Source organism: Triticum urartu, chromosome 3A (genome assembly GCF_056163025.1).
Source record: "Triticum urartu cultivar PI428250 chromosome 3A, HENAU_Tu73, whole genome shotgun sequence".
In the NCBI taxonomy this organism is placed as follows: Eukaryota; Viridiplantae; Streptophyta; class Magnoliopsida; order Poales; family Poaceae; genus Triticum; species Triticum urartu.
The window spans coordinates 249,494,319-249,566,407 of NC_141875.1; the positions used below are offsets into that span (position 1 = coordinate 249,494,319).

The 72,089-nt window shown below is 44.2% G+C and overlaps 1 protein-coding gene, 1 long non-coding RNA gene and 1 pseudogene across 14 annotated transcripts; all 3 read right to left on the reverse strand.

The window, feature by feature from the left end:
* Positions 1 to 26,177: 26,177 nt before the first annotated feature.
* On the reverse strand, positions 26,178 to 30,811 carry LOC125543897 (uncharacterized). 3 transcript variants are annotated; one of them, XR_015618690.1, is made up of 5 exons: positions 29,408 to 30,811; positions 28,643 to 28,819; positions 28,350 to 28,428; positions 28,137 to 28,252; positions 26,178 to 26,772 (listed from the first exon to the last, which is right to left on the reverse strand). It is a non-coding gene; the product is annotated as an uncharacterized LOC125543897 (long non-coding RNA). The 3 variants fall into 3 exon arrangements; XR_015618691.1 differs by having other exon boundaries at positions 26,178 to 26,814; positions 28,137 to 28,264; XR_007299014.2 differs by having other exon boundaries at positions 26,204 to 26,814.
* A 1,676-nt stretch (positions 30,812 to 32,487) lies between these two features.
* LOC147979361 (uncharacterized) lies at positions 32,488 to 33,335 on the reverse strand (annotated as a pseudogene).
* On the reverse strand, positions 33,171 to 38,691 carry LOC147979362 (uncharacterized). Of its 11 annotated transcripts, none has more exons than XR_015618688.1 (6): positions 38,339 to 38,691; positions 37,065 to 37,765; positions 35,006 to 36,918; positions 34,840 to 34,899; positions 33,601 to 33,710; positions 33,171 to 33,313 (listed from the first exon to the last, which is right to left on the reverse strand). XR_015618688.1 is itself a non-coding variant. In XM_087546855.1 (5 exons), the coding sequence occupies exons 4-5, from the start codon at positions 35,555 to 35,557 to the stop codon at positions 34,891 to 34,893; spliced, it is 561 nt and encodes a 186-aa protein (XP_087402981.1). In that variant the 5' UTR covers positions 35,558 to 36,918; positions 37,065 to 37,138; positions 37,696 to 37,765; positions 38,339 to 38,689; the 3' UTR covers positions 33,171 to 34,890. The 11 variants fall into 11 exon arrangements, 4 of the variants coding, with proteins under 4 accessions (XP_087402981.1, XP_087402982.1, XP_087402985.1 ...); XR_015618685.1 differs by having other exon boundaries at positions 34,803 to 34,899; positions 38,339 to 38,690; XR_015618689.1 differs by lacking the exon at positions 33,601 to 33,710.
* Positions 38,692 to 72,089: the final 33,398 nt, after the last annotated feature.

Sequence of the window (72,089 nt, forward strand, 5' to 3'; positions counted from 1 at the left end):
TTTATGTTACAATTCTTATCTTTTATGTGAGCATCATTGAAATCATCATGCCTAGCTAGGGGCGTTAAACGATAGCGCTTGTTGGGAGGCAACCCAATTTTATTTTTGTTCCTTGATTTTTGCTCCTGTTTAGTAAAAAATAATTCATCTAGACTCTGTTTAGATGTGGTTTTATGCTTTTAATTAGTGTTTGTGCCAAGTAGAACCTTTGGGAAGACTTGGGGAAAGTCTTGCTGATCATGCTGTAAAAAACAGAAACTTTAGGGCTCACGAGAATTGCTGCCATTTTTATTTGGAGAGTGCTATTTAGTTAATTATTTTTGCATATTATTAATAGATAAATTCCTCAGGTCCACCAATTTATTTTATAATTTTATGAGTTCCATAAGTATACGTTTGATTCAGATTACTACATACTGTTCTGTTTTTGACAGATTCTGTTTTCATTGTGTTGTTTACTTATTTTGATGAATCTATGGCTAGTAAAATAGTTTATAAACCATAGAGAAGTTGGAATACAGTAGGTTTAACACCAATATAAATAAAGAATGAGTTCATTACAGTACCTTGAAGTGGTGTTTTGTTTTCTTTCGCTAACGGAGCTTACGAATTTTCTGTTAAGTTTTGTGTTGTGAAGTTCTCAAGTTTTGGGTAAGGATTCGATGGACTACGGAATAGGGAGTGGCAAGAGACTAAGCTTGGGGATGCCCAAGGCACTCCAAGGTAATATTCAAGGACAACCAAGAGCCTAAGCTTGGGGATGCCCCGGAAGGCATCCCCTCTTTCGTCTTTGTTCATCGGTAACTTTACTTGGAGCTATATTTTTATTCACCACATGATATGTGTTTTGCTTGGAGCGTCAATTTATTTTGTTAGGATTTGCTTGCTTTTATTTAGAACAATGTTTTGCATCTTTTATTTCAATAAAAGTGGCATTGATAGCCTTTACTATGCCTATTTTAGAAGTCCACATGTTGCTGTTTGAAAACAGAAAGTTTACCGCTGTTGCAATAATTACCTAGAAAAGTAAGAATGTGATAAAATGTTAAAACCTTTTGCATATTAAGCTCTGATAAATTTAATACAGTGGGAATTTTCTTTCATAATTTTTGGAGCTAGGGAAGTATGGATGTTGCTGCATTCTTTACAGACTATCCTGTTTAGGCAGATTGCTGTTATGTTTGCATTGTTTGCATATGTTTGCTTCTTTAATGATTCTATTTGAGGATAGGACTATTAAATATGCAGAGGCATTTAGTATGCAATGTTGAATAATAATTTTAGTGATTTGCTACAGTAGAGTGTGATAAGATTTTGGCAGTGGTTTATACTAACTTATCTCACGAGTCCTTGTTGAGTTTTGTGTGGATGAAGCTTTTGAGATTTAGGGAGACCGTGATATGAGAGGAATTAAGGACACAAAATCTCAAGATTGGGGATGCCCCGGTTGGCATCCCACCTTTCTTCTTCAACAACTATCGGTTAGTATCGGTTGATCCTAAGTTTTTGCTTCTTCACATGATGTTTGCTATTCTTAGATGTCATTTTATTTTGCTTTGCTTGCTGTTTGAGTAAAATACCAAGATCTGAAATTATTAAATGTTAGAGAGTCTTCACATAGTTGCATAATTATTCGACTACTGATTGATCTTCACTTATATCTTTCGGAGTAGTTTGTCATTTGCTCTAGTGCTTCACTTATATCTTTTTAGAGCACGGTGGTGGTTTTATTATATAGAAATAGATGAACTCTCATGCGTCACTTAAATTATTTTGAGAGTCTTAATAGCATGGTAATTTTCTTAAATAATCCTAATATGCTAGGTATACAAAAAGAATAATAAAATTCTCTTATGAGTGTGTTGAATACTATGAGAAGTTTGATACTTTATAATTGTTTTGAGATATGGAGATGGTGATATTAGAGTCATGCTAGTTGAGTAGTTGTGAATTTTAGAAATACTTGTGTTGAAGGTTGTGATTCCCGTAGCATGCACGTATGGTGAACCGTTATGTGATGAAGTCGGAGCATGATTTATTTATTGATTATCTTCCTTATGAGTGGCAGTCGGGGACGAGCGATGGTCTTTTCATACCAATCTATCCCCCTAGGAGCATGCGCGTAGTACTTTGTTTCGATAACTAATAGATTTTTTCAATAAGTATGTGAGTTCTTTATGACTAATGTTGAGACCATGGATTATACGCACTCTCACCCTTCCACCATTGCTAGCCTCTCTAGTACCGCACAACTTTCGCCGGTACCATAAACCCACCATATACCTTCCTCAAAACAGCCACCATACCTACCTATTATGGCATTTCCATAGCCATTCCGAGATATAATGCCATGCAACTTTCCACCATTCCGTTTATTATGACACACTCCATCATTGTCACATTGCTTAGCATGATCATGTAGTTGGCATAGTATTTGTGGCAAAGCCACTGTTCATAATTCTTTCATACTTGTCACTCATGAGTCATTGCATATCCCGGTACACCACCGGAGGCATTCATATAGAGTCATATCTTGTTCTAAGTATCGAGTTGTAATTCTTGAGTTGTAAGTAAATAAAAGTGTGATGATTATCATTATTAGAGAATTGTCCCGGTGAGGAAAGGATGATGGAGACTATGATTCCCCCATAAGTCGGGATGAGACTCCGGACGAAAATAAATAAATAAAAGAGGCCAAATAAGCCCAAACAAAAAAAGAAAAGAGGCCATAAAAAGAGAAGGCCCAAATAAAAAATGAAAAAAAATAAAATAAATGAGAGAAAAAGAGAGAATGGGCAATGCTACTATCCTTTTACCACACTTGTGCTTCAGAGTAGCACCATGATCTTCATAATAGAGAGTCTCCTACGTTGTCACTTTCATATACTAGTGGGAATCTTTCATTATAGAACTTGGCTTGTATATTCCAATGATCGGCTTCCTCAAAATGCCCTAGGTCTTCGTGAGCAAGCAAGTTGGATGCACACCCACTTAGTTTCTTTTTGAGCTTTCATATACTTATAGCTCTAATGCATCCGTTGCATGGCAATCCCTACTCACTCACATTGATATCTATTGATGGGCATCTCCATAGCCCGTTGATACGCCTAGTTGATGTGAGACTATCTTCTCCCTTTTTGTCTTCTCCACAACCACCATTCTATTCCACCTATAGTGCTATGTCCATGGCTCACGCTCATGTATTGCGTGAAGATTGAAAAAGTTTGAGAACATCAAAAGTATGAAACAATTGCTTGGCTTGTCATCAGGGTTGTGCATGATTTAAATATTTTGTGTGGTGAAGATAGAGCATAGCCAGACTATATGATTTTGTAGGGATGAACTTTCTTTGGCCATGTTATTTTGAGAAGACATGATTGCTTAGTTAGTATGCTTGAAGTATTATTATTTTTATGTCAATATGAACCTTTGTCTTGAATCTTATGGATCTGAATATTCATACCACAATTAAGAAGAATCACATTGAAATTATGCCAAGTAGCACTCCGCATCAAAAATTTTGTTTTTATCATTTACCTACTCGAGGACGAGCAGGAATTAAGCTTGGGGATGCTGATACGTCTCCAACGTATCTATAATTTTTGATTGCTCCATGCTCTATTATTTACTGTTTTGAATGTTTATGGGCTTTATTATACACTTTTATATCATTTTTGGGACTAACCTATTAACCCAGAGCCCAGTGCCAGTTTCTGTTTTTACCCTATTTTAGGGTTTCGAAGAGAAGGAAAACCAAATGGAGTCCAATTGACCTGAAACTTCACGGAGCTCATTTTTGGAAGGAAAGAAGCCCAAAAGACTTGGAGTGCACGTCGGGGGATCTGCGAGGAGGTCACGAGGCAGGGGGCGTGCCCACCCCCCCTGGGTGCGCCCTCCACCCTCGTGAGCCCCGCGTGGCCCCCCTGACGTACTTCTTCCGCCTATATATCTCCATATACCCTAAAAAATCCATGAGCACAATAGATCGGGAGTTCCGCCGCCAAAAGCCTCCGTAGCCACCGAAAACCAATCTAGACCCGTTCTGGCACCCTGCCGGAGGGGGAATCCCTCTCCGGTGGCCATCTTCATCATCCCGGTGCTCTCCATGACGAGGAGGGAGTAGTTCTCCCTCAGGGCTGAGGGTATGTACCAGTAGCTATGTGTTTGATCTCTCTCTCTCTCTCGTGTTCTTGATTTGGCACGATCTTGATGTATCGCGAGCTTTGCTATTATAGTTGGATCTTATGTTTCTCCTCCCCCTCTTCTCTCTTGTAATGGATTGAGTTTCCCCTTTGAAGTTATCTTATCGGATTGAGCCTTTAAAGATTTGAGAACACTTGATGTATGTCTTGCCGTGCGAATCTGTGGTGACAATGGGATATCACGTGATTCACTTGATGTATGTTTTGGTGATCAACTTGAGGGTTCCGCCCATGAACCTATGCATAGGGGTTGGCACACGTTTTCGTCTTGATTCTCTGTTAGGAACTTTGGGGCACTCTTTGAGGTCCTATGTGTTGGTTGAATAGATGAATCTGAGATTGTGTGATGCAAATCGTATAATCATACCCACGGATACTTGAGATGACACTGGAGTATCTAGGTGACATTAGGGTTTTGGTTGATTTGTGTCTTAAGGTGTTATTCTAGTACGAACTCTAGGGCTGTTTGTGACTCTTTGTTGCATGTTAAGGGATAGTTATGTGATCCAATTATGTTATTATTGTTGAGGGAACTTGCACTAGCGAAAGTATGAACCCTAGGCCTTGTTTCAAAGCATTGCAATACCGTTTATACTCACTTTTATCATTAGTTACCTTGCTGTTTTTATACTTTCAGATTACAAAAACTATTATCTACCATCCATATACCACTTGTATTACCATCTCTTCGCCGAACTAGTGCACCTATACAATTTACCATTGTATTGGGTGTGTTGGGGACACAAGAGACTCTTTGTTATTTGGTTGCAGGGTTGCTTGAGAGAGACCATGTTCATCCTACGCCTCCTACGGATTGATAAACCTTAGGTCATCCACTTGAGGGAAATTTGCTACTGTCCTACAAACCTCTGCACTTGGAGGCCCAACAACGTCTACAAGAAGAAGGTTTTGTAGTAGACATCAGGGGGCACGGCGGGGACGAGGAGTCCGAGCCGGAATCCTGTCGGCGACGGCGGCGGCGCGGTCTCCTGCCAGGAGACGGCGGCGCGGGGCGAGGTGGGCCGGCGGCTGGGCTTCGGCCCAGTCGGCCTAGGCGCGCTCCTTTTTTTAAAACAATTCTGCCGAACTCAGAAAAATCCTAGGAAATAAAATAAAATACGAAAAATGCCAAAACAAATTTTCACTGTCTAAATAAAATATTTAGAACAAGATGAACATTTTCTTGACCCTAAAATGCAATTTTGAAAAACGTGCAATTTTTCTAATTGCAAATAAAATCCATAAAATCAAATAAATGATTTTAATATTTTTCCTCCAATATTTCAATTATTTTGGAGAAGTCATGTTATCTCCTCTCATATATTTTATTATGAAATATTTTTCAGAGAGAGAAATAATCAAAATCAAAAGTCCTCGTTTCATTATTTGATAAAAATCAAATATGAACACTGGGAAATCCCCAACTCTCTCCGAGGGTCCTTGAGTTTCTTAGGACTTTGAGGATTGCGGAACGAAAATGCAATAAAATATGATATGCATGAATGATCTATGTATAACATTCCAAATTGAAAATTTGGGATGTTACAATTGTATGAGGTGGTCTAGTAATTCCTGATGGATCCTTTGTGTTCCCAAGGTCCGGCCTTTACCTGATGACCTTGTCAATGCTATCCCGAAGCATGACTGTGGTACTCCGAACATCATTAAGAACCTTGGAGGCGCAATGCTAATTGTTTCTTGATCACTTATCCAAACAATGTTGTATGGGTAACGTCATGAATTTTCCTCTCCCCTTTACCTAAATGGAAATCTACTTACTATCCTGTCATGGATGTCATCCTCTGCTTGTCCTTGGGAAGGATATACTCTTAATATTTGTGTTTAAACACAATTTCCTTTCCATTGTTCTAATTAAATTAATAATCACATTTTCCTTTCCATTGTGTTGTTTAACCTTTCTCGTGATCTATATGGTATAAGCAGTAACATTTCCCTACTTATGTAAACACCTCGGTGTACAACTCCAGTAAGACCCTGTTACTATTGTTGATGACATTCTCGTAACCACGGATGGACAAGAACTTTGCCTATTGGTTTGCCTCGTTCCAACGAGCAGGAAAGTGGTTGTCTTTGTCCCTCGCCCTTGGTACCAACGTTGATGCCAACATAACTGACAGGCTATCCTATGACATGCCTTGCTATCATGTCCATGCAACATGTCGCCGCTCTTCCTACTCTAAACACACAAGGTGGGCCCATAACCCATAGTTCCACAGGATCGAAACCTGACTCTCCTGTACAACCTTGATTCTGAAATATTCTTTACACTTGGCTTCGTATGTAATTCACGAGCTAACTTCCTCACCATGATTGATTCCGGTATCAGAGGCAACATTATTCCTCATTGCTCTGAACCCCTACATCACTTGTTATAGGCATCAGCTTGATGCCTACCTGGTTGAAACTTGTTGAACTTCCTTAAAGCACTCTCGATTTCTTTCTTGGTGCTTCAAAATCTCCTTCCTTGAGATAATTACCGGATACTAATCCTTTCAGACACCCGTCCTTATAGTTTTCCCCTTATACCCTATCTGTAAGTATGATGGAGTTTCTTAAGAAAGGATGAGGACTTCATCATGATGCCCTGATGTAGCGACATGAAGACATCAATGTAAGGGATCAACTTCTTCGAGAAGAGCAACCAAGAACGAGAAGACCCGTTAGAATTCCGTAACCAGAACTTTCCCCTTACTCCACCTCTTAAATCTCGGGACGAGATTTCTTGTAGTGGAGGAGATTTGTAACACCCCGGGTGTCATCCTACAGCAAACTCCTATTAATGGTGCCACATCATTATAATTAAATTATGCTAATAATCACTTTGTCCCAAACCGCCCTCAAATTCAAATTTAAAAGACAAGTCAAAATTATTTCTCCTCAAGCTATAAAACTAAAATGTTCAAATAGTTCTATACAATTTCCCTGATCAATGTCATGTTGAAACCAACTTGGTTTAACTCACAAATAAATTCCTAGAAAATTAATAAGTGGTCCAAAAGCATTTAAATTAGCCTTTCCAAAATAAGCAAATATTTATAATTTTCCAAATAATGTGAAACATTGTGTGTGGTCTCAAAATATTGCAATACTAATTATGTGGCCATCTACACTTTTTACAAAACTCTTTCGCTACAAATTAATATGCAAAATAGAGTTATAAAAAATAGAAAACAGAAAAGGGAGAGGTGCTACTGGGCACTTTGGCCCAGCTAGCTACACAAAAGGCCCAGCCCACGCCCCCACTTGCCTCCTACCTCAGGTACAGTAACAGGGGGAGCTATGGCGGCCATCCCATGGTGCACCTAACCCTAGTTCCATTTCCCTCTCACTCCCACTCGCTCTCTTTGCTCGAAGCCATCGCCCGAACTCATCCGCCTCCGCGCTGTTGACGTGCTCCGGACCCACCCTGGGCCTCGCGGAGATGTGCAGGAGTTGCGCCTTCGTCGTCTACATCGACTACAATGATCGAATCAAGCAACCCCGCATTGAGCCGACCGGATCGAGACACTCCATCGCCTTCGGTCACCGCCGTCCGCCGCCTCGATTTATCGCATGCCTGCCTTCTAAGCCTCTGAAGAGCCTTCATGTGCTCCGTCGGTGAGCCCTGCCCCCTATGCCTCTCTTCCCGAGCTCCAGCTCCTCCCCTAGCAAGAAAGCCGCAAGCTCCGGCACCACCGTCCACCATGGTCGTCGAATACGACGAGGCCGTGCTCACCTACTCCTTTTGATTGTGTGTGCGTGCATGAGGCACCCAGTATATGCCGCCTAACCCGTTGCCTTGCTCGTTTCCGAGCTCATGTGTCGTTCTGGCCGAACATCATGGCCACGCACTACTCGTCCGCTGCTTGTTGTTCCTTGTCGCGACATGCTCTGCTGCTGCTAGCGCCCCTACCCGCGCCCTCATGCATGTGCGCGCGCGGCCTCGCCTCCACCTGCTGCTTGCTGTTGCGTGATGCGGCTGCCTCCCCTTGCTGTCGCTTGTTCTCCTGTTGTTTCCTACCCCTACTACTACTCTGCTGGGTAGCCGCCGCCGCTGTACTAGCTGCTCATGGACGCTTGCTATTGCTGCTCCTAGATGCTGCTAATAGCTGCTGCTGGAGCCGCTACTAATGGCCATGGCCGAGCATGTATTCTTTGTGTATGTGTGTACAGCCACCAGTGGCCGGCCCATGCAAATTAGATTAGGGTATAATTTCTACTAGTTAGTTTAACTGCTAGCCAATGACAGTGGCCCCCACTTTTAGTTAATTTAATTTAATTAAAGTCTAATTAATCATAACAATGACATGTGGGACCTGCCTACACTATGTCCTTTGACCGGTCAAGCTTTGACTGAGTCAATCCAGTCCCCTGGCCCCACATATTAGCCTCTCTAGCTATGTACACTGTGGTTGTGGGTACACATAGCAGTTTTCCTATTTAATTCGAATTAACAGTAATTTCATAAAATACTTAAATCTATGAAAATCATAGAAAAATAACCATAACTCAAATGAAAATAATTTATATATGAAAGTTGCTCAGAAAAATCCAATGAATCTGAATATGCCCTCCGTTCATCTGTCATGTGCCTCTAGCATGACGAACATGGAACCTTTTCCCCTCTTTCATCTGTCCGAAAAATGCCAAACTCCGGGAAAACATTTCCGGATGTTTTTCCCCTTCGCCTGTATCGTGTACTACCGCGTTAGGTCACCCCTAGCACATCGTTTTACCATGTTATGCTTTATGATGGTTTGTTTATTTTATATTTATTTTTTCTTCCCCCTCTTCTCATTGGTAGACCCTAGACCGATGCTGCCCCTGTGATCGACTACATCTCCGACGACCCTTGTTGCTTTGCAGCAAAGCTTCCAGGCAAGCACCCCCCCTTTGATCATTCTGATATCGCCCATTCTATTCTCTTATGCTTGCATTAGATTTTGTTGTTGTAATTGATTGCTCCTATTCTGATGCATAGCCTGCTTTTGTACCTGCTATCGTAACTTACCTACTTATTCTAAACTGCTTAGTATAGGATGGTTAGAGATCCATCAGTGACCCCCATCTTCTCCCAGTTACCCCGCTTTATGTTCGATGACTCGATCAACGTGATCGACGTCCAGGCCCGACACCGCACTTCACTCCCCTTAGTTGTACGACTCTGCAGAGTTGCTATCGAGTGCCGAGGGTGATACCTCATCAGCACTTCTGATGTTAACCCTATAGTGTAGCTATTCGGTTGTGGTCGTCGAGGGTGATTCCTCCTTGACCACTCTCGGTAATGACTCTGTCATGCAATCCCTCAAGTGTGGACCAACGAGGGTGATTCCTCCAAGTCCACCTTGATGGTTACATCGAGTGGAATACGTCGAGGGTGATTCCTCAGGTTTCCCCCTTGGTGTTAGACACACAGTTACTATGGTTACTATGACTTTACACTGAACCATGTTACTAAAGATGGGTCGGCCCCAAGGGGTACCTGCGCGAGCTTAATTGTGAGTGATATGGAGTCGGGTTGACCTGGAAGGTGCCCGCGAGATAATTACGAGGCGTGGCCGGTCATTCTTAGCCCTTGCCGCGAGTCCTCGAGACGGGGCGACGGGGTCACATCGATCGTGAGTCTCTGCTCGTTACCGCGCGTTCCTAATCCACTACGATTTGGATATTTGATCCGAGGGGCCTCTGGCCTGATAGCACTAACCATCACGTGGGAATAAGTATGGGCACTCTGCGTCGTATGTATCAGCTGAAAGCTCAATGGACGTCAGCGATGGAGTGGCGCGCGCCGGGTTGGACTGGAACGCCTCGCCTTGTATAAGGTGGGCTAGGTCTGCTCACCGGCCGCGTACGCAACATGCAGGAGTGCAAAGGGCGATGGGCCCAAGACCCATGTGTGCTTGGGATGTAGACCGGCGTGCTGGCCTGTCTGGCGAGCCTAGGTAGGACTGCGGTGTGTTGATCAGCCGAGGGCGGTCATGACCTAATGATGTGTCTAGCCGGAGTTGATCCAGCGTGTTGGGTAAGTTGGTGCACCCCTGCAGGGAAGAAAACATCTATCGATAGCCTGTCCTACAGTAACGGGCACTTGGAGTTGTATCTCGATCGATACAACTATAACTGGATACTTGAGATGAGAAGTGGATAGTATGATTCTGGGATTGCTTTCTCGCAGGGAGTCAAGGAAGGATCTCTGGGCGAGGTTGATGACACTACTACTACTTTACTTTATGCTAGTCTGCACTCTTCTAATGCTGCAAGACCGCTGAAGATGCTGAAGATGATAGTCTTCGATAGGACTAGGCTCTCCCTTCTATTCTGGCATTTCTGCAGTTCAGTCCACATATACAGCCTTCCTTTGATAATGTTGCATATGTAGTGTAGATCCTTGCTTGCTGAGTACTTCGGACGAGTACTCACGTTTGCTTTGCTTTCTTTCCCCCCCATTTCTGTTTGATGCAACCAGATGATGGAGCCCCTGACACCGCTGCCCCCGCCGACGAATACTACTACTACCCCAAGGGTACCTACTACTACGTGACGGACGCCGGCGGCTAGGAGTAGTTAGGAGGCTCCCAGGCAGGAGGCCTTGCCTTTTTGATCATTGATGCTTTTGTGCTGGCCTTCTTAAGGCAAACTTGTTTAACATATGTCTGTACTCAGATATTGTTGCTTCCACTGACTCTTGTGTATTCGAGCTTATGTATTCGAACCCTCAAGGCCCCTGGCTTGTAATATAAAGCTTGTTTTTATTTTGATTTGTGTCTAGAGTTGTGTTGTGATATCTTCCCGTGAGTCCCTGGTCTTGATTGTACACGTTTACGTGTATGATTAGTGTACGGTTGAATCGGGGGCGTCACATCCAACACCGGTGATGGTTGCTTGTCCAAGTGATTTTCAGATAAGAAACTTCATGTTTCAGAGGCAGAGCATTTAAATCAATAGGCACTTTTCAAACATGGATAACAGAATGTTGGAAATTTTATTCATGGTAAAAAATCAAACTAACAACAAGTTAACATCATGCTGATCAACATTCATGTATAGCACATCTTCATATGATGCAAAGTCAAAATGATATGCTATTTTCAAAATAGCAAGACAATGTTGAGTGTGAGAAAAACTGGGTAAACTAGGGACGAAATTTTGGCAAGTGTTAGATATTTTTCAACTGCACCAGTTGGAATCGAACCCGGGCAGTACAGCTTTTGGGTGAGAGGGCTGCAGCCATCGGGCTAGTGCGGTATGTTCGAAAAAATGAAGGCTTCTTCCCCGTCTTCGGTTCTTTCCCGTCCGTGTGCGCTCACCGTGGCACCGCCATATGCCGTTGTCAACATGCTCAACAAACGAGAGGAATCCGGAGAGGATTGTACTGTAACACCCAGGATATGACTTTCCCAATTTGTAATCCAACTCTTGCCGTTTCCGGCGTTAAGTTATTTTATTTTCTCGGGTTAGGGTTTTTGTCTCCGTGTGTTGTTGTCGTTGTCATGCATCTCATATCATGTCATCTTGTGCATTGCATTTGCATACGTGTTCGTCTCATGCATTCGAGCATTTTCCCCGTTGACCGTTTTGCATTCCGGCGCTTCGTTCTCCTCCAGTGGTCATTTCTACCTTTCTTTCATGTGTGGGGATTAAACATTTCCGTATTGGACCGAGACTTGCCAAGCGGCCTTGGTTTACTACCAGTAGACCGCCTGTCAAGTTTCGTACCATTTGGACTTCGTCTGATGCTCCAACGGTTAACCGAGGGACCGAAAAGGCCTCGTGTGTGTTGCAGCCCAACACCTCTCCAATTTGGCCCAAAACCCACCAAAACCTTCTCCATCATCTAGACCGTTCGATCACGATCGCGTGGCCAAAAACCGCACCTCATTTGGACTCTCCTAGCTCCCTCTACCTCTATAAATAGACCCCCTCCGAAATCCGGATCTCCCTCGTCCGAAACCCTAAAAAAATCGTCTCCGCGCCGGCCGGACACGTCCGCCCTGACCGGACTTCCCGCCGCCGCCAACCACGCTCCGCCACGTGGCGCGGAGCCGCTCGTCCTGCCGCCGGCCCGGGGAGCCCGCATCAGGCCCCCGAGGCCCATCCGGATCCGCCGCCGCCCGCCTTCGCCCTCCTCCACTCCGGCTCGCCGGCGCCGCCGCGCGCCTCGCCGGGTCTTCGCGCCACCATCGACGCCCGCCGCCGCCGCCTCGCTCCGGCGCCGCCCCGCCGCGCTGCTCCCACCGGCCGACGCCGCCGCCTCGCTCCGGCGCCCGTCCGCGACTCCGACCGGCCCCCTCGTCCTCCGCGGCAAGTCCGACGCCGCCCCGACGACTCTGGCGAGCTCGAGCTCCGAGTCCGGCGAACCTCGTTTTCCGTGTCAACCGGATCCGATCCAGATCTAGATCCCCTCCTCGGTTGACTTTTTCTCCCGAAACCCTAATCCATATGCCCATGTTCATCATGCCGTAACTTTGCATCCGTAGCTCCGATTTGGGCATATAGCATATCAAATTGTTCGCCTCAGAGAGTACATCATTTCATTCCATTGCATCATTTTCATTTGAGTTCATCTTGATGCCCGAAATGCTGTTAGAAGAGTGCTACTTGAGATAATTGTCAGATCTGCTACTCCATTTAGATATTTGTCATTTTTTCCATGATTAATGTGTGCATGATATGCCCATGAGTTCTACATATGTTTTGTTAAGGGTTTTGCCATCTTTCTAGAGGTTCAATCCATGTATTTTTGTGATGTGTGTGATGGCTAGCACAAGCTTGCAAAGTGAGGCACTTGTTAGTGCTGATTTCAAGGACTTAGCAATTCCACAAAGTCCTTGATCTGTTTTTCTCATGATGCCATATGTTCATATTGTTTCCTAGTGATCCTTGCCTCTTTTGAGGATGATCAGTAAGGATGTTTTATTAATATTGTAGTGATCTATCCATCCATGTCTTTGTTTGGAATTATGGAGCACCCTAGCTTGAGTCAATCGAGCTCTACTTTTGCTACTTCGTGAATCTGGGCAGATTGTCTACTTGTTAGCAATTTTGCCGATGATGTTGTAGTTGATCCGTGCATGCTATGCTATTGTTCTTGCCATGTCTAGCTTGCATTTTAAGTATTCTTGATGTATGTATGCTTAGATTTTCATGACTTGCTCCGTAGTGAGTGCATCGACCTCGTAAACATGCCTACTTGATATCTGTTTTCAGCAGGTGCCAGTTTTCACTAAGTCTGAAAACTGATTATGCTTTTTCTATGTTCACATGCTTGCAAATGTGTTTTCTGATCCCTTTTGGCTCAAGGTCACTAAGGGACTTTTGTTAAGCTTTTTGAGTAGCTCCATGCCATGTTTTACTTTTCCATGTTCAGATCTTGTAGCATGTAGTTTTGTTGCTCCAAAGAGTGCTACCTGATCTGAAATTCCAGACAAGTGTTGATTTCACTAAGTCTAAAATCTATTTACCATATGCATTTTTGCCATGCTTGTTTGAACCTGTTAATGGATGAATTGGCCGTAGCTCAGTGCTAGACTTTTGTTAAGCATCTTGAATGCATCCCTGCCATGTATTTTTATGCCATGATTGAGTGCTGTAGCATGTTCATCTCGTTGCATTTAGATGGCTACTTGCTGTAAATCGCAGAACGTGGTCATATTTGAATCGCTTGCCATTTCCAAACCGTAACTCCGATTCTGGCGTTCTTTATATCGTTTTCAAGCGATTTCATCTCATATTTCCAGTGGCACACTTGGATTCCCAAGTTGAGGCCAGGTTCATGCATCCCTCGTCAAATCTTGCATATGCATCCCGCATAGCATACCATCCTTGCATCATACTGTTTGATCCTTGCACGTGGTTGATTGTGTCCTTGTTGCTTGTTTGTCTTGTTTGGGTAGAGCCAGGAGACGAGTTCGCTAACGAGGAGCCCTTTGAGTTTGCTTTCGAGGATCCAGTCAACTCTGACAACTTTGCAGGCAAGATGATCATACCCTCGAAATCACTACTATCTTTGCTTTGCTAGATGCTCGCTCTTTTGCTATGCCAATGCTACGATGCCTACCACTTGCTTTCAAGCCTCCCAATTTGCCATGTCAAACCTCTAACCCACCATGTCCTAGCAAACCATTGATTGGCTATGTTACCGCTTTGCTCAGCCCCTCTTATAGCGTTGCTAGTTGCAGGTGAAGATTGGAGACTGTTCCTTGTTGGAACATTATTTTACTTGTTGGGATATCATTATATTGCCATGTTATCTTAATGCATCTATATACTTGGTAAAGGGTGGAAGGCTCGGCCTCTCGCCTAGTGTTTTGTTCCACTCTTGCCGCCCTAGTTTCCGTCATATCGGTGTTATGTTCCCGGATTTTGCGTTCCTTACGCGGTTGGGTTATAATGGGAACCCCTTGATAGTTCACCTTGATTAAAGCTTTTCTAGCAATGCCCAACCTTGGTTTTACCATTTGCCACCTAGCCTCTTTTTCCCTTGGGTTTCCGGAGCCCGAGGGTCATCTTGTTTAAACCCCCCCCCCCCCCGGGGCCAGTGCTCCTCTGAGTGTTGGTCCGAACCAGGCAGCCTGCGGGGCCACCTCAGGGGAACTCGAGGGTTGGTTTTACTCGTAGCTTGACCTATCTGAGTGTGCCCTGAGAACGAGATATGTGCAGCTCCTATCGGGATTTGTCAGCACATTCGGGCGGTGTTGCTGGACTTGTTTTAACCCGTCAAAGTGTCTTGAAGAACCAAGATACCGAGTCTGATCGGAACGTCTCGGGAGGAGGTCTATTCCTTCGTTGACCGTGAGAGCTTGTCATGGGCAAGTTGGGACTCCCCTGCAGGGATTTGAACTTTCGAAAGCCATGCCCGCGGTTATGGGCAGATGGGAATTTGTTAATGTCTGGTTGTAGATAACTTGAACCTTAACTTAATTAAAACGAATCAACTGAGTGTGTTACCGTGATGGCCTCTTCTCGGCGGAGTCCGGGAAGTGGACACGGTGTTGGAGTAATGTTTGCGTAGGTTGTCCTCTAGTTTCTCGCTCGCGCTTTGCCTTCTCTTCTCGCTCTTTTTTGCGAACAGGATAGCCACCATATATGCTAGTCGCTTGCTGCAGCTCCACATATATTTTTACCTTGCCTTACCTATAAGCTTAAATAGTCTTGATCGCGAGATTGCTGAGTCCCTGTGGCTCATAGATTACTATTACACCAGATGCAGGGCCTGACGATTCCGCTCCAGGTGACGCGCTCGAGCTCAAGTGGGAGTTCGACGAGGACTCTCAACGTTACTATGTTTCCTTTCCTGATGATCAGTAGTGGTGCCCTGTTGGGGGTGATCGGGACCGTGTCGCATGTTGGGTTATCTTTTATTTTGGCGTCGTAGTCGGGCCATGAGTGTTTGGATGATGTAATGTTATTTATGTACCTGATTGACGTGGCGAGTGTAAGCCAACTATGTTATCTCCCCTTTATTATTTATATTACATGGGATGTTGTGAAGATTGCCTAACGTGCGACATATGCCTTCAATGCGATTATGTCTCTAAGTCATGCCTCGACACGTGGGAGCTATAGTCGCATCGAGGGTGTTACAAGTTGGTAATCAGAGCCTTCCCCGACCTTAGGAGCCCCATTGCTTGATCGTTTTTAGCAGCCGAGTTGTGTCTAGAAAAATGTTTTGAGTCATTTAGGAATTATATATCGGAGAGTTTAGGAATTCTTTTTATTTCCCAGTCTCCTCATCGCTCTGGTAAGGCATCCTGACGTAGAGTTTTGACTCTTCTCTTCTCAAATTTCACTAAAAAAAATTTAGGATCACGTGGGTATCTTGGAATCGTTCTGATGGTTTTATGATGAGAACATTGTCTTGGTGCCTCCTGTCAGGGGTTTTGTGGAAGTGTCCCGGGGAGTTGAGCTCTGAGGTGTTGTCGTCATAATTTTATTGTTGCAGTTCTGGAATACCTGAGTTTAGTACGCCGACATCGAAAATCTCTTTTATGCAGTTCGTTGGTGAGATAGCCTCGACGCCACCCAGTACTGGGGCGGGAGTTCGGGAGTATCGCCATAACTTGTATAACGGATGCTTTTCGAAGGTTGAGGTAGATGGTTTCCGAAGTTTTTTCTCGGTTATGTGTTGAAGGATGGATACGGCTGGATGTAGGATTTGCTAGATTTGGGTGAGATATTATGCTTCCCCTGTATCCCCAACACCTGATTGCATAACCGGAAAGGTTCGGGAGTTTCATAGGTGGGAATTCTAGTAGCTCTAGTTCTTCTTCCACGGATATTGGTTTGAGATTGGGATTTCTTACCGAGTATTCATTCTTGATTCGTACCTTGTTGATTTATTTCTCTACCTAAATTCTAAGTGACTTCTCAATTTATGGATATGTGACCATTTCAAGAGGAATGCATTCGTTCATTTTGTTCGGATGTGAAGACTTTATGTTGCAATTTTCATTCCGTTGGATTCAGCTTCAATATTTTGTCTATCCCTGTGCTAATGGATGTCAACCTCTTCAGGATGGCTCCTCCAACGCGCACGACTCCGAATCCTGATCCGCCACCACCTCCACCTCCTCCGGAGGCATGGCAAGCTGTGATGGCCGCAACCAATGCAAACGCACAGTTGATCATGCAAATTCTTCAAGAGCGCAATCAAGGCAACCAAGGGAACCAAGGCAACAATCAGAATCACTTTGCTACACTCAACCAGTTCCTTGCTAACGGGCCAAAGACTTTCAGCAATTGTGTTGAGGCAACCGATGCTGACGATTGGCTCGTGGATCTGTGCAAGCATTTCGAGTGCAGTAACGTCAGGCCTGAGGACTTTGTCAAGTTCGCTTCTTTCCAACTCAAAGATCAAGCTGCAGAATGGTTCCAGCAGTACAAGGATTCCAGAGGTGGACGTGTGATCACTTGGGATGAATTCCGTCAAGATTTCCAAGCTCACCATATCCCTCAGAGCGTGGTTGAAAGCAAGCGTGACGAATTCTGCAACCTGAAGCAAGGCTCTTTGTCTGTCTATGACTACAATAAGTTGTTTCAGAAGCTCACCCACTTTGCCAAGCAGGACGTCCCTGACGAGAAGAGCATGATATACCAGTTCAGGGGTGGTCTCAGAGAAGAAATTCAGCTCACTCTTATTCTCTTTGAGCCCTTGAGGTACGATGAGTTCTACAATATGGCATTGAAGCAAGAGGCTGCTCAACTGAGGTGTGATGCTTCCAAGAAGCAAGTCAGAGATGCTACTTCTTCTTCCTCTACTCAAGTGGCCAAGCAGCAGAAGTATTGGCTTCCTCCTCCTCCATTTCGTCAGCCGTATCAGCAGAAGAGCAAAGGTGGCAGTGGATCTTCCCACCCACCCAACCCTGGCTTTCAGAACAAGACTTCGTCTCAAGCTCCAAGATTGAGTGCTCTGTACCACCGTCCGCTTTCAGAGGTCACGTGTAACAAGTGCCAACAGAAGGGTCACTATGCCAACAAGTGTTTCAACCAGAGGCGTCTTCCTCCTCCTCCTGTGAGATTGGCAAGTACAGCTGTGGTCAAGCATAACCCCAAGCACGCCAAGGTCAACTTGATGAATGCAGCTCAGGCAGAGGACTCGTCAGATGTCATCATGGGTAACCTTCCTGTTAACGATATTCCCGTAAGAGTTCTTTTTGACACTGGTGCATCGCATTGTTTCATGTCAAAGCCATTTTTTACCAAGCATGAGTTCGTTTCTTCTCATTTGGGTAAACAAATGGATATCGTTTCTCCTGGCAAACGTTTGAGTGCAAGTCTGGAGGTGCCAGATGTTACTATCACGTTGGGCGACTACAAGTTCCTTTCTTCCCCAATTGTTCTTGGTAACTCGGATATTGATCTTATTCTCGGGATGGATTGGCTTTCTAAGCACAAGGCACATCTTGACTGTGCAGCCAGGCAGATTCAATTGACTCATTCGTCTGAGGATGTAATTGTCTTTGCCGCTCGTGATGATACCATCCGTCTGTTTTCTTTCAATGAGAAGGGTGAACTGGATGCTATCTCGCAAATTCCAGTCGTTTGCGAATATCAAGACGTCTTTCCAGAAGAGCTTCCAGGAATGCCTCCGCACCGGCCAGTTGAATTCGTAATTGATCTTGAGCCTGGTATGGAACCTGTGTGCAAGCGTCCTTACAAGCTCGGACCTGAAGAGTTGAAGGAGCTGAAGAAGCAACTCGATATTCAAGAGAGAATGGGTCTCATCCGGCCTAGTTCTTCTCCGTGGGGTTGTGGTGTTCTTTTTGTGAAGAAGAAGGATGGAACGGACCGACTTTGTGTTGATTACCGTCCATTGAACAAGAAGACCATCAAGAACAAATATCCACTTCCCAACATCAACGAGTTGTTCGAACAACTCAAAGGTGCCCAAGTATTCTCCAAGCTTGATCTCCGTATGGGTTATCATCAGATTCGAATTCGTGAGCAAGATATTCCCAAGACGGCTTTCAGGACAAGCTATGGTTCATATGAATACACTGTCATGTCTTTTGGCCTCGTCAACGCTCCTCCGACGTTCTCTCGCATGATGAACTTCATCTTCAACGCCTACACTAATGACTTCGTTTTGGTCTATCTCGACGACATTCTGATTTTCTCGAAGAACAAGGAAGATCATGCCAAGCACTTGCGTTTGGTACTTGATAAGCTGAGGGAACACAAGTTCTACGCCAAGTTCTCCAAGTGCGAATTTTGGCTCGATGAGGTTCTTTATCTTGGTCATATCATCTCTGCCAAGGGCATTGCGGTGAATCCTGAGAAGGTGTCTGCAATTGTGAATTGGGAACCTCCTCAGAACGTGAAGCAACTTCGTAGCTTCCTCGGTCTCGCAAGCTACTGTCGAAGATTCGTTGAAAACTTTTCTAAGATCGTGAAGCCTCTCTCAAATCTTCTCCAGAAGCACGTCAAGTACGTTTGGTCTCCGGAGTGTGACATTGCTTTCAACACTTTGAAAGAGAAATTGATCACTGCTCCAGTTCTGACTCCGCCTAATGAATCCAAGCCGTACGAGGTCTTTTGTGATGCCTCTCTCCAAGGTCTTGGCGCAGTGTTGATGCAAGAGAAGAAAGTTGTTGCTTATACCTCTCGCTAGTTGAAGCCCAATGAGAAGAACTACCCCACTCATGATCTCGAGTTGGCGGCAGTTGTGCATGCTCTTTTAACTTGGAGACATCTCTTATTGGGAAGAAAAGTGGACATTTTCACTGATCACAAGAGTCTCAAGTACATCTTCACTCAGCCTAATCTCAACCTCAGGCAAACTCGATGGGTCGAAATGATTCAAGAGTATAATCCGAGTATCGAGTATACTCCAGGCAAGGCCAATGTGATTGCTGACGCATTGAGCAGGAAGGCTTATTGCAACAGTCTGATTCTCAAGCCTTATCAACCCGAGCTCTGTGAAGCTTTCCACAAACTTAATTTGCAAGTTGTTCCTCAAGGTTTCCTCGCCAACCTTCAAGTCTCCCCTACCTTGGAAGACCAGATTCGCCAAGCTCAGCTTCTTGATGCTATGGTGAAAAAGGTGAAGATTGGGATTGTCAAGAGTCAACCCAAGTACAAGTGCTACCGACTTGATGACAAGGATACTCTCTTCTTCGAGGATCGTATTGTTGTGCCCAAAGGTGACCTCTGTAAAGTGATCATGAACGAGGCTCATAATTCTCTCCTCTCCATCCACCCTGGGAGCACGAAGATGTATCAGGACCTCAAGCAGGCTTATTGGTGGACTCGAATGAAGCGCGAGATTGCTCAATTCGTGAATGAATGTGATGTCTGCAGAAGAGTGAAGGCAGAACACCAAAGGCCAGCTGGTCTCCTCCAACCTCTTGCCATTCCAGAATGGAAGTTTGACCACATTGAGATGGACTTCGTGACTGGGTTTCCAAAGTCCAAGCGTGGCAATGATGCTATATTCATTGTCATCGACAAACTCACCAAAGTGGCTCACTTTCTGCCTATCAAAGAGTCAATCACTTCAGCTCAATTGGCGGAACTCTATACCTCTCGAATTGTCTCTCTGCACGGTATTCCACAAGTGATCTCTTCAGACAGTGGCAGCATCTTTACCTCCAAGTTTTGGGATTCCTTTCAGAAGGCCATGGGCACCAACATCCGCTTCAGCACAGCTTTCCATCCTCAAACTAGCGGTCAAGTCGAGCATGTCAACCAGATTCTTGAAGATATGCTCAGGGCTTGTGTGATCTCCTTCGGCATGAAGCGGCAGGATTGTCTTCCATATGCTGAATTCTCCTACAACAACAGTTTTCAAGCAAGTTCGGGCAAGGCCCCATTTGAAATCCTGTATGGCAGGAAGTGTCGTACCCCTCTCAACTGGTCCGAAACCGGTGAACGTCAGCTGCTGGGTAATGACTTAATCACAGAGGCAGAGGAAATGTGCAAAGTAATTCGAGATAACCTCAAAGCAGCCCAATCCCCCCAGAAGAGCTACTATGACAGTAAGCACCGTGATTTGGCTTTCGAGATCGGAGATCATGTTTACCTCCGGGTCTCTCCTATGAAAGGTACTCGTCGCTTCGGTATCAAAGGGAAGCTTGCCCCTAGATACGTGGGACCTTTCAAGATCGTCAGCAAGAGAGGCGATCTCGCCTATCAACTCGAGCTTCCTTCAAACTTTGCAAATGTTCATGATGTGTTCCATGTCTCTCAGCTCCGAAAGTGCTTCAAGACTCCTGACCGCATCGTCAACTTCGAGGACATTGAGCTCCAAGAAGATCTCTCTTATTGTGAGCACCCAGTTGCTATTCTTGAAGAGACTGAACGCAAGACTCGCAACAAGTCAATCAAATTCCTCAAACTCAAGTGGTCACACCATTCCGACCGTGAAGCTACCTGGGAACGCGAGGATCACCTCCGTTCTGGGAACGCGAGGATCACCTCCGTTCTGAATACCCGGCGTTCTTTCAGTCCTAGATCTCGGGACGTGATTCTTTCGTAGTGGTGGAGTGTTGTAACACCCCGGATATGACTTTCCCAATTTGTAATCCAACTCTTTCCGTTTCCGGCATTAAGTTATTTTATTTTCTTGGGTTAGGGTTTTTGTCTCCGTGTGTTGTTGCCATTGTCATGCATCTCATATCATGCCATCTTGTGCATTGCATTTGCATACGTGTTCGTCTCATGCATTCGAGCATTTTCCCCGTTGTCCGTTTTGCATTCCGGCGCTTCGTTCTCCTCCGGTGGTCATTTCTACCTTTCTTTCGTGTGTGGGGATTAAACATTTCCGGATTGGACCGAGACTTGCCAAGCGGCCTTGGTTTACTACCGGTAGACTGCCTGTCAAGTTTCGTACCATTTGGACTTCGTCTGATGCTCCAACGGTTAACCGAGGGACCGAAAAGGCCTCATGTGTGTTGCAGCCCAACACCTCTCCAATTTGGCCCAAAACCCACCAAAACCTTCTCCATCATCTAGAGCGTTCGAAAACCGCACCTCATTTGGACTCTCCTAGCTCCCTCTACCTCTATAAATAGACCCCCTCCGAAATCCGGATCTCCCTCGTCCGAAACCCTAAAAAATCGTCTCTGTGCCGGCCGGACACGTCCGCCCTGACCGGACGTCCCGCCGCCGCCAACCACGCTCCGCCACGTGGCGCGGAGCCGCTCGTCCTGCCGCCGGCCCGGGGAGCCCGCATCAGGCCCCCGAGGCCCATCCGGATCCGCCGCCGCCCGCCTTCGCCCTCCTCCACTCCGGCTCGCCGGCGCCGCCGCGCGCCTCGCGGGTCTTCGCGCCGCCATCGACGCCCGCCGCCGCCGCCTCGCTCCGGCGCCGCCCCGCCGCGCTGCTCCCGCCGGCCGACACCGCCGCCTCGCTCCGGCGCCCGTCCGCGACTCCGACCGGCCCCCTCGTCCTCCGCGGCAAGTCCGACACCGCCCCGATGACTCCGGCGAGCTCCAGCTCCGAGTCCGGAGAACCTCGTTTTCCGTGCCAGCCGGATCCGATCCAGATCTAGATCCCCTCCTCAGTTGACTTTTTCTCCCGAAACCCTAATCCATATGCCCATGTTCATCATGTTGTAACTTTGCATCCGTAGCTCCGATTTGGGCATATAGCATATCAAATTGTTCGCCTCAGAGAGTACATCATTTCATTCCATTGCATCATTTTCATTTGAGTTCATCTTGATGCCCGAAATGCTGTTAGAAGAGTGCTACTTGAGATAATTGTCAGATCTGCTACTCCATTTAGATATTTGTCATTTTTGCCATGATTAATGTGTGCATGATATGCCCATGAGTTCTACATATGTTTTGTTAAGGGTTTTGCCATCTTTCCAGAGGTGCAAACCATGTATATTTGTGATGTGTGTGGTGGCTAGCATAAGCTTGCAAAGTGAGGCACTTGTTAGTGCTGATTTCAGAGACTTAGCAATTCCACTAAGTCCTTGATCTGTTTTTCTCATGATGCCATATGTTCATGTTGTTTCCTAGTGATCCGTGCCTCTTTTGAGGATGATCAGTAAGGATGTTTTATTAATATTGTAGTGATCTATCCATCCATGTCTTTGTTTGCAATTATGGAGCACCCTAGCTTGAGTCAATCGAGCTCTACTTTTGCTACTTCGTGAATCTGGGCAGATTGTCTACTTGTTAGCAATTTTGCCGATGATGTTGTAGTTGATCCGTGCATGCTATGCTATTGTTCTTGCCATGTCTAGCTTGCATTTTAAGTATTCTTGATGGATGTATGCTTAGATTTTCATGACTTGATCCGTAGTGAGTGCATTGAGCTCGTAAACATGCCTACTTGATATCTGTTTTCAGCATGTGCCAGTTTTCACTAAGTCTGAAAACTGATTATGCTTTTGCTATGTTCACATACTTGCAAATGTGTTTTCTGATCCCTTTTGGCTCAAGGTCACTAAGGGACTTTTGTTAAGCTTTTTGAGTAGCTCCATGCCATGTTTTACTTTGCCATGTTCAGATCTTGTAGCATGTAGTTTTGTTGCTCCAAAGAGTGCTACCTGATCTGAAATTCCAGACAAGTGTTGATTTCACTAAGTCTGAAATCTGTTTACCATATGCATTTTTGCCATGCTTGTTTGAACCTGTTAATGGATGAATTGGCCGTAGCTCAGTGCTAGACTTTTGTTAAGCATCTTGAATGCATCCCTGCCATGTATTTTTATGCCATGATTGAGTGATGTAGCATGTTCATCTCGTTGCATTTAGATGGCTACTTGCTGTAAATCGTAGAACGTGGTCATATTTGAATCGCTTGCCATTTCCAAACCGTAACTTCGATTCCGGCATTCTTTATATCGTTTTCAAGCAATTTCATCTCATCTTTCCAGTGGCACACTTGGATTCCCAAGTTGAGGCCAGGTTCATGCATCCCTCATCAAATCTTGCATATGCATCCCGCATCGCATCCCGCATAGCATACCATCCTTGCATCATACTGTTTGATCCTTGCACGTGGTTGATTGTGTCTTTGTTGCTTGTTTGTCTTGTTTGGGTAGATCCGGGAGACGAGTTCGCTAACGAGGAGCCCGTTGAGTTTGCTTTCGAGGATCCAGTCAACTCGGACAACTTTGCAGGCAAGATGATCATACCCTCGAAATCACTACTATCTTTGCTTTGCTAGATGCTCGCTCTTTTGCTATGCCAATGCTACGATGCCTACCACTTGCTTTCAAGCCTCCCAATTTGCCATGTCAAACCTCTAACCCACCATGTCCTAGCAAACCGTTGATTGGCTATGTTATCGCTTTGCTCAGCCCCTCTTATAGCGTTGTTAGTTGCAGGTGAAGATTGGAGACCGTTCCTTGTTGGAACATTATTTTACTTGTTGGGATATCATTATATTGCCATGTTATCTTAATGCATCTATATACTTGGTAAAGGGTGGAAGGCTCGGCCTCTCGCCTAGTGTTTTGTTCCACTCTTGCCGCCCTAGTTTTCGTCATATCGGTGTTATGTTCCCGGATTTTGCGTTCCTTACGCAGTTGGGTTATAATGGGAACCCCTTGATAGTTCGCCTTGATTAAAGCTTTTCCAGCAATGCCCAACCTTGGTTTTACCATTTGCCACCTAGCCTCTTTTTCCCTTGGGTTTCCGGAGCCCGAGGGTCATCTTGTTTAAACCCCCCCCCCCCCCGGGGCCAGTGCTCCTCTGAGTGTTGGTCCGAACCAGGCAGCCTGCGGGGCCACCTCGGGGAAACTCGAGGGTTGTTTTTACTCGTAGCTTGACCTATCTGAGTGTGCCATGAGAACGAGATATGTGCAGTTCCTATCGGGATTTGTCGGCACATTCGGGCGGTGTTGCTGGACTTGTTTTTAACCCGTCGAAGTGTCTTGAAGAACCGAGATACCGAGTCTGATCGGAACGTCTCGGGAGGAGGTCTATTCCTTCGTTGACCATGAGAGCTTGTCATGGGCTAAGTTGGGACTCCCCTGCAGGGATTTGAACTTTCGAAAGCCGTGCCCGCGGTTATGGGCAGATGAGAATTTGTTAATGTCCGGTTGTAGATAACTTGAACCTTAACTTAATTAAGATGAATCAACTGAGTGTGTTACCGTGATGGCCTCTTCTCGGCGGAGTCCGGGAAGTGGACACGGTGTTGGAGTAATGTTTGCGCAGGTTGTCCTCTAGTTTCTCGCTCGCGCTTTGCCTTCTCTTCTCGCTCTCTTTTGCGAACAGGATAGCCACCATATATGCTAGTCGCTTGCTGCAGCTCCACATATATTTTTACCTTGCCTTACCTATAAGCTTAAATAGTCTTGATCGCGAGGGTGCGAGATTGCTGAGTCCCTGTGGCTCACGGATTACTATTACACCAGATGCAGGGCCTGACGATTCCGCTCCAGGTGACGCGCTCGAGCTCAAGTGGGAGTTCGACGAGGACTCTCAACGTTACTATGTTTTCTTTCCTGATGATCAGTAGTGGTGCCCTGTTGGGGGTGATCGGGACCGTGTCGCATGTTGGGTTATCTTTTATTTTGGCGCCGTAGTCGGGCCATGAGTGTTTGGATGATGTAATGTTATTTATGTACCTTGATTGACGTGGCGAGTGTAAGCCAACTATGTTATCTCCCCTTTATTATTTATATTACATGGGATGTTGTGAAGATTGCCTAACTTGCGACATATGCCTTCAATGCGATTATGTCTCTAAGTCGTGCCTCGACACATGGGAGCTATAGTCGCATCGAGGGTGTTACATGTACACCGAGAGATTGATAGTGAGGACCCACCAGATCCAAGCCGTACGCAAGCAAGTGCCTCATTGAAAAAAAAAAGCTTCCTCCTAATTGTATACTGAAGTTGGCGCCCATGGGTTTGTCAACCTAGTCAATAAACGAAATAAATTTCCAACAATGACTGTCATCAGGGAGCTTTTTTAAGGGGTATCGAGGATCTTTTTTTCGTTTTTGCGGGAAAGGGTATCGGGGATCTAGCCGGTATCATTTTTTTCTAGAGGGCAAACAAATATCAGCTAGGCTTAGGTTTTGTTTTTTAACATGTGCAGCCCACGACATACCGAGACAGTGGTTTCAACTATTTTTTGAGGTCCATCATGTACGTACCGGCCTATGGGCCTCCCAGTGTAGGTTTTACTTTTTCTTAAAGATCGGCAGCCCGATGTATTTTTTTTAATAAAATACAGATCTCTGTTCTATTTATCTATATATAAGAACTAGTTGACCCGTTGCGCCAAATGGCGCAGAGACCCGCTAAAGCCATGTTGTCGATGAAAATAGTTTCATTTTGGAAGGACATGGCGCAAAGACCCACTTAATCCATGTACTAAAAAAATACCATGTTTTAGCTGGTTTATATGTGGGCAAGGACATATGATAACAAAATTTACCCTTTTTTAATAAAAAAAATAGAGATTGTTGTCTACAATGAGATGTACACACACTTTTTAATTTACCTTAGCCAAATGGCGTAGAGTCCGATTTGATACCATGGTCGCGTTGAAAATATTTGCATTTTTTCAATAACTTTATGCTTAAGCAAGCACAAAGACCATGTCAAACCCATCGGTCTGTCAAATAGCGCATAGACCAGCTAAATCCATGTGCAAATTGAAAAGAAAATCCATGATTTTTTGGTTTAGTTGTGGACAAGCATATATAGTAACAAATCTAACACCCCCCTATAATAATAAAAAAGAATAGAGGCTTGCCATCTACAATAAGACTCATTTTTAACCAAGAGTTGTTTGAAAATAAATGCATGGAAATTTAGCTATAATAAGGATCTTTTTAATAATGCTGAAAATTGAAAGGAACATAGCCTCAAATTATGTAATGGAGTTTTCAAAATGCGGGCATTCTCTCTATACAATTTTGCTACGTTGGGTATAACTTAGGAATCCAGGTCACACTTTGTCCTTGAAACATTCTTCGTAAACTCTCCCCTCCCACTCCTGTGGATTCATTGCACTTTGTCCGTCACAATCCTTTACAGGTCAGATGCATTGTAATTCCTTCATTTGTGAAAGGAGCTGCACAAAAATGCCTTGCACAATGTTTGTCCTCTCTTCAGTGATGGAGCCACTCTCTACATCTCTGTCTTGAAGGGATCTGGAGAAACAATGCTCAGCTCCATGTTTATGACATGTTGTTCTGTTGTAGTAGAAGCGCAAACATGAAATGAGAAGTCAATTAAAGAAACAAGGACATGTTGGTCTGCTACAATGGAAGGGCAAACTTTAAATGATAAATCATAGTGGTGGTTTCATCCAGAGGGCATTGTGAGGCAAGACATGTGTACGTATTTTTGCATATGCCACAAATTCTGTAGAAGTAAGCACATTCATGCCACTGATTTCTCGTAGGGTATAGGGCTCAATCTTAAAAAAAGGTCATAGGGCTCGAAGACTCGTCAGTCCTTGAACTGGTTACATTATAAACAAACTAAGGCAACACAAATCAATAGGTGGAAGCATAATTTTCAAGATGGTCCCAACACCAATGAGCTTTGGGATTAGAGCAAGCCCATTAGTATTATATGATCTTATTACCTCCATTTATCCTACAACAAAATAACCTATCTGTAAGAAATTGCAACCAGTATGAAACTGAACCTCAGACATGTGAATTATTATTTTTCACTTTCTCTAATACAATTTGGCTTCTCCATGGGCGCGCTCATGTGCAGGCAACATCTATAATTGTTTAATATGTTTCTACACAAACTATTGGTCTCATTGATTGAACTGTAGAACACAAATTTTCAAAATATGCATTAAAGTACTTAATATACATGAGTATTTTTTTACTTTCTTTAATAGAAATAACGAGAACTAAAGGACATTCACATCATGAAAAGTGAGGAAACAGTACTCAGGCCCTTTTCACCTTTATTTTTTCTATATCTTTCTCGTGCACTCATCTTGACACGGATGATTATCATCCTTTGGATATATTTAAAACATAAAATTGTTCTGACTTCAAGCCACAAGAATTATTCAAAACACAAGATTGTAAGAATATAATAATATAAGAGCGCATAATTAGAATGTTATGACATGCTAAAAGTTATTACGAAAACAGATAAATTATAAGGACAGGAAGGAAAAATCAGTGAGGTCTGACCTCTTTCTAGAAGTGCTGAGAAGATAGGATATAGAAGGAAAAAACTCAATAGAGACGTTCTGAAAATTTATGATTGATTTGTTCTTGCTCATAAAGACATTCTGAAGAATATAACACACTGGAGTAGACACAAGCGGTAAATCCAGGTTTGACTTTTAAGTTTTAAACAAAAAATTTCTTATTGATGATAAGTGAGAAAACGAAAACTATGAGTGAATGTTTAGTTTGGCCGGTCAGGTCCTATGAGGACATTACACATCAGTCAGAGTTCCATGGAGATGGTCTCATTTCCTATACCTAACCTATATGTATGTGTGTGTGTGTGTGTGTGTGTGTGTGTGTGTGTATACCTCCATGGAGATGGACGAAGACGACACGACCCACATCACGACAACGTGGTTCTAGTTTCCTTGCTCCGTCCCTTTGCTTCTCTTCAGGTCTCTACCTTGGTGCTGTCATGCCACTCCTGCATTCCAATCTAACATTTAGCTAATATAAACCCACTGCTCTCTGTACAACCGAGCACTAATAGGGGAAAGAAGAAAAACTTGAACCTCACTTACCCACTGAAGTGTGTAAAGCCCAGCTCTGAATTTTCGGTTGCACCGCTCATCATCATCCATCTCAGAGAATAGGAAAAATCTGCAATGATATGAATGGACTTAGAATTAACTGTTGCGAGAATAAAGGATTTACATCTACAACTACAGTATGAAAATAGTGGCTTCATAGTTTGTATTCTCAGCAAAAAAAAGAATTAATAATGTAGCAACAACATACATGCAACAAGCCAACAACTACTCGGCATGCATTTCCCAGAGCTGGCAACACTAACAAATAAGACGCTCAGACATACCTGTGCGAAGCTTCAGGCTGGGGATTCCTTTCTTCACTCAAGGAAGTATGTTGCTGCCATCGCCAAAAAAAACAACGACCTGCACCTTTTTCCTCCTTAGTGAACGTCACCCAACATCATCCCATTTGTCGACCTCCTTGATCTGCACCTCTACCAGGGACACAACTCGCCTTATACCTGATGATGAGAGGAGGTTAGAAGACGATGGGTGCACAGAGGAGACAAAGACAAATCTTGGCAACATATATCAAGCAGAACCAAACAAGCAAGCTCACATTACTTCCAACTTATGTTGTGTAACTGTGTTGTGAGATTTAATTATTCAGATTCAGGCCAAACACCGGTAGAGTGGTACTGGAATGATCTGCCGGCAGATGACCTTTAACAGTAATAGAATACAGAATTTCAGCAAGTAGTTTAACAGGATACCCTTACAATTGCTAAGTAAGGTAAATAAACACTGCTCTCAAAGTTTTAAAGAGTTTCAAGTGAACAGTTCACTGATTCTTTTACTATAATACAGATATCTCTGAAGTTTACGCAAAGAAGAATGGACAAACATGATACTAACAGTACGCTAACATGATACATGGTTCAAAATGATAAAGCCGCATCTTCATATTAGTGTAAATATGACCTTCCAAGTATCAGTAGCAATTTCTATAGGTGTCGTATCACACCGTTATGTACACTAGTTTAATGCCCGTGCGTTGCCACGGAACAATAAATTTTCATGTCATTCATCATTATTGTTGGTGTTCCCACCTTGCCAGTTTTATCGCCGTCATCAGCAAACACAGTCAACTCATTGCTCTCCGTCAACGTTGGTTGAGGAGAAGGTCCAGAACCGTCCTCTCATTGCCCTAACAAGCCCTCTGCTAAAAGCACTCGGCCATAAAATAGTTGACATACATACTTATCATCACGAGTAAGACAAAATGTATCTCCATGTTCTCAATCAAACCTCGTATAGCTTAAGCGATATTGGTCACAATGGCACCAAACAATAAATTTAGGCATAGAGATCATGAGTTGTAGACATGGTTATAAAAATATCTTGTACTTCAAGAGGATGTGTTCGACAAAATAGAAGAATTTGTGTCGTATGTGGCTTATTACCACACTGACAAATATTGAATCACCAAACAAGCGTACATAGTGCACCATCGAAAGCTTGACATATTAGCCCATAGAATTCACACCACATCCAAAAGTCAAACAAGGTCCACGAGAAACAAAAAATTATCAACAATCAAAGAGCATACAGCGTCTCTGACACATGTATGTCGATGCATTTGCTCAGTGGCTACAGAATAACACATGACTATAGAAACATTTGTCAAAGTGTGATTTCCCGTTTCCCCTGCATAGCCATGTTTCTCTATGTCACATCTACTTCTCCACTCCGGCCTCCTTAAAAAATTGAATCCTTATAGAACCAAAATATATGAAACTCACAGTATATATCTTTCAACAAGCATCTGACTTATTTTTCACGGTTGTGCCATTCCTTCTCCATCTGATTTCTCAATTTTTTTCTATCTATGTAACAAAGCATCAATCATCATGAGAGAAATCAACACAGAACTGACCCACTATAAATTATCAACCAGGGGTTCCGAGCATTAAAGTGACGGTAATAGTTAGCATTTGATGAATTATAAGAGTAGAAGAGTATAATAAAAAAGTAAGAGAAGAAAACATACTATATTTAGATTCTTTCATGATGGTGAAATTTGAAGAGTTGATTGTCTATAATAATTTTCTACAATTAGGACCATCCAAAGGGTGTAGCTAACAAGTCAAAATTATCCCAGTTAGTAATGCAATGGATGTCTTTGCCTTGCTGCTTCTAGATAGTCTTATTCGAAGACAAGTTTGTCTCTAAAATCGACCAACATAGCTTGATTGACAAGCAAGCAGCAAGCAAGCCTGGTCAATCAAAATCAAACAAAAGCTTGGTAATTCAAAATTTGACCCTACCCACAACAAAGAAAATAAATGATTCATCGTCTCTTGTTATGATCTAATTTTCCTAGAAAATGATGTTGTAATAGGTAGTTCCTCAAATATTCTCATTGCTAAAAGCACAAAGATACTACTTCTTACTTGAGAAACATAACTTCAAATCTGAAAGTGCTACAACAACAGAGCAAAATCCGAGGAATGAGATTCACCTTCAAAGCAATACAACACAAAAGAACTCCTCAAGATCCTGCGAAGTATTAACTGAGGCATATAACTGAAATAACTTGAGCAGAAAAACCCACATGAAGTTAGTGCTAAGCCATACATTCAACCTTTGTGTTTGACACAGAAAGATATAGCTGAAATTACATGGTTGTCTAGTATCCCACCCTTCAGAACTTCTTTCCGGAAGGTATTTGGGTCCAACACAGTGGGGTATATAATTGTTGCTTTGCACATCTGTACCATCAATGATCAATCAACCAATGGCTACATTTCATTATTGATCAACACTGACTAATTTAACCTGAGATTGAACTGACCCATGGTATAAACCAGTAAACAAAATATTTTGTGTCTAGAAACACCAACTCTCCGTAACAGACAATAAGTGGCAAAAAATACCCCGGCTAAATATTTCTGGCTGGAGTTCACACAAAAAGAACAGGGAACACTGAATCGTCAGATGAATCAATTATGTCGTAGTATGTGTTTTCATCTGTACATATCACAAATTTGCAGCCTTAATAAAGTAATAGTGAAGAACAAAAGACCATATACACTCAAGTTTTTGTAGAGTGGGTGAGGCAATTGTAGTACCAAAGAGCACCCAATAGCACTGATATATTCTGTATCGAGCCGAAAGAAGATGCCTCTTTTTATTAGATGTCTATCCAGTAACTCACGCCCTACAAAAGATTATCTAGATCTGCTGCTTGCGCAAACTATAACATTTTACCCGCAAATGAGGCTAGGGGTGAAACTGTAATTTAGAAATTTGAAAAAAGCAAAGTATATGATCTGCTACCATACACATGGATTAAGCTAGATCCTCTTAATCCTTATTCACGTTGCACTGGTTAAGCTAGGCGATGAATTCTCTGCTTAACAGTTCTTCAACTTCTTCTACATGTTAATTTCCTTTCTTTTTAGCCACTTCACATTTAGTGGACAATTGACCAAGCGGATGAATTATCAAAGACATATGCAGCAGTATAGCTAATGTCTTCCGGAATGGCGAGCATGTTACATACCTCACATTCATCACCTGGTAAGGAGCAACGCTGACCGCCAGCATTGTTGACTGCGGAAGCTCTAGGTCACCTTAAACAGACAAGACACATGTGCATAAGTAACATATATCTCTTATTGGAATCTCTCAAAAGACTTATATTTAGGAACGGAGGGAGTATGTCGCAGAATGAAATAAACTACATGGAGAATAGCAAGAGCCGAGTTTTTGAAGAATTATCACTTTCAGTTACACAAGATTGCCCGTCCTCAAGATAGCAATTACAATTTGGAGTCATGGCCTGAACAGCCCCAGTAACTCATCCAAGATCTGAAGCAAGATTACCACCTTGGTGTTGACAAGTTAGTGTCGTAACATGAATGCGCTAATAACTTATGATGGATCAGAAGCATAAAGTAGATACACTACAGTTCCGCGGCAAGCTAAGCAAGTCACCAAGTGGACGGAACCTGAGCATCATGATACGAAAAGAGTACCATTCTGTAAGTTATGTTTAACAGACTGATGATGTAACATGACTTGAATTTATACCTTGAGTAAATTTCTGCATTTGAATTATACGACATTCAAATTTTTAATACAAAAACCATGCATTGCAGTTTCCTGTGATAAAGAGTGACGCCACTGAACACAAGGTGTCATGTTAATGTGTAAACAGACTGAATATCTGGCAGTATTCGTTATCGCAGCATATGGTACTACAAGTACACTGTCTATCTAGTTCTTGTGAAGTGTGTTAATGTTGCTCCTACTCCCTCCGTCCGGAAAAAGTTGTCCACAGCTTAGTGTACTGTGAATTTTGCAAAAACGCCCTCGTAGCTTAAAATCTATTACAAACAGGTCGCCGTTTCCTTCCTTCTTCCTCTGTCTATCGCCCGCGCGCGTCGCCAGGGCAAGTCGCCGTCGGGGACCTACGCCGGCGCCGCCCAGGGCTTGCTCCTCCGCCTCCCAGGACCTGCGCCGCCCAATTGCTTGCTCCGTCGCCGCCCAGGACGTGCTCCTCCGACGCCCAGGTCCTGTGCCGCCCAATTGCTTGCTCCGCCGCCGCCAAGTACGTGGTCCTCCGCCGCCCAGGACCTGGGCCACCCAATTGCTTGCTCCGCCGCTGCGTGGGACGTGCTCCTCCGCCACCCAGGACCTGGGCCGCCGCCAGGCCTGCGCGGCCGATATCCCCTCCCTCCACCAGGATCTGCGCCACCGCCGGCCAGGACCTGCGCGCGCCTGGGTGTCGAGCGCCTCGACCGCGAGTTCCGGCCGCGCCTGGACCTCAAGCTCGAGCTCTTTCCCCTGCTCCTCTGCAAGTTGCTACTGGTCCCCTGCTCGTGTTGCCGCCCGGAGGTCACCTGCTCGTGTGCTGTCGCCGGAGGTCCCCTGCTCGTGCTGTTGTCGGTGAGAAGAAAGAAGTACAAGGCTCCTTGCTTTTTCATCTCCAGTGCCGGACCTTGCTTGCTCTGTAATTTGAAACACAATTGATCATGTCCTCTGAATAAATGTTACAAATAAAGAAGTTCAGTTAACTTTTGCTATCTGAATTCTAATCAGATCAAATTGCTGTCAATTGCTCTGTAATACTCAACCAGGTTTATGAAAATGAAGATCAACCAGGTTTATCTTCAGTAAATAATGGTTTATTTCAGTAAATAGTGCGAGCACAAACCATGTTTATGCAAATGAAGGTCAACCAGGTTTATCTTCAGTAAATAATGGTCTATTTTCAGGAAATAGTGCGAGCACCAACCAGGTTTATGCAAATGAAGATCAAATTGATAACCAGGAGTAGCTGTCAATTGATTCGGTAATTTGCAGTAGATCAAACTGCAGTAGATTATATGCTTCATTGTTGCACAGCTGTAGTTTGAATGAAATAGATTATTTGCAAAGTTAAAAAAATAACAGATCAGGAATATGTCTTGTAACTAGTCAAAGATTCTTCTAACAACAAATAAACATATCTAAATTTGCTAAAACAATCAATCAATTTTCAGTGCACAATCAATCAATTTATTTTGGAAACAAGTAATATGATTCCACCAGATTCCTCAAGACTAACTTTTATTAAATTTTTCTTTACTTGCTCTGAATCTAAATAACACTAAAGTTTTCTTTATCAATCATAACAGTAAAGTTTATCTTGCTCAAATCTAGTCTGAATTTACAAAACACTAACACTATATAACTTGCAATTTTCAATACACCATTGTGAGCAAACGTACAAATATACTCGCAAGTTCAAGATAGCTCCCAAGCTCAAGCTCAAGATAGGCTAAAGAAGCTCCAGCAGAGTACACTGCATTCTGGGTATTCCTTGGAATTATTTGAATTAGCTAGATTTATTTGAATCCATCTAGTCATCTTGCCACCATACAAAAAGACCCATACTTTCACCACAAAAGACCCCAAAGTAGACAATGATACTGTAGTTAACATAACTAGGCATAGCAAGGCAGGGAGCAATGCTCTTCAACTCACCACACGAACTGAATTTTACTCAAACTGAATACTGTACTGAGCACTGAATGAGCAATAAAGGCACACAATTTAGAGAGCAAAAAATTGAACATTTCAGGATAAAAAACTGAAGATTTCTGAACACTTCTGAATGAGCATTTGTTATGATAAGATTTACTATTTCTCTTTAGCAAAGACTTAATATACAAATTCAGTTTTTAGGAAAGACAAGATTTACTATTTCAGTGAACATTCAAAGTCTGAACATTTTTAAATCTATTGAAGAATTAAGGAGGAGTATAAATTATTCAGGTGTGGTTCTGTTCCTTTTTTCAGTTTCAGCAGAACATTTATGTTTCTGTTCCTTTTTTCAGTTTCAGCAGTACATTGTTTCTGCAAAATGTTTCAGTAGAGCCTGACTGAATGAAAGAAGTAGAACATCTATCTCAACTATACAAAATTCAAGAAGACCAAAAATCAGTAGAACTTGACTGAATGAAAAGTTTCTCATAGCTGCTTTTGCTTGTACAGAGAGAGGGTACTCCGGGAAGAACATGGGCCGGTCGGGGATCCCCGTGCGCTACAGCATCTGCTCGCCCCCAACATAACAAGACCAGAATCAACAGAAGCAAACCACGGAGTTGCTGGCCAAAATAATTTCAAACAAAATGAAAGCTGACAAGGGAGGAGAGGACCTGTGTCATGTTGTTCTGCTTCTTGATGAGGGGGGTGAGGAGGGGCCTGAAGAGCGGGGACTCGAAGAGCATACCCAGTACGCCTTGGCGGCGAATGGAATCCCCTTCCTCCTCCTTTGCGGACTGGCGCACGGCCGAGGCGGCGACCGGCGCGTAGGCCCACGCACACCCGAGGTGGCGCAAGCGCAGCGCGAGACACTGCTGCTTTCCCCGTGCCTCCTCCGGCGTCGGGTGCAACGAGGAGGAGGTGTCGCCGCAGCGCGCAAGCAGGAGACGCAGCGGGAGGAAGAAGAAACAACTTTGGGGGTGAAAGAGGGGAGATTTGGGAGGCAGGCAAGGGGGCCAGGGGAGCTGCGCGAGGCAGGAGGGAGCGGTGGCGTAGGCATCCCCAGCGGCGGAGGAGGACGTGCGGGAGAGCAGGGGAGCAGCACGGCGAAGCTGAGCAGAGGAGCACCGGCGTCGATGCGCCCGTGTCGGAGCGGTGGGGGGTGTCGATTGGAGAAGACGAGGAGTGCGATAACATGCTCTCGGTCCGGTCACGGGCGGGTCCATCGACGCAGGCGAGGGCAAGGGATTCCATGGTCGTGGTAAGGCCTCAAGGGACTCCCAATCAACAGCTTGGTAGAGGATGGACCACGACCATGGGAGGGCGGGTGCTTGGTGGAGGAGGACCGAGGGGAGCCCATCGACGCAGGCGCCGCAGCGGGGATGGCGTGGCGATTTTTTCAGCAGATAGATGGGATGGGGAGGAGCGAGGAGGTGAGACGTGTGTGCCTGGTCGTTGCTTTTCGCATGCCATGTTGTGCGGGTTACCGGATCGTGGGGTAGAGGTTCATTGAACCGGTTCGTTTGTTCTCTGGGTTTTTTCCGCGTGTATCGCACGAGATGGAGGAGTAGCTAGCGAACAAGGCGTGCGGGTGGATTGTTTTCCTAGCGATTTCCGGATGGAGGCCGAACCGAGGTCGAACCATCACGACGTTCGATCCTTCTTTAATAATAGAGATAAATGACCAAGGGGGGAATATTTATGAAGCTGAGCTTCAAACTCATGGGTTTATCCAATGCATTGTACGCAAGTTCGTAAATAATGAAATGACCTTCTGGACCAACAATCTTCTCCTTCAGCAACACATGAGATCTAACCAGGTACTAAAGAATCAATCCACAAGCTAATTGTCACTGAGCACTTGACTGGCTTTAGCAAGCTTGCTGTTTAATCCAAATATCATCCCAGCCCCCTTATTGGTTTAGATTTACATTTTCCCTCAAAATTATTTCCCTTTTATTTTTCAAGATTAAGTAGTTGTGAACCAAGATGTGCGTTCCACATTTAAAAAATAAGAACATGGCAAATAACTTTGTAGCACAAGGAAATTGGATCAACTATCCTCTCATCTTTGCATGCATGATACATCCTATTTTCCATTGGAACTGAAGATTCCTAAAGCACTGAAAGAACATGAACCCAAAGAATCCATGAGGAAGAGTACATTACCAGCAACAAACATATGTAAACTAAGTGAAAAACAAATGCCGCAGAATGAAAAGGGGGAGATGAACCTCTGCACACAAATACTTAATCAACAGAAAAGGGCAACCATTCATAAATTCATCCTATCTAAAAAAGCATAATTCAAACTAATCAAGATGCCCTTGAGCGATACAACAATGAATTAAACAAAAGAGAAAACACCAAGATAGCATAAAACCACGTTTGGAGGTGAGGCACAATTATACCTGATGGACCTGAAGGCACACGCAACAAAAAAATAGAGTAGAGGACCGTCGAAATAACGCACTCCATCCATAACCCTGAAGAGCCATGTAGGAGCAGTAAGCATATCAGGGACAAAACCGAGCGATGAACCCAAAGGAACTGTGTATTCTCCCAAAAATTGCAAGCGGACTTGTATCTGATAAAATGAGTCCCAGAAAGCAATTGAGAACAGCATGTTAGTTGTCACAGTCAGCAGTAAGGGTAATAAGGATATAACAGAGAATAGTAAGAAAACTAATCATATCTTTCATAAATCATTAGAATATGGTGGCATGAAATGACCTGCTACTTTGTTGGTTTCCTGAAGTTGGGTACCAAATAGGTAATTTACAGTGCTCTTAAGCTTCTTGCTATAACTGTCATTACAAATGCAAAATATAAGAATCTTGCAATAAGATCAGCAGCTCCACCACTATCACCAGCAGATATACTATCAACCTCAACCATGATGACTTTAGGCTTAGACTTCTTTATCCTGTGAAATTGATCCACACTTTATACAATGAAAACAAATCAAAGTGCAAAGTTCGTGACATTGTAGTGCTGACTGGTTGTCATTGTAATTCAAGGCAGACTGCTAATAAGCTATCGGACATAATCTGATGTGTTCTCCGCAACATATTTCTTATCACCTGCATTAACCTTCTATGCATATATTAATCATTTGAATTTATGCCGCAAAGATAAATAAAGACTGAGAAGGAAGAGCAAAGTAGAAAACAAAACCAATTAGTAAAAAGCAAGAAATTCTAATCCTCGTCCCAGTTAACAATATAAACACTTCTACCATAAATTTTCAATGCATTGCAGACTGAGATGCCAATCCCAAATTCACATTAAACTTTCTCTAGAGCCATATTTCCCCCAATATTTTTTGGCAACCTGTCATTAATCCAGGTCAAAGTGAAATTACCTAAAGGGCGATGTCATATTCCACAGATGGTGTAATCAACTCCCTGGCAATCTTCGATACATTTTGGAACCTGTAGAAATAGTATCTTGCTTTAAAAAATCAACAAAACATGCAAAAAAAGGACCAAAATTTGTATACCGTGCAAGAACATGGATGTACAAATAAAGGACAACGTCTCACATTTGTTAAGCAATTCCTTTACATGGTTTATAAAATGACGGGGTCTTAATAAAATATAATCAGATAGAGCAGCTCAGATGCATCAATAACTTCCCTGCATTTATGAATCAAATTCCCAGGACCCTTGGTATATTGCTATCTCTGGCCGGTATAAATTTACGCTCGCAACATTATTTTGTGAAGTAAAAAATGATTTAATGCATCCTGGCTGCATAACATGATATATGAAAACAATTTTATTCAAAGCATATGAACCAAGTTCAACCACTAACCAACAGTTGCCGCCATTTTCTGAACTTAATCAAGAAAGTGGCTGCATAGAGCTAAAATTCCAAAATAATCACGTAGACAAAGAAAACTATGAGGCTGCAGAAGATGGATGGCATATCTCATCGACGAATCTGGGGTCGAGGGGAGGAGGCCGCATGGAGAGAGGTAGAGAGAGAGATTGGGTGAATCTCACCTCGTTGTTGGTGGCGGATGTGGTCATCGTCGCTCGACGTGCCCTTGGCCTTGACCGCCGCGCCCGCTGCCTCCAAGCCTGCTACACCATGCGTGGCGCTCACCTGCGCTAGCCATCATCATGGATCAGTCAAGGCACCGCCAGGATGCTCGATTTCACATGGGGTTGAAGGAGAGGGTGCGCCCGAGGCTGCGGCGGCAGCGAGGACGCATGGAGGAGATGGAGGTCCTGGGGCTGCGGGGGGAGGGGCACGACGGCTGCGGTGAGGAGCGAGGGAGGAGGGAGGAGGGCTCAGGGGTGTGGCGGCTGGGGGCTATGGTTTCTGCCAGTGTGAGCTTTGGCGGAGCGAGGCGTGGATTGGCGAATCCCTTCTCACGTGCCCGACAACTTACCCAGCCAATACCCGCGAGCGATGAGCCCACCGGTCAGGTGAATCTAGATTTACTCCCTGATGAAGATCGGACGGAGGAGAGAAAGCGTTGACCAAGATCCAACGACCATGAATGCATTTCACGAGGGATCGCCGGGGAGCCGAGTTGGCTAACAACCTTATAGGTTTAAATAATAATGTTGTGTCCAATTTATATTTTTCCTTCTAACCACATTATATATATTTATATTATACTATTATCGTATATTTAATAGAGACTTATATGTACATTATAGAAACATCCCACATCTTATTAACTTATAAAGTAAATGCTTAACAGAAATTGGAAAGAAAAATCCTGGTTGTTTTTGACTCACGGGCAAAGAAAATCCTGATGATTGCATACAAAAGCTTGTGAAGATTCTAAGGACCAATGTAATAATAACGCGCTCATTTTTCTTTTAACAATAACTTGCTAATTTGTTAATTTTATATATAAAAATGTGTCGCTCCGGTTTATGTTTTGATATTAATTGCTTCTTCTAACCTAACATTATATACAGAACAAGTCCAGCTAATTCGTGTATTTCAAGAAAGTGCAAATGGACTGGGATTTTTTAGAAAATATTAAATGGGACGCATTGACGTGAAATTATTTGTTAACCCAACCCAGCAAATGGATTGTAGATTCTAGAAAACATGGGTTAAATATATGCCACATTTTTGCAGTCTGACATGTGGACTAATAGGTCGAAGCCTACGCAAGTCGTTGTCTACTTAGTCAACAAATGATTCTGACATCCACGGCCATTGGATTTATATCCAACGGCCGGCATGCACCTTCAATCTCTCATCTTCTTCCTCCAGCGTAGCCTGGACCGCCTGCTCCGGCCTCCGGCGGCTAGCGGCTCTGTTTAGCAGGATCCCTCCACACCTCCACACCTCCAGTTATTCTCGACCGACTACAGCCCCACGCCGCACCAGAACCAATTATAACCCTTGTACTTCTCTCAATCTGCGACTCCACTGCCGCGTCTTCCCATCTCTGGATCGTTCCCGTCCGGGGCCTCGCCGTCGTCCATCGCCTCGCTACGCTCGGCACGGCGTGGTCAACAAACGAGAGTCATTGAAAGAGGAATGTAAGTGGAGAGCCTGACGGCTGGGACCCACGAGGCCCATGGTCGCACGCAAGGAAAGTTCTTCCTTCTTAAGCTAAAAAAAATGTTTTCTCCCCCTGACAGCTGGGACCCACTGGCTGTATCTTCACACGGAAGGAAGTGCCTCCTTGTTATGCAAAAAAAACTATTCCTCCCGATGATAGCTGGGACCCGGAAGATTTGGTGGCTAACTTGTGGGCCTACTAAGCTGACGTGTACGCAGGGCTTTGTCAACTTAATCAACAAATGATTCTAGCAGTTGGACCATTGGATGTTAATCCAACAGGCGTGCTGCTTCTTCAACCTCTGTTCTTGCTCTTGTCTCCCATGGGCGGCAGTGCTGCCGCGCATCCGAACCAGTCAAGTTTCCCACTCCTCTCCATTTGCGACTCCACTGTCGCGTCTTCCCCATCTCCGGGTCATTCCAGTCTGGGGCCTCGCCGTCGTCCATCGGCCTTGCTGCGCTCGGCATGACGTGGTCAACGTGGTCAACAAATGAGAGTCATCGAAAGATGACTGTACGTGAGAGGCTGACAGTGGGGACGCACCACGCCCATGGAAGCATGCATGCAACTGCATCCTTTTTACCCTGAAAATAATGTTTTCTCTCCTGATAGTTGGGACCCACCAGCTACATCTTCGCACGCAAGGAAGTGCGTCCTTATTACAGGCAAAACAAATGATTCCCCCATGACAGCTAGGACCCAACAGCTATATCTTCGCACACAAGGAAGTGCGTCCTTATTCTCCCTGACAGCTGGGACCCACCCGGTCGAAGCGTATTGATACGTCTCCAACGTATCTATAATTTTTTATTGTTCCATGCTATTATATATTCTGTTTTGGATGTTTAATGGGTTTTATTATACACTTTTATATTATTTTTGGGACTAACCTATTAATCCAAGGCCCAGTGCAAATTGCTGTTTTTTTGTCTATTTCAGTGTTTCGCAGAAAAGGAATATCAAACGGAGTCCAAACGGAATGAAACCTTCGGGAGCGTGATTTTTGGAACAAACATGATCCAGAGGACTTGGAGTGGACATCAAGAAACAACCGAGGAGGCCACGAGGCAGGGGGCACGCCTACCCCCCTGGGCGCGCCCTCCCCCCTCGTGGGCCCCTCGTGGCTCCACCGACCTACTTCTTCCTCCTATATATGTTCATATACCCCGAAAACATCCAGGAGCACCACGAAACCCTATTTCCACTGCCTCAACCTTCTGTACCCAAGAGATCCCATCTTGGGGCCTTTTCCGGAGCTCCGCCGGAGGGGTCATCAATCATGGAGGGCCTCTACATCAACTCCATGGCCCCTCCGATGATGTGTGAGTAGTTTACTTCAGACCTTCGGGTTCATAGTTATTAGCTAGATGGCTTCTTATCTCTCTTTGGATCTCAATACAAAGTTCTCCTTAATCTTCTTGGAGACATATTCGATGTAACTCTTTTTGCGGTGTGTTTGTCGAGATCCGATGAATTGTGGGTTTATGATCAAGTCTATCTATGAACAATATTTGATTCTTCTCTAAAATCTTTTATGTATGATTGGTTATCTTTGCAAGTCTCTTCGAATTATCAGTTTGGTTTGGCCTACTAGATTGATCTTTCTTGCAATGGGAGAAGTGCTTAGCTTTGGGTTCAATCTTGCGGTGCTCGATCCCAGTGACAGAAAGGGAAATGACACGTATTGTAGTGTTGCCATCGAGGATAAAAAGATGGGGTTTATATCATATTGCTTGAGTTTATCTCTCTGCATCATGTCATCTTACCTAATGCGTTAGTCTGTTCTTATGAACTTAATACTCTGGATGCATGCTGGATAGCGGTCGATGTGTGGAGTAATAGTACTAGATGCAGGCAGGAGTCGGTCTACTTGTCACAGACGTGATGCCTATATACATGATCATGCCTAGATATTCTCATAATTATTCGCTTTTCTATCAATTGCTCGACAGTAATTTGTTCACCCACCGTAATACTTATGTTATCTTGAGAGAAGCCACTAGTGAAACCTATGGCCCCCGGGTCTATTCTCCATTATATTAATCTCCCGTCAACAAGTTATTTCTATTAGCGTTTATTTTGCAATCTTTACTTTTAATCTTTATCATAAAAAAACCAAAAAAAAGTATCTTATCATCTCTATCATATCTCACTCTCGTAAGTGACCGTGAAGGGATTGACAATCCCTTAATCGTGTTGGTTGCGAGGTTCTTATTTGTTTGTGTAGGTACGAGAGACTTGCGTGTGGCCTCCTACTGGATTGATACTTTGGTTCTTAAAAACTGAGGGAAATACTTACGCTACTTTGCTGCATCACCCTTTCCTCTTCAAGGGAAAACCAACGCAGTGCTCAAGAGGTAGCAAGAAGGATTTCTGGCGCCGTTGTCGGGGAGTCTACGCACAAGTCAAGACATACCAAGTACCCATCACAAACTCTTATCCCTCGCATTACATTATTTGCCATTTGCCTCTCGTTTTCCTCTCCCCCACTTCACCCTTGCCTTTTTATTCGCTCTCTTTTCCCGGTCGCTTTTTCTTTCGCTTGCCTCTTGTATCTTGTGTGTCCTCATGGCTAGTCTTTTATCCACTCCTTTATCTCCCGAGAATGAAGTCCTTAATTTTAAACAAAGGCAGGGGGAAATCTAAAAGATGCTTGGTACAGAATTTGCAATGCGCAAAATAAATCTACTATGAAGCAATCTACTTCCGTTCTTCTTCGCAATTTTTATATAGGCATCACTCCTTGGAATAGATATATTCTTGATACCATTACCAGAGGAAATTTCTTGGGTAGCCATACTTTTGATTCTTATAATGCTATGATAGATTTGTTTGGCACACCACCTCTCTTGGTTAATGGAACTATGTTAACTTTGGGACATGTTATGCAAAGGCTCGAAATTATTGAAAATAAAGTTGCCACTATGGAATTGATTGAGAATTTGGATAAAAAGATCCACAACCAGATTACCCAATATGGATCTAAGGTAGGAGTCACTCTGAAAAGTTTCAAAGAAAAAGAACTCGTAGTTAATGAAAGAATAGACCAAGATTCCACTAGAATTGATAAACTTGAGGGTATTATTACCAACTTGGGGTCCGCTTTTTCTGCCATAAGGAATACTCCAAATCCTCCTACCACCAAAGTTGCCAAATTAATGTATGTTCCTAAAAATAAAGGTGAAACTTCTAGTAAGGAAAATGCGGATCTCAAATCCATAGGTGTTCACCCCAACTTTCTCGCTATCATTAAGGAACCTTTTGCTACAAATGATTTTCTTGATTTCTTGCCTAGGATTTTAATCATTAATAGAAAGAAGGAAACTCCTGAAGGTTATGAGTGTTCTGTTGAAGAATTGAATGCCAAAGATGGTAATACCTAGATCTATCCTTGCCTTTATGCCTAGCTAGGGGCGTTAAACGATAGCGCTTGTTGGGAGGCAACCCAATTTTATTTTTGTTTTTTGCTTTTTGATTCTGTTTAGTAATAAATAATCCATCTAGCCTCTGTTTATATGTGGTTTTATGCTTTTAATTAGTGTTTGTGCCAAGTAGAACCTTTGGGAAGACTTGGGGAAAGTCTTTGCGATCTTGCTGTAAAAAACAGAAACTTTAGCGCTCACGAGATTTGCTGCCATTTTTTACTGAAGAGTGCTATTTAGTTAATTCTTTTTGAAGATGATTAATAGATAAATTCCTCACGTACAGCAATTTATTTTAGAATTTTTGGGGTTCCAGAAGTATTCGAAACCTACAGATTACTACAGGCTATTCTATTTTTGATAGATTCTGTTTTTCGTGTGTTGTTTGCTTATTTTCATGAATCTATGGCTAGTAATGGAGTTTATGAACCATAAAAAAGTTGGAATACAGTAGGTTTAACACCAATATAAATAAAGAATGAGTTCATTATAGTACCTTGAAGTGGTGTTTTGTTTTCTTTCGCTAACGGAGCTCACGAGATTTTCTGTTAAGTTTTGTGTTGTGAAGTTTTCAAGTTTTGGGTAAAGATTTGATGGATTATGGAACAAGGAGAGGCAAGAGCCTAAGCTTGGGGATGCCCAAGTCACGCCAAGGTAAAATACAAGGACAACCAAAAGCCTAAGCTTGGGGATGCCCCGTAAGGCATCCCCTCTTTCGTCTTCGTCCATCGGTAACTTTACTTGGAGCTATATTTTTATTCACCACATGATATGTGTTTTGCTTGGAGCGTCTTGTATGATTTGAGTCTTTGTTTTTTTGTTTACCACAATCATCCTTGCTGTACACACATTTTGAGAGAGAGACACATGAATCGGAATTCATTAGAATACTCTTTGTGCTTCACTTATATCTTTTAAGTTCGATAATTTTGCTCTAGTGCTTCGCTTATATCTTTTAGAGCACGGTGGTAGTTTTATTTTATAGAAATAATTGATCTCTCATGCTTCACTTATATTATTTTGAGAGTCCTTTAGAACAGCATGGTAATTTGCTTTGGTTATAAAATTAGTCCTAATATGATAGGCATCCAAGATAAAAACCTGAAAGTGCATTAAATACTAAGAGAAGTTGGATACTTGATAGTTGTTTTGAGATATAAAGGTGGTAATATTAGAGGTGTTCTACTTGAGTAATTGTGAAATTGAGAAATACTTGTGTTGAAGTTTGCAAGTCCCATAGCATGCACGTATGGTAAATGTTGTGTGAGAAATTTGAAGCATGAGGTGTTTTTTGATTGCTTTCCTTATGAGTGGCGGTCGGGGACGAGCGATGGTCCTTTCCTACCAATCTATCCCCCTAGGAGCATGTGCATAGTGCTTGGTTTTGATGACTTGTAGATTTTTGCAATAAGTATGTGAGTTCTTTATGACTAATGTTGAGTCCATGGATTATACGCACTCTCACCCTTCCATCATTGCTAGCCTCTTCGGTACCGTGCATTGCCCTTTCTCACCAGAGTTGGTGCAAACTTCGCCGGTGCATCCAAACCCCGTGATATGATACGCTCTATCACATATAAGCCTCCTTATATCTTCCTTGAAACAGCCACCATACCTACCTATTATGGCATTTCCATAGCCATTCTGAGATATATTGCCATGCAACTTTCCACCGTTTCGTTTATCATGACACGCATCATCATTGTCATATTGCCTTGCATGATCATGTAGTTGACATCGTATTTGTGGCAAAGCCACCATGCTTAATTTTTCATACATGTCACTCTTGATTCATCGCATATCCTGGTACACCACCAGAGGCATTCACACAGAGTCATATTTTATTCTAAGTATCGAGTTGTAAGTAAATAAAAGTGTGATGATCATCATTAGAGCATTGTCCCAAGTGAGGAAAGGATGATGGAGACTATGATTCCCCCACAATTTGGGATGAGACTCCGGACGAAAAAAAAGAGTCCATAAAAGAAAAAAAGAGAGAAGAAGGCCCAAATAAAAAATGAGAGAAAAAGAGAGAAGGGACAATGTTACTATCCTTTTTCCACACTTGCGCTTCAAAGTAGCACCATGATATTCATGATAGAGAGTCTCTTATTTTGTCACTTTCATATACTAGTGGGAATTTTTCATTATAGAACTTGTCTTGTATATTCCAATGATGGGCTTCCTCAAATGCCCTAAGTCTGCGTGAGCAAGCAAGTTGGATGCACACCCACTTAGTTTCTTTGATGAGCTTTCATTTATTTATAGCTCTAGTGTATTCGTTGCATGGCAATCCCTACTCCTTGCATTGACATCAATCGGTGGGCATATCCATAGCCCATTGATTAGCTGCGTAAATGTGAGACTTTCTCCTTTTTTTTGTCTTCTCACACAACCTGAATCATTATATTCTATTCCACCCATAGTGCTATGTCCATGGCTCGCGCTCATATATTGCATAAAAGTTGAAACTTGAAAGAGTTTGAAAAGGCTAAGTATGAAACAATTGCTTGGCTTGTCATCGGGGTTGTGCATGATGAGAGCATTTTGTGTGAGAAAATGAAGCATGGCCAAACTATATGATTTTATATGGATAAGCTTTCTTTTGCTATGTGATTTTGATAGGACATAATTGCTTGGTTAGCATGCTTGAAGTATTATTATTTTAATGTCAACATTAAACTTTTATCTTGAATCTTCGGATCTGAACATTCATGCCACAATAAATAAAATTACATTGAAGAATATGCTAGAAAGCATTCCACATCAAAAATTCTGTTTTGATCATTTACCTACTCGAGGACGAGCGGGAATTAAGCTTGGGGATGCTTGATACGTCTCCAACGTATCTATAATTTTTGATTGTTCCATGCTATTATATATTCTGTTTTGGATGTTTAATGGGCTTTATTATACACTTTTATATTATTTTTGGGACTAACCTATTAACCCAAGGCCCAGTGCAAATTGCTGTTTTTTTGCCTATTTCAGTGTTTCGCAGAAAAGGAATATCAAACGGAGTCCAAACGGAATGAAACCTTTGGGAGCGTGATTTTTCGAACAAACATGATCCAGAGGACTTGGAGTGGACATCAAGAAACAACCAAGGAGGCCACGAGGCAGGGGGCACGCCTACCCCCCTGGGCGCGCCCTCCCCCCTCGTGGCTCCACCGACCTACTTCTTCCTCCTATATATGTTCATATACCCCGAAAACATCCAGGAGCACCACAAAACCCTATTTCCACTGCCTCAACCTTCTGTACCCAAGAGATCCCATCTTGGGGCCTTTTCCGGAGCTTCGCCGGAGGGGTCATCAATCATGGAGGGCCTCTACATCAACTCCATGGCCCCTCCGATGATGTGTGAGTAGTTTACTTCAGACCTTCAGGTCCATAGTTATTAGCTAGATGGCTTCTTATCTCTCTTTGGATCTCAATACAAAGTTCTCCTTAATCTTCTTGGAGAACTATTCGATGTAACTCTTTTTGCGGTGTGTTTGTCGAGATCCGATGAATTGTGGGTTTATGATCAAGTCTATCTATGAACAATATTTGATTCTTCTCTAAAATCTTTTATGTATGATTGGTTATATTTGCAAGTCTCTTTGAATTATCAGTTTGGTTTGGCCTACTAGATTGATCTTTCTTGCAATGGGAGAAGTGCTTAGCTTTGGGTTCAATCTTGCGGTGCTCGATCCCAGTGACAGAAAGGGAAATGACATGTATTGTAGTGTTGCCATCGAGGATAAAAAGATGGGGTTTATATCATATTGCTTGAGTTTATCCCTCTGCATCATGTCATCTTACCTAATGTGTTACTCTATTCTTTTGAACTTAATACTCTAGATGCATGCTGGATAGCGGTCGATGTGTGGAGTAATAGTACTAGATGCAGGCAGGAGTCGGTCTACTTGTCACGGACGTGATGCCTATATACATGATCATGCCTAGATATTCTCATAATTATTCGATTTTCTATCAATTGCTCGACAGTAATTTGTTCACCCACCGTAATACTTATGCTATCTTGAGAGAAGCCACTAGTGAAACCTATGGCCCCCGGGTCTATTCTCCATTATATTAATCTCCCGTCAACTAGTTATTTCTATTACCGCTTGAGGGAGTCCTGGATTAGGGGGTGTTCGGGTAGCCGGACTATACCTTCAGCCGGACTCCAGGACTATGAAGATACAAGATTGAAGACTTCGTCCCGTGTCCGGATGGGACTTTCCTTGGCGTGGAAGGCAAGCTTGGCGATGCGGATATTCAAGATCTCCTACCATTGTAACCGACTCTATGTAACCCTAACCCTATCTGGTGTATATATAAACCGGAGGGCTGTAGTCCGTAGGCAATCAACTCCATATACGACAATCATACCATAGGCTAGCTTCTAGGGTTTAGCCTCCTTGATCTCGTGGTAGATCTACTCTTGTACTACCCATATCATCAATATTAATCAAGCAGGACGTAGGGTTTTACCTCCATCAAGAGGGCCCGAACCTGGGTAAAACATCGTGTTCCCTGCCTCCTGTTACCATCCGGCCTAGACGCACAGTTCGGGACCCCCTACCCGAGATCCGCCAGTTTTGACACCGACATTGGTGCTTTCATTGAGAGTTCCTCTGTGCCGTCACAATCAGGAAGAATGCCTCCTCCCATCTTTAAAGACGGCGCCGTTGCTAAGGGAGCCTTGGCTGTCGGCCAAACCCTCCGGCTAGGTGGTTTCCTCATGACCGCCTGTTCGGCTGTTGCGCCGACGGTGACCTCTCGGGTCATCAAAAGCAACCTACACGTCAGCTCGGTGCTCGTCAAGCAGCTAGACCCAATGAAGCTCTCTTCCGTAAACAAGCTCTTGGATCGCATCGCCGCCCTGGGGTTCGCTACGGATTACGACCAGGTTGGGCTTAAACCCGATCTAAGAGAAATTAACTCTCCCCAAGTCACCCACCACGTTGACGTGGTAGAGACGCAGTGCGGCGAACCTTCATCTATTTTAAGGACTAGCTACGTCCGAATTCCCGACCCCTCGAAGCCGAATACCTGCGGAGGGGGAGATGTAACTCAAGACTTGAGCTTGGGATGAGGCAACGGGCCAGATTCACTGGACAACATCCAAGAATCCGAACTTCAGAGTTCGGAAACTCTTCGGCCTCCGAATCTTGGATTGGGTGAGGTTTCAGATTCAACGACACCCACCCACCCGATCATAAGCGATCTCTCCCAAATCAGGCAGAGGCCCGAGGAAACAGTACATCATTACCGGGCCAGATTCCTCCTGGTTATGAACAGGATAAAGGATTGCCGCGAGGAAGACGCAATCTCAATTTTCTGCAGTAATTGCATGGACAAGGGAATCCTTAACGCCGTAAGTCGTCGTGATATCACACGCTTCGCTGACTTGGCGTCCATAGTACAAAAATACTGTGCGATGGAAAGCGCCTGGAAAACCGAAATAAATTTTTGGGATAATCCGGCCTTGAATAGTAATCCCGTCCGAACTAAGAGGGTGCATTATCACAGGATACCCGGGATAAACACCAAAAAGCCAAAACCCTCTACAGGGCATGGAACCGTACTGGAAAGATGGCTTGATGGACCCTGTAGAATTCACAGTACAGAGGACGCCACACCAACTCACAGCCTTAGAGCATGTTGGATACTCCGGCAGGTGGCCAAAATCGGCGAGGACCTCTTAATTCCGGAAGCCGCAGAAAGCCAGCCCAAGGACACCAGTACCGTTCTCACAGTCTTCGAGACTTTCGCATCAAACAATGTGCAAAAAAGAACACCCCGCAGCCTCGCCGAAGTCTATCAAGTTGCAACAATAAATCCATGGAGCGACACTGCCATTACCTTCAACGCAAGTGATGAACCTAGATTCCGAACAGCCCGAGCACCAGCCGCATTGGTCCTCAGTCCCATAGTGGACGGCTTTCGCCTCACCAAGGTGCTCATGGATGGAGGCAGCAGACTGAACCTCATTTATGAGGAAACCCTTCAAAAAATGGAAATAGACTGGAACCGCGTCGAGCGAAGCAGCACAACCTTTAGAGGAATAATCCCTAGTCGGGAAGCGCGCTGCACAGGAAAAATCACACTAGATGTGGTGTTCGGCACGCCAGATAATTACAGGTCCGAAGAAGTCACGTTTTAGGTGGCCCCGTTCAAAAGCGGATATCATGCTTTACTAGGGCGGGAAGCATTCACAATCTTCCAAGCAATACCCCATTACGGGTACATGAAGCTTAAGATGCCCGGGTCGAACGAAATTATGACTCTAGCTAGTGATCCGGACATAGCACTCCGCGCCGAAAACAAGACGGCCGCATTAGCCCTTGAGGCACTATCCGAAGCCTTAGCGGCCGAGGAACTGACTGCGCCGCGCTCCACGGTTAACAGGGATGATGTGATACTCGACAAGAGATCCAAATCCACATCCTTCAAGCCAGCTGACGAAATAGTCAAATTCCAGGTCCATCCAACGGACCCCAATAAAACAGCTTCCATCGGGGCAGGACTGAACCCTAATGTAGACGCCGCACTGCAAGAGTTCCTACGAGAGAACTGGGACATTTTCGCCTGGCACCCTTCAGACATGCTAGGGATCCCACGCAGGCTGGCCAAACACAGCTTAAATATCCTAAAAGGATTCAAACATGTCAAACAAGCCCTTCGGCATTTTTCCGAACCCAAGAGACAGGCTATGGGAGAGGAGCTAGCCAAGCTATTGGAGGCCGGATTCATTAGAGACATAAAACATCCGGACTGGCTAGCAAACCTGGTGATGGTACCAAAGAAGGACAAATCCTGGCGCCTGTGTGTCGATTTTAAAGACCTTAACAAGGCTTGCCCAAAGGATCCCTTCCCCCTCCCCCGTATCGATCAAATTATCGATGCCACCACAGGACACGACTCGTTGTGTTTCCTCGACGCATACTTCGGTTACCATCAAATCAAGATGGCAGAATCAGACCAAGCCGCAACAGCATTCATCACACCATACGGCCCATTCTGCTTCAACACAATGCCCTTCGGGCTGAAAAACGCCGGCGCAACATATCAGCGCATGATCCAGACATGTCTGGCAAACCAGATCGGCAAAACAGTGGAGGCGTATGTGGATGATGTGGTCGTCAAATCAAGACATGTCGAATCTCTAGTAGACGACTTGAGGCTTGCATTCGATAACCTCCGAAAATATGACATCAAGCTCAACCCGGAAAAATGCGTCTTCGGCGTTCCAGCCGGAAAGCTCTTGGGCTTCATTGTATCCGGTAGAGGAATTGAAGCAAATCCAGCCAAGATCCGAGCTTTGTCACAATTGGATATCCCAAAGGACCTCAAAAAATACAAAAATTAACCGGATGCGTGGCAGCTTTAAGCCGCTTCATCTCCCGCTTGGGAGAAAAGGCACTACCCCTCTATCGCCTCCTTCGGCGCACCGAACACTTCGAGTGGACGGATGCCGCCACGGCCGGACTTGATGAAATAAAAGCCATATTGGCAACAAACCCAGTCCTGGCCGCGCCAAACACCGGCGAACCAATGTTATTGTACATTGCATCAACACATCAAGTTGTCAGCGCAGTGCTCGTTGTCGAGCGGGAAACGGATGGACACAAATTCCCCCTTCAAAGGCCGGTCTACTACGTATCCACTGTCCTCACTCCATGCAAATCACGGTACCCGCATTATCAAAAGATTGCATACGCGGTATTCATGGCATCCTGGAAGCTACGACACTACTTTCAAGAGTGTTCCATAACAGTAGCCTCGGAAGTACCACTCAACGATATTATCAACAACCGCGATGCAATGGGCCGGATTGCAAAATGGGCCATCGAGCTTCTCCCGTTCGATATAACCTATAAGCCACGACGAGCTATTAAATCGCAAGTTTTGGCCAACTTCGTCGCAGAATGGATGGAGGCCGAGCTCCCTAAAGAGTACGGCACATATTCAAACTGGATTATGCATTTCGACGGCTCCAAAATGTTGGCCGGACTGGGGGCTGGCATCGTCCTGACGTCCCCCATAGGAGACACAGTCCAATATGTGCTCCAGATCATGTACACGGATTCCAACATGCAGCCGAATATGAGGCCCTCCTACATGGTCTCCGGATAGCAGTATCCATGGGTATCCAGCGCCTAGAGGTACGCGGGGATTCAAACCTCGTGATATCACAAATAAATGGAGACTTTGACGCCAAGGACCCAAAAATGGCAGCTTACCGCAACGCCGTCCTAAAAATGTCAGCTCGGTTCGAAGGGCTGGAGTTTCACCATATAGCCTGAGAAAACAATCAAGCAACGGACGTCCTGGCATGCATTGGAGCAAAACGCGATGCAGTCCCCCCAACATCTTTTTGGAAAGATTGTTCAAGCCATCCGTAGCATGGGAGGGGGAACCCACAAATAACAGCCCGGACCCAGCCGCACCACTCGACGCCGAACAATCTGACACAATTGGAGGCTCTGCCAATGAAATTACACCTTCAGCCCACGTAATAATGGCGGTTATCGCCCCGTGGACAGAACCATTCCTAGCCTACCTTACTAGGCAGGAACTCCCGGAGGACCAAAACGAGGCCCGCTGCATAGTGCGGCGATCTAAAGCCTATAGAGTCCATGAGGGAGAGCTTTATAAGAAAAGCACTACCGGAGTCCTTCAAAGGTGCATCTCCGAAGAGGAAGGGCGGAACCTTCTGGCTGAAATTCATGCCGGACTCAGTGGTCACCACGCCACTGCTCGGTCCCTTGTTAGCAAGGCTTTCCGTACAGGCTTTTATTGGCCGACGACCCGGGCAGACGCTCAGGACCTAGTCCAACGGTGCGCTGGTTGCCAACTTTTTGCCAACCAAAGCCATATGCCACCCACCGCACTCCAAAATATACCCATCACCTGGCCTTTTGCGGTCTGGGGGCTTGACATGGTCGGACCCCTTAAAGGTGGGACCGATAGGAAAAAATACTTACTGGTCATGGTGGATAAATTCACCAAATGGATAGAAGCCAAGCCTGTTAAAACGGCCGAATCCGGACCTATGATAGACTTCATATCCGGGGTTGTACACTGTTATGGCGTCCCCCACAGCATCATAACCGATAACGGTACAAACTTTACCGCTGACGAGGTAAAACTCTGGTGCAAAAACATGGGCATCAAGCTCGATTATGCTTTCGTCTATCACCCACAAACCAACGGCCAGGTCGAACGTGCAAATGGTCTTATCATGAGCGGCATTAAACCCAGACTGGTGCGGTCCCTCAAGGAATCTAACACGCACTGGGTAGAGGAGCTCGACTCTGTGCTATGGGGGCTGCGGACCACGCCAAATCGCACCACCGGATACACACCATTTTTTATGGTGTACGGCGCAGAGGCAGTTCTGCCCTACGACATAATTCATGACTCACCTAGAGTGCGCATGTACGAAGAAAGAGAAGCCGAGCTCGATCGGCAGGACAACTTGGATGCCTTGGAGGAGGAGCGTGACGTGGCAAAAGCCCGTTCCGCATTTTATCAACAGCAGGCCCGAAGATATCAAAGCAGAGAAGTACGGGCCAAAAATTACAATGTTGGCGAACTAGTTCTACGCCTGCCGGATAATACAAAGGACAAACTCAAGCCCAAGTGGGAAGGTCCATTCATAATCGACCAAGTCCTGACTGGTGGGGCGTACCGCCAGCGAGATGCGTCGGATAACCGACTCGAGCCGAACCCGTGGAACGCCACCCGTCTCCGAAGATTCTATGCCTAGCGCCGGACTCTGTGTTCGTCTCCTTCCTCTGTCCATTTTTTGCATTTTTTTCTGTCTTACATTTCTCTCCTTCCCCTCTTTTCTTTTATAGCCCTTAAAGGCTCATCTAGTGACACGCCACTCGCGCTCATTAAACCTGGGGGCTTCTTTAGCAGAAGCTTATTTATACGGGCTTCACGCCCAACGCATGCGTCAAACTTCCGCATGTACCATTTTTCTTCACCATTATATGCATCGATATGACTTAAGTTTTGGCCAAGCTGGGTTGCCTGGCTCCTGTGCTTACCCCTACGTTCCCGATTGTTCGGCTAGGCGGTAAAGGGAGCACCTCTGCGATTGTTACTGCCGGGTCAACCGGATGTGTACCTCAGACTGGGTGAAGCCGAAAGCTAGCATTCTTAAGGGAATATTCGGTCGGTGAAATAAAAGATGATCTTTTTACTCATTTTATGCGCCCCCAGATGCTTTTTTTTTCTGCGTCTCTTCACGCAGTCCGGACATGCACCTTAGGGCATGCCTCCCAGCGAAAGGAACCCTTAATGGAACTATTCTCTCTGGAAGATGTTTCTTACTAACCATGTAATATAACATAACTAGTTGGGCACTTGTCTGATAAAGCATTGATGACCCCTACGCCTGGTCTCCACGCATACCCCGGTTCTTATATAACCGCTAGGGTATTCGGACACACTCCGGACCGTCAGGTCCCGAGGTTGAAGCGAAAAGGTCGGCAACAACAAACGATCTACAATCCGGCTAGAAGGCATTACACATGTCAATTCAAAATTACACAGTCATTCTGACTGATTGTATTCCTCTTCTATACCATCCAACAGGTTGTCTAATTTACAGTCCTGCTAGGAATACTTCGCGGCCAACTCTACTTGGCCGTATACTAAGCTTACAGGGATCTCCTTCTCGTCAGGCCCCACTGGTCCGACCTCGGCCATGTGGTTTGGGTCAGACTTCGTAAAACGGGTCTTCACCATGGCCCAGGCCTCCCTAGCGCCTTGTCGGCAGGCCGATATCTTCCATAACCGGAAGCGCCGCCGAGCTCCCTTCAGCTTCTCCGCAAGCTCTCCAAGGCCCTCGGGCACGGAGTGGGCAGGCCATAAGGCTTGGGCAATACCCCGCATCGCCTGCCGAATTCGCTCGTGCAGTTCCAAGAGTTCGGGAAGAAGGTCACCCGTAGAACCAGGCATCTCCTCTGCAGGACGACCTGTGAGCATACCTACAGACATTACTCTGTTAGTCGACTTCCTCGCCGAACTCTTTTTTCAAAGTTCATTCAAGCACTTACTAAAAATGCCACGTCGAAGCCGCTCCTTCGTGGAATCCGACAGCTGGCCACGAACATCTTTAAGTTCGACGTCCAGCTTGGTGTTGGCATCCTGAAGATCGTTCTTCTCTCGCCTCACCTTTGTCAACGTACTCTCACCGGCCTTTAGCCGGCGTAAGAGTTGTTGCTTGTCCGGATCGAGCCCGGCGCCATCTGCAAAATGATTTGTCAGATTTGCACCCACACCGCACAATACTAATCTTTCAAAGTGTATCTTACCTGAGGGGGTCTCTTTGGGCTCCCCTGCTGCGGCTAGTGCGGCCTCTAGTTGGGTCTTGCACTTTTCCAGCTCCTGGGACAGTACGGTATTCTTCTCTGTAAGAAGCTGCATATTAGATGATCCTTAAATCAGTTGCTCTAACTGCTTCAAGTCTCGGGGGCTACTGGCATATATATGTTTAACCAAATTTTTCTTACCCGTATGTCTTTTACATACTGCTCCTTGGCTCTGGCTAAACCATTTTGAGCGGCACGAAGGTACGCATCTCCCGAATTAAAGGCATCTAAAGCCTCTTGGGAGAAACAAGCATCGCGTAGAACTGTCCGGCGACGCCTGTGGTTCATGGCACTCTCCACTTCAGAATTTGTGGCAGACAGCCTGTCCGCATCCTCTGTCGGAGGAGCGTCCGGTGGCGCATTGTGCTCGCCTCCGCTTCCTGGCCAGACGTTGGAGCCTGGCTGGTGGAGACGCGATTGGCAACCTCTCCGGATGTAGCCCTGCGAGGTCTCTTCGTTCTGAAGATAGCACGAACGTTAATATGCCCTGACAGAATAACACCAGGGAAACAGAGGGTGCGCTATACCTTTGCGCCGGCATCTCAGTCCGGACTGCATTCCTTTTTGTCCCACGGGGCCCTGCGGCCCCTCGTTGGCTAGCCGCCGCAGGTTCGGCCTCCTGCCTCGGAAATCTCCCCTGCAAAACACGGTTGTCGTCAGAAACACCGGAATATGTGAGAGTGGAATCTCTCTCAAGGGAATGAGACTCTGGTTTCTGTCACCTGGGAGGCCGGGATTAACCCTGGGTAATCAACCGTGATGGCTACCAAGGTATTGTCCTTGCTTAGCTGATGGAACACCCCGTCGATAAGCTCCACCGATATGTCCGGATCCTCTTCGGAGTCCGGATCGAGGGACCATTCTGGGTCCTCGGGCTATGGAGGGCGGCTGTTTATATCCTTTACCTCCTGTCGCAGTTCCTGCACTGAAGTCGTTAGACTACATATCTAACCGTGGGAGTATAAAACAAACGGGCAAGCGCAATTGTTCACTTACCCAACTTGGAGGATCGTACATAGTAAATCCGGCCTGCGGGTTGACGCGGAGGAATTCCTCCTTTTCTCCCTTGTACAAAGAGGATAAGATCTTTACTAGAGCGGCAGCTGAGGCCGGCCCCTTACGACCGTAACGTGTGGCGTCATCCTCCCCGTTGAAATCCCACATGGGGTGGCCTCTATATTGAAGCGGCTGCACCCCCGCATAATGCATGCGGCCATGACTCCAATCATGGTTAGTCCGGAATGAGCCAACAGTCTTATTCGGCCCATCAGGTAAAGGACGTCTCTGTCGCTTTCTCTCTGAGAGCTCCGCGGACGCCAGCTCAAGCGTTTCTTCAATGGAGCACTACTGAACTCAGGGAGACCGACCCGGATAGGGTCCGGTAGCGGTACATCATCTATGTAAAACCATTCCGAAGGCCGATCCTCGGACGCCTTCTTTGGGGTTCCGGATAGGTATTCGGTCCCGGCGATGCGCCATACTTCGGCTCTGCCCACTTGGTATATAGACCCCTCTTGAGAACGGGGCACCAGGCAGAATAACCTCTTCCACAGCGTGAAATGAGCCTCAACGCCTAAAAATAGCTCGCAAAGGGCGACGAAACCCGCAATATGCAATACGGAGGCGGGCGTGAGATTGTGCAGCTGGAGGCCGTAGAACTCCAGAAGCCCGCGGAGAAATGGATGAATTGGAAATCCTAGTCCCCTTATTAGATAGGGGACGAGGCACACCCGCTCTCCTTTAGAAGGATTGGGGGTGCTCTCCGCTTGTTTTCCGCCATTGTAGGTGGCGAGACCGGCTCGGACCGGGACCATGTATGCCTGAGGGAGAAATCCCTTGGCCTGAAGCGACACTAACTCGCTATGCGGGATGGTGCAACTCTCCCAGTCCCCGGGTTTGGGACCGGAGGGGCGAGGGGAGGAGCTGCGATGGCTGGTCATGTTGGAATGGACCTTTGCTGGAAGCACTCTGATGATAACTCGTGGAAAGGAGAAGATGTGGTTTGGACCTAAATCCCCATCCCGTTAAATAGGCGGCTCGTTTATACGGCTAGGGGTGTGGATGTAAAAACGCCTCGGCTTTTCGCATTCGTTTGACACATGGAAGACGGCCATTATTGGGCGTGGAAGCCGAGGATCACTACATTACAAAAATCAGACATTATTCCTACAGGTACACAAGATTTGGAGAAGAACCCGCCTTGCAATGCCGAACAATCTGCGCGCCGGACTCGTCGTCATTGAAGCCTGGTTCGGGGGGCTACTGAGGGAGTCCTGGATTAGGGGGTGTTCGGGTAGCCGGACTATACCTTCAGCCGGACTCCAGGACTATGAAGATACAAGATTGAAGACTTCGTCCCGTGTCCGGATGGGACTTTCCTTGGCGTGGAAGGCAAGCTTGGCGATGCGGATATTCAAGATCTCCTACCATTGTAACCGACTCTATGTAACCCTAACCCTATCTGGTGTATATATAAACCGGAGGGCTGTAGTCCGTAGGCAATCAACTCCATATACGACAATCATACCATAGGCTAGCTTCTAGGGTTTAGCCTCCTTGATCTCGTGGTAGATCTACTCTTGTACTACCCATATCATCAATATTAATCAAGCAGGACGTAGGGTTTTACCTCCATCAAGAGGGCCCGAACCTGGGTAAAACATCGTGTTCCCTGCCTCCTGTTACCATCCGGCCTAGACGCACAGTTTGGGACCCCCTACCCGAGATCCGCCGGTTTTGACACCGACACCGCTTATTTTGCAATCTTTACTTTTAATCTTTATCATAAAAATAGCAAAAATAGTATCTTATCATCTCTATCAGATCTCACTCTCGTAAGTGACCGTGAAGGGATTGACAGCCCCTTTATCGCGTTGGTTGCGAGGTTCATATTTGTTTGTGTAGGTACGAGGGACTTGCGTGTGGCCTCCTACTGGATTGATACCTTGGTTCTCAAAAACTGAGGGAAATACTTATGCTACTTTGCTGCATCACCCTTTCCTCTTCAAGGGAAAACCAACACAGTGCTCAAGAGGTAGCACGTATGTAGCATTGTCTATCTTGTCGCGAACGTGTACGTACATACTGGTCGATTGGTCGCTCTGCAACGATGAACCGTGGCTGAGTAAGTAGCGGCACATGTCATAGTAGAGCCCCCCACGTAGCAGTTCAGGCTGTCCCGTCTAAACCGTGTACACGTACATATAGCCACACGCCAAAAAATATGGCCACGTATGTACATAAGAGCGGGGTCTCGAAACGCATACTCGCGCATACAGATGGCCAGGGCTCGTGTACATGGAGAGGCAACGGAAAACAATGATGTTGTCTTGTTCATCTTCAGCTAAGCAGCTGGGTCAAAATGGAGGAAACAGCGCCGTGTTCATCGGGAGCCAAGTGACTGGGTTGGAACGCGTCCTGTTCATCGGGGGGCTACAGACTGGGTCAGAATGGGTCGTGTTCAATGGGAGCCAACTGGCTTGGACGAAACAACTGCAAATGGGGTCTGGCGTACCACAAAATGGAGGAAAACGGCCTTGTGTTAGACCGTGTACAGTCGAAACGGGGTCCTGTTCAACGGGAAGGGTCTGGTGTACCACAAAACGGAGAAAACGGACTTGTATTCGAGCTCCTACGGTCGAAACGGGGTGCTGTTGATCGGGAGGGGTGTGGCGTACCGCAAAACGAAGGAAACAGACTTGTGTTGGAGCGCCTACGGTCGAAACGGGGGTCCTGTTCATCAAGAGGGGTGTGGCGTACCGCAAAACGGGACTCCATGGGCTACTGTTCATCCACCATCTACTGCCTCGCTCCAGCCTCCATAGGCTACTGTTCATCCACCGTCGACCTCCTCCAGCCTCCACCTGCGACTGTTCATCCACGGCGTCTCCCTCCTGCCTCCACCAGCTACTGTTCATCCACGAGCTCCTCTTCATCCAGCCCTCTCCACGGGGTCCTATTCAACCACGCCTGCACGGGCTACTGTTCATCCAGCCCTCCACCGGCTACTGTTCAACCAACCCTCCACCGGCTGCTGTTCATCCAGCCCTCCACGGGGTCCTGTTCATCCAGCCCCCAATCGGCTCGATCAGGGTCCTGTTCATCCAGCAGCAACCGCCTCTACTACTACGGGGCCCTGTTCATCCAACCCCCACCGGGATCTATTCATCCAACCCCCACCGGGATCTATTCATCCAACCCCCAACAACTCTCATCGTTCATCAAGAGGCAGCAGGTTTGATCGGCTTTAGTTAGCAGCAGTAGTGAAGGAATTGCTCGATCAGGTTTAGTTAACAGCCAGATCGATCGATCGCTCGGGTTCAGTAATGTGTAGCCTGCAGTGCAAGCGCTCGGGTTTAGTTAGAGCCCAACGCCTCGCACCCACGCGCGTACGTGTATGAGAGAAACGTGCAGTCCCTCCATGCATCGCTCGGCCCCGACCACCCGCCATAACCGGAAACTCCTCGATATTTTCCTCGCCCTCGCTTCTACCACGGTTTTTTCCATCATGGACGGCCCAAAGAATGTCATGCAGCTGCATCTTCGGCCCGCCCAGGATGAAAAGCCCATTTTCTGTCATGATTTTTTGTCATAGAAGTAGGAGCCCACCACATCTATGATGATACCGGGTTTTGTCACAATTACCGTCATAGAAGTGTCATAAGCATGACAGGAAAAAAATTCGTTCGGCCCAAAATGTCATGGATGTGTCCTTTTTTGTAGTGTTGGGAAGAAGCTAACTTCATGGAATGATGAGATGATCATGCAATTCTACTTGACAGCTCACTTCTATCCCAATGGAAGGATAGTTTGGATGACCGAAGGAGTCAAATGCCAGTCTAGCGTGCTTGAGTGGACCACTCTACTTAGTGTGCTTAAGGCTCACGAGTAAGACATTGATATGTATGCTAAGCCGAAGATGGACCACAACATCATGGCTAACATGTACAGGAAGATTCCTAAGAAGTACAAGGACTCTCACAAGCTTGGTTCTACTTATCATCTGTTGGCAGGACTTGGTACCTCCAACACCCTCATGAGGCATACTTTGATGCCCAAGTCAGGCAATGAGAGGATGATTCATGGTCACTCCATCAACATGTTGCATCACATTGACCAACAGGAAAAATTCAGTGTCATGGATCTCATAGTGGAAACCATCAAGAGGACAACTGCTGACCAGAAGAGATCTTGCAGTTTTGCCCCTCACATTCACACGCTTATCAACTCGAAGGGTGCACACAAGTCTTTTCTGCTGGATCGTGAGCATTTGCCGCTTTGACCTGAGTTTGAGGATAACACTGTGATGATGGATCCTTCCCATCCTACCTTGGCCACAGCACAGGCAAGTGCGGAGGCTGCAAGGACTTAAGGACCTAGTGCTCCCTTGATACGTCTCCATCGTATCTACTTTTCCAAACTCGTTTGCTCTTGTTTTGGACTCTAACTTCAGGACTTAAGGACCTCGGGAGGGTAGATCTAGAGTCTGTTTTGGGCTCCAGAGAGGGGAAATTGCCGCCATCGTCATCATCAACCATCCCCCTTCGCCAATTTCATGATGCTCACCGCCATGCGTGAGTAATCCCATCGTAGGCTTGCTGGACGGTGATGGGTTGGATGAGATTTACCATGTAATCGAGTTAGTTTTGTTAGGGTTTGATCCCTAGTATCTACTATGTTCTAAGACTGATGTTGCTATGACTTTGTTGTGCTTAATGCTTGTCACTAGGGCCCGAGTGCCATGATTTCAGATCTGAACCTATTATGTTTGCATGAATATATTCGTGTTCTTAATCCATTCTTGCAAGTTATAGTCACCTACTACGTGTAATGATCCGGCAACCCTGGAGTGACAATAGTCAAGACACTTCCAGGTGATGACCGTAGTTTGAGGAGTTCATGTTTTCAGTAAGTGCTAATGCTTTGGTCCGGTACTCTATTAAAAGGAGGCCTTAATATCCCTTAGTTTCCAACAGGACCCCGCTGCCACGGGAGGGTAGGACAAAAGATGTCATGCAAGTTCTTTTCCATAAGCATGTATGAGTATATTCCGAATACATGCCTACATTATATTGATGAATTGGAGCTAGTTTTGTGTCACCCTATGTTCTAACTATTGCATGATGAATGTCATCCGACATAATTATCCATCATTGATCCATTTCCTATGAGTTCATTTCATATTGATCTTTGCTTCATTACTTTTTCGTTGCCACTGTTACGATTGCTACAAAACTGCTATTGTTACTTTTGCCACTGTTACCGTTACTTCCATACTACTTTGCTACTAAATATTTTGCTGTAGATATTAATTCTTTTAGGTGTGGTTGAATTGACAACTCAGCTACTAATACTTGAGAATATCTTTGGCTCCCCTTGTGTCGAATCGATAAATTTTGTTTGAATACTCTACCCTCGAAAACTGTTGCGATCCCCTATACTTGTGGGTTATCAAGAGCTTTTTCTGGCACCGTTGCCGGGGAGTATAGCTCTATTCTCTGAGTTACTTGGGATTTATATCTATAAGCTATTCTTTCCGTTCGATCTATTCAAGAGTTCGCACTAAAATAACACAAAGCTATTCTTTCCATTCGATCTATCCTAGAGTTCGTACTAAAATAACACCAAAGCAAATTCTGATTCATAATACTCAATCCAACACAAAGAACTTCAAAGAGTGCCCCAAGATTTCTACCGGAGAAACAAAGACAAGAACATGCATCAACCCCTATGCATAGATTACCCCAATATCACCTCGGGAATCCGTGAGTTGAGTGCCAAAACATATACCAAGTGAATCAATACGATACCCCATTGCACGAGTATTCAATTGCAAGACATATATCAAGTGTTCTCAAATCCATAAAAGTATTCAATCCGATAACAACGAAATCTCAAAGGGAAAAACTCAATTCATCACAACAAGATAGAGAGGGGAAAACACCATATGATCCGACTATATTAACAAAGCCCGTGATACATCAACATCATGACATCTCAAGAACGTGGGAGAGAGAGAGAGATACATTAAACACATAGCTACCGGTACAAACCCTTAGCCCCGAGGGTGGACTACTCCCTCCTCATCGTGGTGGCCGCAGGGATGATGAAGATGGCCATCGGAGATGATTCCCCCCTCCGACAGGGTGCCGAAAAGGGTCTAGATTGGTTTTCGGTGGCTACAGAGCCTTGCGGCGGCGTAACTTCTGATCTAGGTTAACCCTGAGGGGTTCGGAATATTTGGGAATTTATAGTGCAAAGAAGGGGTGCGGGAGGCCAACGATGTGGGAACAACCCACCTGGGGGTTGCCTGGGCCCCCAGGCACACCCTGGTGGGTTGTGCACCCCTTGGGGCACCCCCGGGGTGCTTCTTTGTCCCATTGGTATTCTTCTGGTCCATAAAAAATCCACAAAAAGTTTCGCGGTGTTTGGACTCCGTTTGATATTGATTTCCTGCGATGTAAAAAACAAGCAAAAAACAGCAACTAGCACTGGGCACTGGGTCAATAGGTTAGTCCCAAAAATTGATATAAAGTTGCTATAAAATGATTGTAAAACATCCAAGAATGATAATAAAACAGCATGAATACTTCATAAATTATAGATAAGTTGGAGACGTATCAGCATCCCCAAGCTTAATTCCTACTCGTCCTCGAGTAGGTAAATGATAGAAGAAATAATTTATGAAGTGTGAATGCTAGCAAAGTGCATAAGTTTGATCAATGACAGTTTCAATCACTTTTCCTAGCATCATAACAACAATTCTTTCTTATGAACTTCTCATGTTAAAGTAGCAACCAATTCACATGTTAAGGTTCAAACAATGAACTATCTTGAAACTCAACAACCTATGTTCTCAGTCACCAAGCAATTGCAATTCAACTTATTCAACAGAGTTTAAGTAAGAGCTCCACATACTCAACCATCATATAGTCTTCTATGATTGCTTACACTCACCGCATACACATGAGCAAAACGTTTCAACCGAACACATAGAAAGATAGGGGCTTATTGTTTTGCCTCCCAACGTATTCACCTCAAGGGTGATGTCAACAATAATAACTCATGCTAGCCATATTCAACTGGACATATGTGCCTAGATTTTTCCTCACCACATGATGCTTGCCAAAGAGGAAAATAAAAAGGAATAGAGAGAAAAACTTTGACTCTTGCATGAAAGTAAATACATAAAAGTAAAAGATAGGCCCTTCGCAGAGGGAAGTAGAGGTTGCCATGCGCTTATTTGTTTGTATGCTCAACCCCTTAGTGCAAAAGAACGTCACGTTATATTTCCCCTTATGATAGCAACCTTCATTATGTAGTCTGTCGCTTTTATTACTTTGCCATCACAAGTTTGTACAATGCTCAATTTTCTCTTACACTAAACGATCTAACATTTTTAGAAGCAATTTTTATTGCCTTATTGCACCGATGACAACTTACTTGAAGGATCTTGCTCAATCCTTAGGTAGGTATGGTGGACTCTTGAAAATAAGATTTGGGTTTAAGGGTTTTTGGATGCACAAGTAGTATCTCTACTTGGTGTGGAATTTTTGGCTAGCAAAGATGGGGGAAGCACCACATGTTGAAGGATCTATGACAATATAACTTCTATGTGAATATGAACAAACATAAATCATTACGTTGTCTTCCTTGTCCAACGTCAACAATTTTGGCATATAATATTTTGATGGGGGCTCACAATCACAAAAGATTTCCATGATAGTGTATTTGCATGTGAAAGTTCTCTTCCTTATACTAATTATTCGTGAATTGCTTGTATGACCAATATTGTGATTGTCGAGCCTCAAAAGATTTCACTTTATAAACCCAATGTGAAGCTACCACTAGGCATGATATTATTTCAACTTCATGACATTCAATTTATTCAACAATTTACTCATTGGATATAAGTGAAGCACAAGAGTAAATGACATGGAAAAGAGCTTCGTTGACGGGATGTGAATGTCGCTTACCTAGCCTCCCTGGTAACTATTTGAGGACTCTATTTTATTTAAAAACTTTCAGATATAAGTATTTTATTAAAACAGCAAGCAAAATGAAAATAAAATGACATTCTAAGAATAGCACAACTCATGTGAAGAAGCAAAAACTTAGGCTCAACCGATACTAACCGATAATTGTTGATGAAGAAAGGTGGGATGCCTACCGGGGCATCCCCAATCTTAGATGCTTGAGACTTCTTGAAATATTATCTTGGGATGCCTTGGGCATCCCCAAGCTTGAGCTTTTGTGTCTCCTTAATTCTTCTCATATCACGGTTTTCCTAAATCTCAAAAGCTTCATCCACACAGAACTCAACAAGAACTCGTGAGATAAGTTAGTATAAACCAATGCAAAACCCTTATCATTCTCTACTGTAGCAAATCACTAAAATTATTATTAAACATTGCATACTAAATGCCTCTTCATATTTAATACTCCTATCCTTAGATAGAATCATTAAACAAGCAAACATATGCAAACGATGCAAACATAACAGCAATCTGCCAAAACAGTACAATCTATAAAGAATGCAAGAGTATCAATACTTCCCTAACTCCAAAAATTCTGAAAATCTATCATACTGTAGAAAATTTATCAGACCTCATTTTGCAAAAAGTTTCAACATTTTATCACATTTTTAATTTTCTAGGGAATTTTTGCAACAGCGGTAGACTTTTTGTTTTCAAACAGCAACATGTATACTTGCAAAATAAGCATGGCAAAGGCTATCATTGCCACTTTTATTGAAATAAAAGATGCAAAACACTATTCTAAATAACAGAAAACAAATCCTAACAAAATAAATTGACGCTCCAAGCAAAACACTTATCGTGTGACGAATGAAAACATAGCTCCAAGTGAGGTTACCGATAATGTTGGAGACGAAAGAGGGGATGCCTTCCGGGGCATCCCCAAGCTTAGTTTCTTGGATCTTCCTTGAATATGTCCTTGGGGGTGCCTTGGGCATCCCCAAGCTTAGGGTATTGTCACTCCTTATTCTCCTCATATCGACATCTCACCCAAAACTTGAAAACTTCAATCACACAAAACTTAACGGAACTTCGTGAGATAGGTTAGTATGATAAAGAGCAAACCGTTTCACTTTTGGTATTGTCAAAGATAAGATTCATAATTGTTCTCATACAACGCCTACTTTAGCATATCATTTCCACAATTTATATTATGCAATATAAGCCATGGAAATTAGAAAACAAGCAAACTATGCATTGAAAACAGAATCTGTCAAAAACAGAACAGTTTGTAGTAATCTGTACTCCAACCATACTTCTGCTACTCCAAAGATTCTAACAAAATAGGAAAACCTAGGTAATTTGTCTATTAGTCTTCTGCAAAAATAATCAGCATTTTATCACGCTTATGTTAAAAATGATAATTGTTTTCCTGAGCGCAAAAGTTTCTGTTTTTCAGCAAGATCAAATCAACTATTACTGTAAGCCATCCCAAAGGTCTTACTTGGCACTTTATTGAAACAAAAGCAATAAAACATGACTAATACAGCAGCCTAATCATGTGAACACATAAAAATAGTAGGGTTAAATGTTGGGTTGTCTCCCAACAAGCGCTTTTCTTTAATGCCTTTTAGCTAGGCATGATGATTTCAATGATGCTCGCATAAAAGATAAGAATTGAAACATAACAAGAGCATCATGAAACACATGGCAAGCACATTTAAGCATAACCCACTTCCTATGCATAGGGATTTTGGTATTACTGAGATATGTAAAAGCATAAGTTCCCCTCTCATAATAATTTTCAGTAGCATCATGAATGAATTCAACAAAATAGCTATCACATAAAGCATTCTTTTCATGATACATAAGCATAGAAATTTTCTCACTCTCCACATAAGCAAATTTATTCTCGTGAATAGTAGTGGGAGCAAACTCAACAAAATAACTATCATGGGATTGAAAATTAAAATCATGATGACAAGTTTCATGGTTATCATTACTCAATATAGCATACATGTCATCACCATAATCATCATAGATAGCAACTTTGTTGTCATAATCAATTGCAACCTCTTCCAAAATAGTGGATTCATCATTAAATAAGGTCATGGCCTCTCTGAATCCACTTTCATCAATATAATCATCATAAATAGGAGGTGTGCAATCATAATAATAAATTTGCACATCAAAACTTGGGGGACTAAAAATATCATATTCATCAAATATAGCATCCCAAGCTTATGGCTTTGCATATCATTAGCATCATGCATATTCAAAGAATTCATACTAACAACATTGCAATCATGCTCATCATTCAAATATTTTGTGCCAAACATTTTATTGACTTCTTCTTCTAACAATTGAGCACAATTTTCCGAACCATCATTTTCAAGAAAGATGTTATAAAGATGATCAATAATATGATGCAACCTCAGTTCCATTTTTTATGTAGTTTTCTTTTATAAACCAAACTAGTGATAAAACAAGAAACTAAAAGATTAAATTGAAAGATCTAAAGATATACCTTGAAGCACTCACCTCCCCGGCAACGGCGCCAAAAAGAGCTTGATGTCTACTACGCAACTTTATTCTTGTAGACACGTGTTGGGCCTCCAAGCGCAAAGTTTTGTAGGACAGTAGCAATTTTTCCTCAAGTGGATGACCTAAGGTTTATTAATCCGTGAGAGGTGTAGGATGAATATGGTCTCTCTCAAACGAACCTGCAATCAAATACAAGAAATCTATTGTGTCCCCGACACACCTAATACAATGGCAAATTGTATAGGTGCACTAGTTCGGCGAAGAGATGGTGATAAAAGTGTAATATGGATGGTAGAAATATATTTTTATAATCTGAATAAATAAAAACAGTAAGGTAGCAAATAGTAAACGGGCACAAAAACGGTATTGCAATGCTTAAAAAATGAGGCCTAGGGTCCGTACTTTCACTAGTGCAACCTCTCAACAATGCTAATATAATTGGATCATATAACCATCCCTCAAAGTGCGATGAAGAATCACTCCAAAGTTCCTATCTAGCGGAGAGCATAAGAATAAATTGTTTGTAGGGTACGAAACCACCTCAAAGCTATTCTTTCCATTCGATCTATTCAAGAGTTCGTATTAAAATAACACAAAGCTATTCTTTCCATTTGATCTATCCTAGAGTTCGTACTAAAATAAAACCAAAGCAAATTCATATTCATAATACTCAATCCAACACAAATAACTTCAAAGAGTGCCCCAAGATTTCTGCCGGACAAACAAAGACAAGATCATGCATCAACCCCTATGCATAGATTACCCCAATGTCACATCGGGAATCCGCGAGTTGAGTGCCAAAACATATATCAAGTGAATCAATGCGATACCCCATTGTCACCACGAGTATTCAACTGCAAGACATATATCAAGTGTTCTCACATCCATAAAAGTATTCAATCCGATAACAATGAAATCTCAAAGGGAAAAACTCAATTCATCACAACAAGATAGAGAGGGGAAAACACCATATGATCCGACTATATTAACAAAGCCCGCGATACATCAAGATCATGACATCTCAAGAACACGAGAGAGAGAGAGAGATTAAACACATAGCTACTGGTACAAACCCTCAGCCCCGAGGGTGGACTACTCCCTTCTCATCGTGGTGGCCGCCGGGATGATGAAGATGGCCACCGGAGATGATTCCCCCCTCCGACAGGGTGCCGGAAAGGGTCTAGATTGGTTTTCGGTGGCTACAGAGCCTTGCGGCGGCGGAACTTCTGATCTAGGTTAACCCTGAGGGGTTTCAAAATATTTGGGAATTTATAGTGCAAAGAAGGGATGCGGGAGGCCACCGAGGTGGGCACAACCCACCTGGGCGCGCATGGGTCCCCAGGCGCGCCCTGGTTGGTTGTGCCCCCCTCGGGGCACCCCCAAGGTACTTCTTTGGCCCACTGGTATTCTTCTGGTCAATAAAAATCCACAAAAAGTTTCGTGGTGTTTGGACTCGTTTGATATTGATTTCCTACAATGTAAAAAACAAGCAAAACACAGCAACTAGCACTGGGCACTGGGTCAGTAGGTTAGTCCCAAAAATAGATATAAAGTTGCTATAAAATGATTATAAAACATCCAAGAATGATAATAAAACAACATGAATACTTCATAAATTATAGATACCTTGGAGACGTATGAATAGATCGAACGCCAAATAAAATAAATAAGAATAAAATGCAGTAAGGTATTTTTGTATTTTTGGTTTAACAGATCTAAAAATAAAAGCAAAGGAAAATATATCGCAAAGTCAAATAATATGAGAAAGAGACCCGGGGGCCGTAGGTTTCACTAGTGGCTTCTCTCGAGAAAAATAGCAAACGGTGGGTAAACAAATTACAGTTGAGCAATCGATAGAACTTCAAATAATCTTGACGATATCCAGGCAATGATCATTATATAGGCATCACGTACAATATTAGTAGACCGACTCCTGAGTGCATCTACTACTATTACTCCACACATCGACCACTATCCAGCATGCATCTAGTGTATTAAGTTCATGGAGAAACGAAGTAATGCAATAAGAACGGTGACTTGATGTAGACAAGATCTATATATGTAGAGATAGACCCCATCGTTTTATCCTTAGTAGCAATGATACATACGTGTTCGTTCCCCTTCTGTCACTGGGATCAAGCACCGTAAGATCGAACCTACTACAAAGCACCTCTTCCCATTGCAAGATAAATAGATCAAGTTGGCCAAACAAAACCCAAATATCAGAGAAGAAATACAAGGCTATAAGCAATCATGCATAAAAGAGATCAAAGAAACTCAAATACTTTCATGGATATAAAAAGATAGATCTGATCATAAACTCAAAGTTCATCTGATCCCAACAAACACACCGCAAAAAGAATTACATCATATGGATCTCCATGACACCATTGTATTGAGAATCAAACGAGAGAGAGAGAGGAAGCCATCTAGCTACTAACTACGGGCCCGAAGGTCTACAAAGAACTACCCAGGCATCATCGGAGAGGCACCAATGGAGGTGGCGAACCCCATCCGTCATGGTGTCTAGATTGGATCTAGTGGTTCTGGACTCTGCGGCGGCTGGAATTGATTTTCATCGACTCCCTTAGGGTTTCTGGAATATTGGGGTATTTATAAAGCAAAGAGGTGGTCCGGGGGGTGCTACCTCTTGAGCACTGCGTTGGTTTTCCCCGAAGAGGAAGGGATGATGCAGCAAAGTAGCGTAAGTATTTCCCTCAGTTTTTGAGAACCAAGGTATCAATCCAGTAGGAGGCTACGCGCGAGTCCCTCACACCTGCACAAAACAAATAAATCCTCGCAACCAATGCAAATAGGGGTTGTCAATCCCTATAGGGCCACTTACGAGAGTGAGATCTGATAGATATGATAAGATAAGATTTTTGGTATTTTTATGATAAAGATGCAAAGTAAAATAAAGGCAAAGTAAATAGCAAAGGAAATAACTAAGTAGTAGGAGATTAATATGATAAAGATAGACCCGGGGCCATAGGTTTCACTAGTGGCTTCTCTCAAGAGCATAAGTATTCTACGGTGGGTGAACAAATTACTGTTGAGCAATTGACAGAATTGAGCATAGTTATGAGAATATCTGGGTATGATCATGTATATAGGCATCACGTCCGAGACAAGTAGACCGACTCCTGCCTGCATCTACTACTATTACTCCACTCATCGACCGCTATCCAGCATGCATCTAGAGTATTAAGTTAAAAACAGAGCAATGCCTTAAGCAAGATGACATGATGTAGAGGGATAGACTCATGCAGTATGAAGAAAACCCCATCTTGTTATCCTCGATGGCAACAATACAATACGTGCCTTGCTGCCCTTACTGTCACCGGGAAAGGACACCGCTAGATTGAACCCAAAGCTAAGAACTTCTCCCATTGCAAGAAAGATCAATCCAGTAGGCCAAACCAAACTGATAATTCGAAGAGACTTGCAAAGATAACCAATCATATATAAAAGAATTCAGATAAGATTCAAATATTGTTCATAGATACTCTTGATCATAAACCCACAATTCATCGGTCTCAACAAACACACCGCAAAAGATTACATCGAATAGATCTCCACAAGAGAGGGGGAGAACTTAGTATTGAGATCCAAAGAGAGAAAAAACCATCTAGCTAATAACTATGGACCCGAAGGTCTGAGGTAAACTACTCACACTTCATCGGAAGGGCTATGGTGTTGATGTAGAAGCCCTCCGTGATCGATGCCCCCTCCGGCGGAGCTCCGGAAAAGGCCCCAAGATGGGATCTCGTGGATACAGAAAGTTACGGCGGTGGAATTAGGGTTTTGGCTCCGTATCTGGTAGTTTGGGGGTACATAGGTATATATAGGAGGAAGGAGTACATCGGTGGAGCAACAGGGGGCCCACGAGGGTGGAGGGTGCGCCTGGTGGGGGTGGGCGCGCCCCCCTACCTTGTGGCCTCCTGTTTTATTTCTTGACGTAGGGTCCAAGTCTCTCGAGTCTTGTTCGTTGAGAAAATCACGTTCCCGAAGGTTTCATTCCATTTGGACTCCGTTTGATATTCCTTTTCTTCGAAACCCTAAAACAGGCAAAAAACAGCAATTCTGGGCTGGGCCTCCGGTTAATAGGTTAGTCCCAAAAATAATATAAAAGTGGATAATAAAGCCCAATAATGTCCAAAACAGTAGATAATATAGCATGGAGCAATCAAAAATTATAGATACGTTGGAGACGTATCAAGCCTCCCCAAGCATAATTCCTGCTTGTCCTCGAGTAGGTAAATGATAAAAACATAATTTTTGATGCACAGTGCTAATTGGCATAATTTTAATGTAATTCTTCTTAATTGTGGTATGAATATTCAGATCCGAAAGATTCAAGACAAAAGTTCATATTGGCATAAAAATAATAATACTTCAAGCATACTAACAAAGCAATTATGTCTTCTCAAAATAACATGGCTAAAGAAAGCTATCCCTACAAAATAATATAGTCTGGCTATGCTCTATCTTCACCACACAAAATATTTAAATCATGCACAACCCCTATGACAAGCCAAGCAATTGTTTCATACTTTTGACATTCTCAAAACCTTTTCAATCTTCACGCAATACATGAGCGTGAGCCATGGATATAGCACTATCGGTGGAATAGAGTGGTGGTTGTGGAGAAGACAAAAAGGGAGAAGATAGTCTCACATCAACTAGGCGTATCAACGGGCTATGGAGATGCCCATCAATAGATATCAATGTGAGTGAGTAGGGATTGCCATGCAACGGATGCACTAGAGCTATAAGTATATGAAAGCTCAAAAAGAAACTAAGTGGGTGTGCATCCAACTTGCTTGCTCATGAAGACCTAGGGCGTTTTGAGGAAGCCCATCATTGGAATATACAAGCCAAGTTCTATAAAGAAAGATTCCCACTAGTATATGAAAGTGATAACATGAGAGACTCTACTATGAAGATCATGGTGCTACTTTGAAGCACAAGTGTGGTAAAAGGATAGTAACATTGTCCCTTCTCTCTTTTTCTCTCATTTTTTTCTTTTCCTTTTTTGTTTTGGTCCTTTTCTCTTTTTTATGGCCTCTTTTCTTTCTTTTTTTGTCCGGAGTCTCATCCCGACTTGTGGGGGAATCATAGTCTCCATCATCCTTTCCTCACTGGGACAATGCTCTAATAATGATGATCATCACACTTTTATCTTACAACTCAACAATTACAACTTGATATTTAGAACAAAATATGACTCTATATGAATGCCTCCGACGGTGTACCGGGATATGCAATGACTCATGAGTGACATGTATGAAAGAATTATGAATGGTGGCTTTACCACAAATACGATGTCAACTACATGATCATGCTAAGCAATATGACAATGATGGAGTGTGTTGAGGGAGTCCTGGATTAGGGGGTGTCCGGATGGCCGGACTATACCTTTAGCCGGACTCCTGGACTATGAAGATACAAGATTGAAGACTTCGTCCCGTGTCCGGAAGGGACTTTTCTTGGCGTGGAAGGCAAGCTTGGCGATACGGATATGTAGATCTCCTACCATTGTAACCGACTTTGTGTAACCCTAACCCTCTCCGGTGTCTATATAAACCGGAGGGTTTTAGTCCGTAGGACAACATACAGAACAACAATCATACCACAGGCTAGCTTCTAGGGTTTAGCCTCTCCGATCTCATGGTAGATCTACTCTTGTACTACCCATATCATTAATATTAATCAAGCAGGACGTAGGGTCTTACCTCCATCAAGAGGGCCCGAACCTGGGTAAAACTTCGTGTCCCTTGCCTCCTGTTACCATCCGGCCTAGAAGCGCAGTTCGGGACCCCCTACCCGAGATCCGCCGGTTTTGACACCGACATTGGTGCCTTCATTGAGAGTTCCTCTGTGTTGTCGCCATCAGG

Excerpts from the sequence above, each read along its gene's own strand:
- LOC147979362 (XM_087546859.1), bottom strand. The coding sequence starts at position 35,557 with ATGGACCCGCCCGTGACCGGACCGAGAGCATGTTATCGCACTCCTCGT.